Here is a 72,089-nt window from a genome sequence, read left to right on the forward strand (position 1 = left end):
TGTTCTCACAAGAATGGAATCCAGAGTACTAGGGGACACAATTCCCTTCAAACGGTACCTCTGCAAACTCAACAAGGCTGCAAAATCCCCTGGAATTGCTTTCTGGGCAGTTCTGAAGGTTGTTAGGAGTGGAGACTGAGAGGTAGAAAATTCTGACACTACCACAAATGTCACATTACATTTACGCCTCAACAATGGGTAGTTGTGATGAAAATGTTACACCTCAGCAATGACTCATACAGACACCAGACTCATAGGCTACAAAAATAAACCTCAAGGACCAGGTAAAGCTTAATTCCAAAAGAACATTCCTTTACACCACAGATTAAAATTATTACAGATTAAAATCTTGTCAATAGAACTTCTTCCTACTGGGGCTCCTGGAAAGCAGAATTTAACCCACAGGGAGCCTTGGTGAAAAGAAGGGGTCCTCTACCATGCCAGGCAAGTTCAAAAGCCTGATGCTGCTGAAATCCCGGAAAGTGAAAGCTAAGGCACAGTTGCAGTCAGCATCGGGAATATTTATGCATTCTGGATATGAGTGAAATAAACTTGTGAGCAGAGGGAGTGTCCCACCCTCACCCCCTTCATTTTCCTCTCCATTGGCCTCTTTCTGTGGCAGATAACTTTCTGAGGTGCATGGTTGTCTCTACAGTGGTGCCTCACTTTACGATTGCCCCGCATTACGACGAAACCGCATTATGATGATCTTTTTGCAATCACAATTGCGATCGCAAAATGATGGTCTGAATGGGTTTTTTTCGCTTTGCGATGATCAGTTCCCTGCTTTGGGAACCGATTCTTTGCAAAACAACAATTTTCCTCCAGCTGATCGGTGGTTTCAAAATGGCCACTGGGTAAATAAAATGGCTGCCCGTTGTTTTCTGGGATGGATTTCTCGCTGCACAGGCACTGAAAATGGCCGCCCTATGGAGGATCTTCGCTGGACAGTGAGTTTCCAGCCCATTGGAATGCATTAAATGGGTTTTAATGCATTTCAATGGGCTTTTATTTTTGCATTACGACATTTTCGTTCTACAGCGATTGCGCTGGAACGAATTAACGTCGTAATGCGAGGCACCACTGTATTTGTTTAGGCTCTTCATACAGTTCCAAATGCTGGAAATCAGCATCCAGAACCACATGAAGAACCTTTATGGGTAGAGGCACTTCTCTCCTTCAGAAATTGCTTCCCTCACTCACATGCAGAGGATGACAGAAATATCTATGGAATGGGGTGGAACTACCACACTCTCCCTCCTCCTGCATTCCATTTACTCACGTTCAGAATGAGGACAGCATTCAGAACTGGACATGGTGGTCTCTAGTTTTAGTCAATGAGTCTGTGCACTCCTTTGATCATGTATTGCTATGTTGAATGAAACTGACCATGTATTGCTATGTTGAATGAAAGTGACAAAGGGTCAACCTAGATAATAATGTAGCAGGTTTCTGAAGAGGTGGTGAAAGACATCTGGTTCTCATAGTTTTAAATTTTCTTTACTTATGTATCTTGTATGTAGTATGCATTATTCTGTTACTGATCAGTGGACAGAAAACACAGGGTTCATTCAGAAGACTGATTTCTGTTGTTGATATCTCTGAGGAAATCCTATTCTAGGAGGGAATAGTCTAACAGTAGGGAATGCACATTCTCCTTAGATTGACCCAAATAATTCATATGTAAATAAATAATTCAGCCAAGTTCTTTAAAAAGAAAAACAAACCTTAGATTGAGGAAAAATCGGTTATATAATTTTACAATTTTGCTGTTATTGCACCATATATCAATTTTTCATAGTATTTTTTATTTTATGATGTGGGCTTTGCTCAGTGTGCTTGATTTTAAAAATCCCTTCTCAAAATTCAAATTCTGAAACACAAATAAAAAAAATCATAAAGATTTCAGCCCAGCCTTATTGATACATACTTTCCCCTACTAAAGCAGCCTTCTCACGAGTTTTGAGAACCATTTCCCCTCCAACTAAAGTAAATTTACAGAAGTCAACACTTTTAAAAATGATTTGGGTATTGATCACTTTTAATCTTCTGTTCTGAACAACTGGAAGATCTATTATCACTTGAGTCAGCCAAGGGGGAAGAAAAAAAAAACAGGCCTGTTCTTTAACCTGCCCCAATTCACTTGGACATATTTTATATCTCCAGGGATTCAACCACAAAGTCCATTAGTGCATCAGCGGCCGTCAGGTCAAATCAATTGTCCATACTACAGACAAGGTAACCATCATTTACTGTAATTCTCTTCCGTCATGGTAGAGGAGAGGAAAGGTTAAAAGCTGTATTACCATGAGGGTGTCTCATCTATCTTTCAGTACAGAGGTAAGCCCCAAACAGTGCTTAAAGAACTGAACATGGAATCATGTATTCATAATAAACAGGATATGAAGTCAAAACCGGTAGATCCAAAGAGGCAAACAAATGATTCTCAAATTTCGATGTTGTGATGCGTTGAGGGCTTTATATATTCTGCAGCTCTCACCACAAAAGATGTGAAGTGGCTACAGAATTCAAAATACTGAGATATGCTTCTTGAATTAATATTGGAAACCATCTTGAAACCAAGTGAAATTGGTATGGGTAGATGTTAAACAAAGCATGGTGTTTTTTTAAAAAACATCTTTCCGATTAATATGTCTTTTCAACTCTTTTTGGAAACTAGCTGTGCTTTTATTTTGCCATCTCAACATGTTTTTGATATATTTTATTTCGGAGGCATAACCTCAATTCCTCATCATTTCATATGTGTTGTCAACATGACAATGAGCTTCTTCATATTTACGTAATTACCATTAAGGGGGATTGGGGACCATGAGGTGCAGCCCCACTTCCATTCCTGTCTCCCCTATATTCCTTGGTACTATTTGCAAAGAAGCCACATTTGGCAACTACACAACTCACTGGAATCAGGAAATCTGTATTTGGTTATCTGGACGCACGGAGGTTTTCAAAAAGTGTAGAGAGCTATGTAACTGCACAATCACATGTCTTTCCTTCTGCAGAGTTACAAATGGTAAGAAGTGAACAGGGCTTGCATCCTCTTCTGTACTCTGCTGGAAATGATAGGGGGTTGGCTTGGTCACACCATCAAATCTAGCGGGTTATGTCATTTGGTAGGCTGCAAACTGTAGAATTCAAAAGGACATCACAAATAGAGATGGGGTATTCATATTCATATATGAAAATCCCCCCACAGGTGGAAATAATGAGGTTCCAGCCCCATGGGGCTGGACTGTCCACTCACCATTCTGCCGCTGACGCACGCTTGACAGAGCCTTCCTATCGTACCATTGTCCACAGTGGATTAGCCGCTCTGCAACCTGGCAGAGAGGCTTGTCATCCTGCCTCCTGCTAGGAGCGGCTAATCCATTGCGGACAATGGCCACACCCTCATTATTTCCACCAGTGGGAGGAATATTCACATTCGTATACGAATACTCCCATCTCTTTTCACGAACCTACTGTAGGGTACTGAAGTCAACACATCAGCACACAATAAAGGGTGACTTATTAACAATGAGCTCAGATTCCTTGGACTCAGAAAAGAGGGCAATCAGTTTTCTTAAAAGTTAAGAGCAACCAACATTTTCTAGAAACAATCTTGAAAGAAGGGAGAAATGAAATCAGAGTGTTCCAGTGAAAGGAAAAGTGCCATTTCTGATCATATCCTTTTCTTACAGATATATGGAAGTAGCACATCTTTTTGTTTAACTCCTTATGCTAAGGAATCCTAAGTCTTAACTTCTCATCTGACTTCTCTGCAGTTACAAGAGAACATCTGCCACTATGAGGAAGAGTTTTCCAACATTTTAACCATTCTCATTTAAAGAAAATGCTTAAAAATACTGTATATATGTTTTCAGGAGAGAAAAAAATTAGAGGAAATGTTTGTTGGTGTTGGGTAGTCCTGCCTTTAGTCATGAGGTGGCTAGTATATATGTGTCTATGTGTGTTTTTCATTGTAGAGTCATCAGGGTAATAATCATGTGAAAACTCTATCCCTTTTGTTTTTTTCAGATCAAAAAGTGTGGACAGCTATGAGGATTACACAATGATGGAAAGGTGAGTAATAGAAAGAGAGATCAGAACAGCATCTTCAGCTACCTTGTGGTGATGAAGTAAGCCTAAAGATACCATCAAAATAAATCTAGAAGAAATTAAGAAATTCCTATTCTAATAATTGGGAGGAAAATGAAATTTTGAGAACAGATTTTTGGCACATCATGAGCTACTTAATTTTTTTCTACTTAGTTTTTTTGCTTTGATTTTTATAGCTCCTCTTGTAACCTTTTCTCCCCTTGAAGCGTTGGAGATCGTTTGCATGGCATATATTAGGGATATTCTTTGGGCTCAGAACTTATTTGGAATCCAAAGCAAAATTGGGCATTTGTCAGTTTCCAAACTGATCAAAGGTAAAAAATTGAATCAGGGCTCTCCAAAGCACCTAATATTGCTTTGGTGATTCAGGATTCTTTTAAAGCACTCATTGGGAAAATGAAAATAATGCTGTAACAAAAGACCTAAGAAGTCCAAAGTAGAGTGAGACTGACAGCTCAAGCTTTAGTAAAAAGCCCAAGCTCTTCTGGAAACCCCAGTCATTCCTGTGACTGGTGGCTGTTTGTGAGGAAAGTATGTTACAGATAACAGAGCGAGATTGCTATTAGCATCACTTTAATTTGCAGGAAGTTGGGAGTTTGATTTCCTACTGTGCTTCCTGTGAGTACAGCCAGCCTATGTGACTTTGGGCAAACTGCCCAGTCCCAGTTTGCCCCAGAAAAGGGGATGGTAAGCCACTTCTGAGTATTCTCTACCTGAAAAATCTTGAAAAGGGTTGCTGTAAGTCAGAATTGACTTGATGGCACATAGTTATTATTTTATTAAGTTGAGTGTACATTGGAGAATTTTGTTGTTCTGGGATAGAGATGAGCTAGAGATGCGGGTATTTATATTCGTATACGAATACGAATATCCCTGCACAGGTGGAAATAAAGAGGGTCAACAACAACTGTCACGATGATGGGATATGTAGTCAGAGAAATGTAAAATGGAGTCAGACAGGTTTGTTTGTTTGTTTATATTGATTGATAGATTGATTGATTGATTGATTGATTGATTGATTGATTGATTGATTGATTGATTGATTGATTGATTTGATTTGATTTGATTTGATTTGATTTGATTTGATTTGATTTGATTTGATTTGTACCCTGCCCATCTGGTCTATAAGACCACTCTAGGTGGCTGTGTGAAGATGATCTGAGTGACACTGGAACGTGTTTTTCTAAACATAATGAGAATGTTTTCCTGAAGACTGTTACATCCTGGTTGGAGATAACGATGAAGGCCAGATTGAGAGCCCATGGAAGACTCAACATTCCAAGCTAGTTGGAGAAGAGATAAACAATACCTGGACTCTCATGGGAATAAGGGGAAGAGAGAAGTGGCACAACCTCTTAATGTTAATTGGTTAACAGCCAGAAGGACCAAGAAGAAGGGAGGAGTTTGGGAAGGCAGAAAATGGACGATGGTCTATGTGAAAGTAATCCTATTCAATTCAACTGAAAGTAACAGTATGTGATTCCAATGGTTTGGTTGTTACTCTGATCTGGATTCGAGAGGATGTAAGTAACAAGAAAGAAGGAGGTGGGGCTAGTCCACTATAGCCCACCTTACTTAGCTTATTAGTGTTTATTATTTTAAATGGGAAATAGTTATTTTATTTAACTGCAATGATCTTTGAATATGTTCTTGATGCCTGTGCAATATAAACTGATTCTATGAAACTATTTTTCTAATAAAAATTAATTATAAAAATTCTGCAAAAGGACTGGTCTATTAAACAGCATGGTTTTGCTAAATCCATGAAGTGGAGAAGGCCACAAACTAGCTATCATTTAAGAGTCCTACCTAACTGAACTTTAGTGAGTTCTAAGGAATAACAAAGCCCATGTGTCTGTACTTGCAAAGTACTGGTTAAGTGTTCTTTTAAAGTCAGACTTGTTCAAAGGGCTTATGCTACGCAATGCTGAGGTCTTGGGACTTGCCTCAGCGCAAAGGTGGTAGGTAAGTGGCCTGTTGAACTCTCTGACCGAATGCCAGTGGCCCTTTAGGGGGTCCGGTGCATCACAACAACAACAACAAAGTGGATATTTAAAGATGAAAAAATTAGGATCAAATACAAGCCCCAAAACAGAAGCTAAAATTTAACTTCTCCACAAGAATCCTTATTGTTAAAGTATCTCATTAATTTTTGCAGAGTGATTTTCCATCATTTTGCTCCTTTTGGAATGTGAATTTCTGCTACTCTTTGTTCCACTGTTGTTGTTATATGCTGGAATTAACTTATAGTGACCCTAACAGGGGTTTCAAGATAAGTGATGTATTTAAGGAGTGGTTTTACATCCCATTGAGTTTCTATGGCTGACCAGAAATTTGAACCCAAGCCTCCTGAGTCCTAGTTAATCACTCTATCCACTATACTACACTGGGTATCCACTAATGCTCCTTAATATCCCAGTGCATATTTCAAACTTTATATTACCCAAGTCCACCACACACATACACCAACTAGCTCAGCACTACTGCTTTCCAGAATAGTGGGAGTGTTTTAACAGTAATCCATTCCATCATAAAAGTTCATAAACTGATCTTTAGAGTTGGTATAACATGCCATGATATTAATATGTCATCTTCAATAAATCCACATTGAGTCGGTGACTATTTACTGTATTAAATGCTTAAGCACTTCAAGGTTAATAACTACTCTTTGCTAAAGTTGTTGAAGGATATATGAACTTGGAAAGAAGTCAGACATTTAAACTCAGATTCTCTCCTTCTTCAGAAACCATGCCAAGTTCCAGCATGCCAAGTTCCCGCATGGTATCCATTCATTACCTAGTATTAAAGGACCTTATAGATTAAAACCCACTCCTGTCTTTTTTGTAACCCAAACCAGTTGCAAACAGTAGCAGCTGGGGTGCCTCCCATCACTGGTGGACTTAATATTGCAAGATTCTCAGAGGACGTCATTGTGCCTGTTTTGCTAACGCTATTGTGTGACTTATTTGTTTGTTTGTTTGTTTGTTGATTTGATTTGATTTGATTTGATTTGTATCCCACTCATCTGGTCTATACGACCACTCTGAGCAGCTTCCACTGTAATACAAACAATTAATAAAAACACATAGTTAAATAAATCTACAAATGAAAATGTGAAACCCAATAAAATAAAATAAAAATAAATAAAGAAGATATGAGAAGAGAGAATCGAGTATTAACTGGAGGGAAGGCCTGAATAAACATCCATGTTTTTAGTTGGCTTTTAAAGATACACAGCATAGGGGCCGCGCGAATCTCCAGAGGGAGTTTATTCCAGAGGCAAGGAGCCACTGCCGAGAAGGCCCGATTTTGTGTCTTTTCCTTCCAGGCCTCTCTCGGTGTTAGGCTCCTCAGCCTCACCTCCTGACTCACGCGAGTGATCCGGGTAGAGCTAGGTGGGAGTAGGCGTTCCGCCAAATATTGAGGTCGACTTGCCATTTATTCTAATGACAAAGGCTCAATGAGGTTGGTAAAGACAAACAAGTCTCATTTGGTGTAAGATCTTTGTGGACTATAACTCTTTATCATATGCCTCAGTTGTGTTTGGTGAAATAGGTCATGAAAGTGTATATGAAAGAAAATACCTTAGTCTTTATGGTTCCACAATGCTCATTGTTCTTACTAAAGCACAGTGACCATTATAGAACACTTGAAGTTTCCAGTAGGATGAAGAAATAAATCAGTTCCATTTTCTCATGCATTCATTTAAATATATATAACATGTTCTTTTCATCCCAAATAAGAGATTTCTGAATTTTGGCAAATTATTCAAAAACTCACCAAAACAACATTCTCCTACAGTTTACTAACAAAATTAAATGGGCCTACTTATTTCCAAAATGGAGTTGATCATGTTTTACTTACCCGACATATAAATGTTAAAGATAATGAAGCCCTAGTGGGGGGAAAGAGGTTGGATTTCTAATTCAGCAGCAAAATGGGCAGATAAATACGGACTGAAACCTTTTAAGAGTTAAGCACCCAAAAGTCTGGTCCTGGATGGACAAATCTGTTATTTTTGGATGGTTATACACTTGATAAAAATGGCATTTTTATCATCCTGAATGCAAAGACAGCAATTTAATAATAATAATAATAATAATAATAGTAATAATAACAGTAGTAGTAGTAGTAGTAGTAGTAGTAGTAGTAGTAGTAATAATAATAATAATAATAATAATAATAATAATAATAATAATAATAATAATAATAATAATAATAATAATAAATTTTAAAAAATGTTTTAAAATGGAAAGGAAATTCTTACTTAACGTCCCTTTCCACCAAGAAATAAATAGCTAAAGAACTTGTTGAAAAAGAGCCATGTGTTTGTGTGAAAAGTGGTTAACTGATGGGAACAGGAGCCATGTTCTGGGATTTTCTCCTGCTTGATGTCTGCCTGTGATTCGTATTGAGCACAAGAGCAGAATCTGCATCCCATCCTGACTCCTGACATTGCTGTTACCAACACCAAGGTAGACTGGAGGGTCAGGGAGGGGGAGTTGCCATTATTTACACCTTAGAGGTTGTCAGGCTCTCTAGGCTTGACAATCCCAGGCCTAGAGGCTCTCCATGTGTCAGTGGGGGCCAGAGATGGATTTGGGATGGTGCTGGTTTGCTGTGCTCCCTGCGCTCCCACTCTCTCTTTTCCAGAGCTGGCAGGCTTCATTGCGGGGGTGGCATTGAGATCTCCCAAGTTTCTTGCCCTGGGGGATTTCAATGTCCGTGCAGAGGCAGGGGTCACAGGTCCAGCTCTTGAGTTCTTGGAAACCATGGCTTCTTTGGACATGTCCCAATATGTCAATTGCCCCACACATGTGGCTGGTCATGTGCTAGACCTGGTGTTTTCAACTGGGCAGGGAGAGAGTGATCCGAGGGTGACTGACTTGGCATTGGTTCCCTTGTCGTGGCCACATCACCACTTGATGAAATGCAACCTCTTAGTGTCACTCCCCCTCTGTGGGGAGCAGGGAACCATTAAGATTGTCCACCCCCTCAGGCTCTTCGTAGCAGATCAGGAGTCAGGAGAAATGTGTTGGTTTGCAAGATGCAATGCAGGGGGTACCGGCTGATCTCGTTGGTGCCCCTGTCGAAGCTCTGGTGGATGGATTGCTGCCACCACCAGGGCAGCAGACACAATCGCTCCCAAACGCCCCCTCCATTGCTGAGCCAGCCCTGCTGCTTGGTATGATCAGCAGCTATAGGCAATGAAGCAAAATAGGAGGAGGCTAGGGAGCATTTGGAAATGGACTCCGGTGGAATCCAATCTAAAAGCCATAGAAATCGTATCCAGTATCTATTTAGCTAACATGAAGGTTACAAGAAGATCTTACTTTGCTTCCCAGATTAGCGAAGCCTGAGATCATCAAGCCGAACTCTTTCACATTGTATACGATTTATCCGGGATTGGTTACATGGACAGGTATCTCAGTAGTATCACTTGTGACCAAATTGTGGGCTTCTTTAAACATAAAGTGGAGGCCATCCTCCAGGACCTGAATTTCCCCTCTACCAATAGATCGAGCTGAGAAATCCTCTGCACCGACTTGCCTGGTGAGTATAACACAATTTCAGCCTGTGACGTCAGATGAGGTTGAGTGCTGAATCATTGTAGGGCTACCACTTCTTCTCCAGATCCTTGCCCAGCCTGGCTGTTTAAAGCAGCCAGACCTATAACAACAGAGTGGGCTACAGCTATTAGCAATGGGTCTCTCCTTGAGGGCGGGGCGCCTCTTGCCCTTAAGGAGACATTCATTAGACCGATTCAGAAAAAGCTCAATTTGGTGACGGACAACACAAGCAACTGCAGGCCCATCGCCAATGTCCCTTCTATTTGCAAGTTAGTGGAGAGAGTGGTGGCTGACCGACTTCAGGCACTTCTAGAGGAAACCAATGCCCTCGATCCATTCCAGTCCAGGTTCAGGCCATGTCATGCCATGGAGATGGTATTGGTCGCCCTGCAAGAGGATCTTATGAGGAAGGTCGATAAGGGCAAAACGTCCTTGTTGGTCCTCCTCAACCTGATACTGTCGACCACCATATCCTCCTGGGGAGGCTCTTGGGGTGGGGGACCATCCTGGAGGACCGTCCTCAGAGAGTGCAGCTTGGGGAGATGCTGTCTGCTCCATAGACTCTCAACTGTGGAGTACTACAGGGGTCAATCATCTCCCCAATTCTATTTGATATATATATGAGGCCATGTTAGGAGTGACAGAGTGTGACAAGAGTGTGTGTGGGTTCCAGAAAGACCAGCACCACAGACCTAATAAGAAGATGGAAAAATTGCAAGGGAAGATGAGATAGAATGCCTAATACAGAACAGCAGAAGAAGATGCAAGTTGCAGACAGAGACAGTTTCATTATTACTGCTATGTGGGCAAAGGTTTGGATTTTTGTACATGTTTTGCCCAGACAAGAGGGAAGTGAACTGGAGCACGAAGTCCAAATATAACTAAAACTGAAGAAAGTAGGCTTAAGAAAGAGGAAGCAGGCTAGCTGAAGCAAAGTCTGTGGCACATGGAACAAACTGTACATGTGAAAGGAAGCATTCTGCATGGCAACAGATTGTATCTGCACAGGAAATCAGAGTCCTGACCCCCTGCTTGCCCACCAGGGAGTTCTATGCCTATAAGAAGGATGACCCATGAAGAGACAGGTGGGCTTTGGAACATCGCTGGAACAATCCCCATTACCCTTTCTGAGGACTGACCACCCCCAGAGAAGGGACATCTGGATAACTGAGTAACTTGTGTGAATGTGAAGTATGAATGAGAGGCCTCTTGGTACCTTTTGTCTTATTTACTATGTCTTATGTCTCATCAATGAATGTTACATGAATAGTGCTCAACCCAAAATTATTGGTGCATCATCTTCTTGTCAGTAGTCTGGCTGGGTTTTCTCTCTCCTCTCATGGTCCCTCTCCCCAGGATATGAAGAACAGTAATCCATTTGGGGTAACAACCACTGGGAGCGGTCATCAGGAGTTTTGGAGCTTTGTGTCACCAGTAGGTGGATGACACCCAGCGCTATGTCTCCTTCCATCCCTCTGCAGTGGATGCCATGCTGTCTCTTGAGTGCTGCCTGGATGCTGTGCTGGACTGGATGAGGGATAACAGACCGAGGCTGGACCCGGACAAGACAGTAATCCTGTGGGTAGGTGCCCCTTGTGTTTGCAGTGGTGCTTCGCTTTCTTTCGGGGGGGGGGGTGCTCTTTCTACGACGGATGAGGTGCATAGCTTGGGTGTATTGCTGGACTCAGCATTATCTATGGAATCTCAGATAGCGTCTGTGGTCCATGTCACCTAGTTCCATCTAAGGTGGACTGCCCAGCTGCACCCCTACCTTGACAACAAGTCCCTCACCACACTGATCCATGCATTGGCAGTCTTGAAATTAGACTAATGTAATGCTCTCTACATGGGGCTGCCCTTTGTGCTGTTATGGAGACTTCAGCAGTCCAGAACTCAGCGGCTAGATTGTTGAGTTGGGTAAGGCGATACCAACATATTTCCCCTACCCTGGCTGACCTGCACTGATTACCTGTCTGCTTCTGTGCCAGCTTCAAGGTGATGGTATTAACCTATAAGACCTTAAATGGTTTGGGACCTCGATGTCTGGCAGAACACCTCCTTCTGACTAGATCTGACCATCCTATAAGAACTTCCCAGGCCAGGCAGCTGAGAACCCAAAAGAGGCCTGAAGAACGACGACCAGAAAATGGGCCTACTTGGCCATCACCTTGCAAATGTAGGACAATCTTCAGCCCGAAATTCACCAGGCCCTTTCATTGGGAATGTTTAAAAGATCACAAAAAACATGGCTATTCAGATAGGCCTTCCTGGACTTTAGACCACCTTGATACAGCGATACTCTTAATAATTATACACTCTACCGTTTGCCATACTTTTTAATTTTTTTAGATTATTTTATTTGTCTTTATGTTGATTCGGTTGCTGTTGATTGTTTGTGTATTATTGTTTTATATTTTGTAATTGTAAACTGCCCAGAGTGGCCTGGGTAGCCAGATGGGCAGTATAAAAATCAAATCAAATCAAATCAATCAATCAATCAATCAATCAATCAATTCAGACTGTCCTTTGCTTTGTGAAGCTTCATATTCTATTTCCTGCTGACAATGTGGGCATGATATTGCAAGTAATGCCAGGCCATTTCTTTGCATTTTGAATTGTGGATACAGAAGTAATCTTTCATATTGATAAACTTGGAGGGTTTATTGTTATTATTATTTTTCTTGTTGTTGTTTTGAGGACTGAATGTTCTGGTGTTTTAAAATAAAAGTTTAATACCTCACAATACACTGAAATTCTCAGAAGAAGAAACTATTGGGGAGTCTAGGCTATAGTATCACATATACCTGAAAGTAAGTCTCAAGAAAACTGACAGGAAACAGAAATTGATTTGTTTGAAATGTGGTCCTGGAGGAGAGCTTTGCCAATATCCTGAACCAACATTCCCTCTAAGGTGTGCAGACACGTGGGTGTGCAGCTCTGCATTGGGCACACACGGCCAAATTGTTGTTTTCATCAATTTGCTGTTGATAGCAGCCAGAATCCCAACCACAGGGGGTAGAGCCTCCATACAGTGTACTGGAAAATTAGAGGGAACGTTGTCCTGGACAATTAAGTGGGTCCTAAACAAACATGTGGGTCCCACATCAAATCAAGTCTGAACTATCTTTGGAGGCAAAAATGTTGAAACTGAGGCTGTCCCACTTTGGGCACATCACTAGAAGAAAGGATTCTCTCTAAAAGATAATGCTGACAGAAGTGGAAGGCAATAGGAAAAGAGGAAGACCAAATACAAGATGGATTGATTCAGTACAGGAAGCCACAGGCTTGAGTTTACAAGAACTGAGCAGAAATGTTGAGGACAAAATGTTCTGGAGATCTCTCATTCATAGGGTTGCCATGAATCAGAGGCAACCTGACAGCACTTAAGTACAAAATTCATCAGGGCTTTTTTTTTTTTTTTTTTTTTTTTTTGAGTAGGTGGACATGACTTTAAAGTACACCAACACAGCAACACAGGCTTGTTTTATCTAAGCAAGCAAGCAAGAAGAAGAGGGGGAAAGAGTTGCTTCAGATCCCTATGGTCATAAAAAATTCTAGAGTACCTCACTGTCACTCTGTGTGGTCCCATCCCTTGAGCTTTAGCTCCCTGTCTCTCCATGTTCTCTCTCTCTCTCTCTCTCTCTCTCTCTGTATGTGTGTGTGTGTATTTACAGAGATGGAGACTCAAGTTGCAGACTCATTGTCAAGTCAGACTTAATTTGCACCAGCGACTTGACTCATTGTTTTCCCAATGACTCAGACTCAACATGTGACTCAGAACCCCTCCCTCCCTTTAAAAACAAAGCTTGTTTTTAATAGGGACTCCAACTTGGGGCTTGGGGCTGAAACCCAAAGACTTGCCCACATCCCTATGCATTTGTGTGTGTCCCCCCACTGTCCCCATGACTCCTTTCCCTTCCAACCTCTCTGTCTGTGGCTTCTCTTTCTCTTTCTCTCTTTCTCTCTGTTTGTTTTCCTTTTCTATCTGTTTTGGCCATGGATTCCTCAATGTTGGTGCAACCACTGGCATCAATGACTTTGAAAATGGATGACTCAGACTGAAATATACTTCATTCATAGAGGAAAAGGTAGCCATGATTATTAGGCATATTAATTAAATGGATCATGGAAAACAAGAAGAGCCCTGCAGGATCAGAGCAGCAGGAGACTGATGGTTCTCCAAATCAGGGTGGGGAATGTCTGGCCCTTGGGATATTTCAGCACCTGGGGACCACATGTTAATCTGTCTCTGCTGTAGATGATGCTAGAGAACAGCTCCTGTCATCTTGACCATAGGTCACATGTTAGATGGGGTAGATGATAGTTGGAGTTAAATGATAGCTGGAGGTCCACATGTCCCTCCACTAATGATCTAGCCAGTCTAGAGTTTTGTTTCCAAGAGTGACCAATCAAACCATTTCAGGAGCCCCATTGCTATGTCATGAAAGTATTGGTCATTTCCCAGTGCTAAGATCATATAGAAGTTTTTTGGGGACAAAGAGTGCCTCAAGAATCAGGGCGTAAAGGTAAGCACTCCCTACTTCCTGGTGATATCTGTTCACTGCTGTTGAAGGCAGGACAGGAGAGAAAATGGACTCTTGATCTAATTCTGCAGTCTTTCTTATGCTCTTTTGACTAAGGCTGAGGCAGAATGCCCAGTTGCCTATTGAGTGCATTTTGCAGTAATGAGCTTTTGTAAAGGGAGCAAAGAGCATTAGCTCTATAATGCAAAGTCGATCTTTTGTTTAAACCTATCCCTTTTCTTTTTCTTGGTGCAATTCAATAAAGCCTGAGCAGTGCAGGGAATGTGTGCTTGCTACACACCATGCCAACATTTCTAAATCAGACGAGACCTTTGAAAAATGAGCATTTGATTTTACAATAATTCCAGGCCCAGAAAACAAATGTATTTTAACGGAAATCTGTTTAAGCAGGGAAATCGCTAAGGAATTCCTCAAAGAGTTATATATAGCTCGAAATTGACAGACTTTTCTGAGAGCTTCTTTTTTTCATGTCTGCAGTAATTAAAATGAAAGTTACCCTTTGACTGTTTGCCGTTGGCAAGATGCATTTAGTTTAATCTTCTCCAAATGCTAAAGAGGTTACTACAGTGATGGGGAAGTAGTTATGTCTGACAAACAAAGAGAAAGTCATCTGTGAACTTGCCATAAGGTAATGTCTTCAAGCAGACATGCTTAAGTCATTGAAAGGAGGAACCGAGAAGCCATCAATCCAGTGGTTGCGTAGGGAAACCAGGAGGAGGTGGACAATGCACCAAAATACAAGAAAGATCAAGCTCATTTCTAAGAGACAGAATTATTCAGGAGAGATAACATATTTTCTGAGAATCACTGTGGAATGCCCTCTCTTTGGAGGTTCAAGCGGTTCTGACACTGGCATCATTTTGGCACCGAGTTAAAACATACTGATTTATTAGAGCCTTTGGGGGTTGTGTATCCAGACCTGCTCAGGTTTTAGTACAATGGTTTTAATTTTATGTGTTTTTAAACACTCAATATACATTCCAATCCCCAAGAAAGGAGATGCCATGGAGTGCAGTGGCTATAGGGCACTGCTTTAATTTCTCATGCAAGTGATCCTCAAGGTGTTGTAACAAAGGCAACACCTTTTACCTTATATGGAGTGAGAAGTGCCAAATGTATAAGCTGGATTTCAAAAAGGAAGCACTTCAGATGAAATTGCAAATATTTGCTGGCTACTGGAGAGCAACAAGAATTTCAAAAGAAGATCAGTCTGTGCTTTATAGACTACAGCAGAACCTTTGACTGTGTAGATCATGAGAAACAATGCATTGTTCTGAAAAAAATGGATGTCTCTCAGCACTTGATTGTCCTGATATGTAACTTGGACAAGTGGATAAGAAACTGCTGTTAGCATAGAATATGGAGAGACAGAATGGTTTCCTATAGGCAAATGTGTCAGACAAGAGTGCATTTTATCCCCTTATCTGTACAGTCTGTAAACAGAACATATGAAAAATCAGATTAGGTTTCCTCCCATTTTCAATGGGTATTGGGGGTTTGGTTGCTTTTGGGGTTCCCCCCAATTCCCATGGGTTCTACATGCTTCCCTTGCTTTCCCCTCTGTTTTCTTTGCATTTCCAACCTGTCCCCTATGTTCTCTGTGCTTTTCCAATCTGTTCCATTTGTTTTCTGTGCATTTCCAATGGGTCTTGCATGCTTGATTGCTTTTCTTTTTTCTTTCCCCCTTCATCCGGAAGGGATTAATCACCTTTCCAATGAATCTGGCAGTGATTTTTTTGTGTGTTTTTTTTCTTCAGCCAGAATGGATTAATTACATTTCAATGCATTCCTACGGGAAATGGTGCTTCGACTTACGACCATTTCGAATTACGTCCATCTTCCGGAATGGATTATGGTCGTAAGTCGAGGCACCACTGTACTAGTATTTCTAACTAGATGTGTATAGAATTGCATCAGCACATACTATAATATTTCTTTTAACTTTTTTAAAATTTTACTATAACTATAACATAAACATAAAATACATAAACCAAAATACAAATTAACTGTGTTCCCCACCACCACAGATGGGACCTCTTCCAGTAATCCTCTTCTTCCTCCATCTTTATTCTTCTTCTTTTATTGTCCTCTTCTCCAGAACTGCATTGATTCTTGATTTGGAGCTTTACCTTTTCCTCTTGTTAACACATATTCCAAAAATCTGCCCCATATATCATAAAAATATTCTTTTGCATCTCCTTTCTTAACCTTTAAGTTACAAGTTAGCTTATCATTTATAGCTATACAGTGGTGCCTTGCTTAACAGCGATAATCAGTTCCAGGAAAATCGCCATTAAGCGAAAACATCGTAAAGCGAAAATAAAAACCCCACTGAAACCCATTCAATGCGTTCCAATGGGGTAAAAACTCACCGTCCAGCGAAGATCCTCCATATGGCAGCCATTTTCGCTGCCTGTATAGCGAGGAATCCGTCCCTAAACACAGCGGGGAGCCATTTAATTACCCGGTGGCCATTTTGAAACCGCCAATCAGCTGTTAGAAAAACATCGTTTTGCAAAAAATTGGTTCCTGAAGAAGGGAACTGATCATCGCAAAGCGAAATTCCCCCATTTAGACCATCGCAATTGCTATCGCAAAAAGATAGTCTCGTGGCGCAGTGGTTAAAACGCTGTACTGCAGCTAAAACTGTGCTCACGACCTGGGGTTCAAATCCCAGGTAGCCGGCTCAAGGTTGACTCAGCCTTCCATCCTTCCGAGGTCGGTAAAATGAGTACCCAGCTTGCTGGGGGGGCAATGTGTAGCCTGTACAATTAAAAATTGTAAACCGCCCGGAGAGTGCTTGTAGCGCTATGGGGCGGTATATAAATCCAATAAATAAATAAAATAAATAAAGCAGATTCATCATAATGTGGGGCAATCGTAAAGCGAGGCACCACTGTATTCCATATTTCATTATACCATTCATCCATTTGAAATTCAGATTTTGATTTCCATTGCCTAGTTAGTCTAGCTGCTGTTAATAAATTGGTGATCAATTCTTTAGTCATCTTATCATATTCCACATTCTCAAATATTGATAACAAAGCAATCACAGGATTAAATTCTATTAAATTCTATTCATATATCATTTAGTTCTTTAAAGATTAGTTTCCAAAGTCTTTGTACTTTTTCACATTCCCACCACATATGAAAGTATGTACCAATTTCCTTCTCACATTTCCAACAGACATTCAGATAACTCACTTTAATTTTATTTCATTTTCTCTTAAACCCAATTTGAATTTTTTTCTCTTATTCTCACTGACATAAATCTTAGAGCCCTCATTTTCCATATCTTCCTCCATTCTTCATCATTTATTCTTTTTCCTAAATTTTGTTCCCACACTAACTTCAATCCTTCTTTCTCACTCTCTTCTTCTAAGTCAGTGGTCAGGGAACAGGGGTAAATTACCCCAAATGGGGTAAAAAATGAAAATCCTGGGGGTAATGGGGATGGTTGCTGCAGGCATTTTACCCCCAGGCATTTTATTTCCGACAATGCTGTGTGTAGGTGGGCATTCCGTTGCGGGGAGAGCGAGCCCTGGCGAGGAACTGTACATGGCACCTGCCTGTCGTCCTCACCTCTAAAGTGTGTGTGGGGGGAAGGCAGTGGACCAGGCCAGCTGGACTCTTTGCCCGGTGGACCCCTGGCCGGGGCTCTCCTTCCTTCCTGCACCCACCTGCCCAGTGCACTGGCAAGGAGGCCCCCTTCCCACCCCGCCTTCCCTGAGCTCATGGCCAGTGGACCTGCCAGCCCTGCGGTGCCCACCTCCTCTCGCCAAGGACGCGCTTTCCCAGTGGTGTGGCAGCTCCAGACTGGATGCCTGGATGGTAGCCACAGGTCCCGGGCGAGCGCAGGAGGGGCGGGAATTGGCCGTGGACGGCAAGAGCCAAGGGGGGGGGGGGTAATGTCAACGTAAATTATTTTTTGGGGGAGGGGTAAAAGGTAAAAATGTTCCCTGACCCCTGTTCTAAGTCAAGCAGGAATCTATAAATTTTATTCACTGCACCCTTTACTGAATCAGTGATCTGAATATCTTCGATAATAGAAATTGTCCATAATTCATGTATTCTCTACCCTTATTATATTTCTTTACCCATTCATTGGTACATCTTTCTAATGGCATATAGTTTAATCATGAAATATTCTTATTCTGAAGGATTTGTTTCATTTGATCTTTCAGTCTCATTTTATACAACCAGTCTTTCAATCTAATCACTTTTTTTTTAAATAATTCCACATAAACTTTCATATTGACAGGGAAATTCTCTATTTCAGTCACTAATCCTAGTGGAGAGTTAAATGGACATGAGTTCTTTCTGTACTTATACCATATGTTTAACATTGTCTTTAAAAACAGGTTATTAATTTCACTTATTTTATATTTCTTGACCATACCAAATGGATATTTTTCAATATCTACCTGTAATTCTGATTATTCCATTTTCCACCAAATTATCCTTTCTGGGTTATATATAATTTCCCCAACAAACCTCCACTGATTAGCCAAATAATAATTCTTTAATAACTCCATCCTTTGATTGATGAGTCTCTTGTAGATAAATAATGTCAACCTTCTTTTTCTTCAGTAATGATTCTATTCTCTTTCTCGCTGTTACAGACCCTAGGCCTTTCACATTTAAAGTAGCTACCTTTATATTTTTCCCCATATCCGTTCTATATGCTGTCTTTTATTTGGTCCCTTTGTGCATCCCACAAAACAAAAACAAAAACACCTCATCCCCCCAAAAAATATTCACCTACATCTCTATCTAATCTCCTATCCCTAACTTCCCTGTCTACACATAATCTCTTTTCCTCCCTCCCATTTCTCCACACCTCACTAAGGTTTGACGCAAGCTCTGGGAGGGAGGGAGATGCCAACCACAACATTTTGGGCCCCCGCCAAGTCTTCATTCCTGTTTCACCCTACTCTATATGAGCTTGTGTCAAATCTTAGTGAGGGATGGGGAAATGGGAGGGAGGAAAAGAGATTATGTGTAGTGAGGGAAGTATAATATATAATACCTTCTTTTCTTTCATTTAACATATTGGTTTCTATTTATGTCTTTATCCCTTAACTTTTCCTCTCACTTCTTCAACCCCCCAAAAAACAGGAGAGAGAGAGAGAGAGAAAAAAAAACTCATGGGAAAAAAGGACCTTGTTAAAAAAAGGCAAGGGGAAGAAAATAAAATAAAAAATAAAAAAGGGGAAAAGGGACAATATTTAATAAAAAACAAATATATATTTAAAAGGGGGGACGGGGGAGTCTTCATACATCCAATAACATCTGATAATTTTTCCCAGTCAAGATATCCTCTCTTTCAAATTTCCATTCCCTGCAGGCCTACTTGCTCGCACCTTGGTCGCCTTCATCTTCTTGCCAAAGCCCCCATGAAATCAACAAATCTTTGCCTTCTCTTCTTCAAAAGAGTAGATTTTGAAAAGGACTCCATCCTTCCATAATTTTAAAAAGACAGGATGACCCCAGTTCTATCTCCGACCATTCTTGATTAAAATTGATGTAAAGGGTTTCATCGTTTTCCTCCACTGTATAGATTCCTTGCTTAAATCCTGATAGAGCTGAACTGGGTTTAACCTAGAAACTAACAGTTCTGTTTTTTCTTTGATGGCCTTGAGAAATTGCTCTTTTTTTTTGACATAGTTGAAAAATTTCAATATTATAGGTCTTGATCTCTTACTTCAGGGATTCCCAACAAAATGTATTTATTCTGTCTATATCTTCTTCAGCCAGATGCTGGGAGGTCATTATAGAATTAATCCAGGCCACCACTTCCTGCTTAAAATCAGTTCCTTTTTGATGTTCAAAATTCATTATTTTGATGTAGTTACGTCTTGCGCTATCTTCCAAATAAATAACTTTCTTTTACAAATCATCTGTCTTCTGTTGTTGTAACTTTGTTTTCTCTTGGAAGTCTTCTAATTGCTGTACTGTGCCCTCCGTATTCTCTATGCTTTCCTTCATCATCTGCATTTGACCCTGGACTTCTTTCAAGTCCTTTCTCATCTGTTGAATTCTTTTATTAAAGAGTCTATTTTGTAGAGAACCTGTTCCAGTTTTTTTATCAATCTGGCATGGTATATCTTTGGCCAGATCTTTTACACGGACAGTTAATTCAGAATTTTTTTCCATGCTGGTTTCAGTAAGACTGCTCAGAGAGGTAGTGTTACATACAGCACTGATGTTACCTGTCTGTCATGGGTTTGGAGGGAAAGTTCCATCCTATGGGGAGTGGAAGGCGGGACATCAGGAGGAGGGGCTGTACTGTATAAATATGTGGAGCGTGTGTGGTGAACACACACACTAGGAGACACTGAGAGACACTGGGTTGTGACGAAGCAGCAGCTGGGAAGAAGAAGCTGTTGTGGGAGTCTGTTTGTCAGACAGGGTACTTCTGTGTGTCAGAGTACCAACCTGATAGGTTCAGGTGTCTGTTGGTTAGCCAGAACTGATAGGTTCAGGGTCTGTGCTTCAAGTTAAGGGTTCTGTGTGAACCAAACTGTATGCTTGTATGAGTGAGAATAAGCCACGTTACTTTATGTTATTCACCTGATTGTTTATTTTTCCCTGTGTGTATTTAAATAAACCTTATTCTTTTTATTGTTTAAAAATCCATCCCTGGTCTGTGTGACTTCTTAAAGGGAATGGTTGGTGGCAGCTTAGTGTAACTGTGTGACATATCCCAGTAGGTCTGGGTTTGTCACATTGATTGGTGTCCAGCGGGTGGGATACGACTGGTCCAGTTGTCCAGTGGTCCAGCAAAGCCTTGGCAAGTGTGCCCAGAGCAAGGGGGGTCTAGTCAGGGACAGTCTGAGGCGCGTAGGTAATCTTCTAGGTGTACCTCACGGGGAGGTGCACTAGTGGAAGAACGTGCCAACTGGGGAGACTTAGATTAAGGTGCTCTGAGGCAGCCTAGTTTTGGCGGGAAAAAGCTGAGGCAAAACTGCGTAGTAACAGTGATCTAGCTTGCCAGCTGAGAGGCCCAGCAGAGGGGGGTAGGCTCTGACTCGATACTGTTGCAAGTTTAGTGCTGAAGAACAGCAGCAATCTCTAGGGAGAGCTGGTTCTGAGGCAAGAAGGAAAAAAGTGGTCGTTTTATTTTGAGGCTTGACTTTTAAAGCAGCCTGTTCTGAGGGGGGATTATGCCCTTGACTCGAAGCCAGATGGCCGAAATGAGTGAAGTGAAAGACCCCCAGATTGACCAAGGTTCTGAGGATGAATTTGGCTCAGTGCAGGGTGACAGCACAGGAGAGCAGAACCCAGAACTTAGAAAATTGCTCATAGCCCAACAGCATGAACTGAGGATGAGGCAATTTGAAATGGAGGAAAGGGAAAGAGAGAAACAGCGGCAATTTGAATTAGAGAGAGAGAGAGAGAAAATTGCTCTGGAAAAAGAAAGAATGGCGTTTGAATTAAGAAAACTGGAACTGATGAACCAGAACAATAATAACAATAGGGATTCTGAGGGAGGCCAATTGTCTAAAGCTGACCTGAAGAAATTCCCTGTGTACCACAAGGGAGATTGTCCTGAGGTGTTCTTTTCCTTAGTGGAAAGAGCGTTTGTGGACTTCTCAGTGAGGGAAACTGAGAAGATGACCATCATGCGATCTTTAATCAGTGGTAGCCTGGCTGAGGTTTATGCCGAGATGCCTGAGGAACTGATGAAAGATTTTGCAGAGTTTAAAAAACTGGTGTTTGCCAGACATGGGATAAATGCGGAACAGCTGAGACAAAGATTCAGGTCCCTCACCAAAAAACCAGAACAGACTTTTACCCAAGTGGGGGCCCAATTGGTGAGGCTGCTTGAGAAATGGCTATCGCAGGAGGGAATAGAGACCTATGAGCAGCTTAAAGACTTGATAGCACTGGAACAGTTCTATTCAGTCCTGCATGGGGAATTGAAATTCCAGGTGAGGGAAAGGAAACCGAAATCTGTGGCAGCAGCCGCAGAGATCGCAGATTTTATTTCCCAAATAAGAAAGCCCTTGGGTGAGGGGAAATCTGTAGGTAAACCCAAAGAAACCTACAGCAAGTACTCTCAGGGACCAGGGAAAAGCCAGCAAGGGGGAGGGGCCCATGGTGAAGGGAAGCCCTCAGACATGAAACTAAGACCTCAGATTTTGGAGGGAAAACCAAAACAAGATGAGAGAGAATCAAAATACACCAGAAAATGTTATTTCTGTCAGGGAAAGGGTCATCTAATCTCAGAGTGTGAGAAATTAAAGCAGCTAAAAGGAATGGTGCCTCAGAATTCTAGTGGGACCAAGCCAAAAGCTGTGTTCTGTGTCCAGAAAGAGCAAGGCTCAGTGTCACTGAGGGAGCCTGTTGCCATGGCTACTCAGTCTGAAACAGCTACCTCTGCTGATCAGGCTGAGGAAAATGGTCCTCTTGTGGAGGTAAAGCGCTGCTTGCTGATAAAAACAGATTCTCAGTTGTTTGAGACAGCCGGGGTGGACGTAGGAATACTTGACCGTCAGTATAGGGGGCTGCGGGACACTTGTTCCCAGGTAACCCTGTGCCATCCAGATATCATTCCTAGGGAGTTTATAATCCCAAATGAGAGCATGAAGGTGGCAGGGATTGAGGGGCAGGTAATCTCTCTGCCAGTAGCAGAGGTACCTGTCAACTTTCAAGGCTGGAGGGGAGCTTGGCGGCTAGCGATTTCATCGACTCTGCCAGCAGCCGTGCTCGTGGGAAATGACCTGGCTGAACATGTGAAACGGGTGCTAGTGATTACACGCTCACAAGCCACCACAGAGACAGTTCAGGGGGGTAATGATGAGCCAGAGACGGAAGCAGAGGGGAGTTCAGAAGCTGTGGTGGAAACCTTAACCACAGACAGCAGATTTGGACAGGAGCAAAAGGCAGACGCCACGCTCCAAAAGTGTTTTGAACAGGTGACTGACGCCCAGCTAACACCTGAAACCCCAGTGAGATTTCTGGAGAAAAAGGGGATTTTATATAGAGAAACCCTGAGGAATATCTCAAAAGGGGGAGATGGGATCAGAAGTCAGCTGGTGGTACCTGAAAAGTATCGCCCCATGATCTTACAAAGGGGTCACTCTGACATGTCTGCTGCACACTTAGGGGTGAAAGGGCCCCTTGATTTGATCAAACAAAATTGGGAGCAGATCACCCAGGATGACCCACAAGACGTTGTGACTTACATAGACACCTTGATGAATGACCTAAGGAGAAATCTAGAGCTGGCAGCAGAAAACCTGCAAGCTCAGAAGGTCAGACAGAAAACATGGTATGACCACAAAGCTAGAGAGAGGCACTTTGACCCAGGGGAGGAAGTGCTTTGGCTTAGGCCCTGCAGAGAGAATAAACTGCAGCTCAAATGGGCAGGACCATATAGGGTCATTTCCAAGATGTCAGACCTGAACTACCTAATAGAGCAGGAGGAGAACCAAGCAAGGAGGGTGGTTCATGTGAATGCCCTAAAACCCTACTACAGAGGGGAACAGAGGGTTTTATTCGCGATAAAAGCAGCTGAGAGTGAGGAAGCTGAATTACCCTTCTGGGAGGGTAGAGGGGAAGTAAAATACAACCCAGAGGAGGTAAAGATCAGTCCTGCACTCACCAGAGACCAGCAGCAGGAACTAAAAATGCTGCTTAGTAAATATCGACAGGTGTTTTCCAACAAGCCGGGGATAGTGAAGGGAGTGATGCATCGGATCCATACAGGGGATGCACCCCCGCAGGCAGTATCCCCATACCGAGTAACGGGACCCTATAGGGACAAGGTGCGGAAGGAGCTGGACGAGATGCTGAGGGAGAACATAATCGTCCCCTCTTCTAGTCCTTGGTCCTCTCCGATAGTCCTTGTGGACAAGCCTGATGGGAGCATTAGGTTTTGTGTTGATTACAGGAAATTAAACCGTGTAACCACTCCTGATGCCTACCCAATGCCCAGGCTAGACAACCTGATTGAAACCATAGGGGGTTGTCGGTTCATCTCATCATTGGACCTGGTAAAGGGATATTGGCAATTAAGAATTGATCCCAGGGATCAAGAAAAGACTGCCTTTTGCAGCCCTTTTGGTCTCTATGAGTTTCGAGTCCTGAGCTTTGGTCTCAGAAATGCACCAGCCACATTCCAAAGGCTGATGGACCAGACCTTGGCAGGGCTCAGTGACTTTACAGTGGCCTACATTGACGACATAGGGATCTTCAGTAATACCTGGGAAGATCACCTGATACACCTGGAGTTAGTGCTGCAGAGGTTAAGTGCAGCAGGGCTAACAGTAAAGGCCAGCAAGTGTCAGCTGGGTAGCCCAGAAATAAAATACTTGGGTCATATGGTAGGGGGAGGAGTGATAAAACCCCTGGAGGCCAAAATAGAAGCTGTTCGTGATTGGCCTAGACCCAACACCAAGAAAAAGGTCAAATCATTTCTTGGGTTGGTGGGCTACTACAGAAAGTTCATCCCGAGGTTTAGCGAGATTGCGGCTCCGCTGACCGATCTGACGAGGAAGAAGGCTGATGACCGCATCCCGTGGACCAGCGACTGTGAGGCGGCGTTCCAGAGGTTGAAGGAGGCGTTAATCAACTATCCTGTCCTGCGGGCTCCAGACTTCGACCGGGAGTTCATCATCTACACCGACGCGTCTAACAGCGGGGTAGGAGCAGTTCTGTGCCAGGAGGAGGAGAATGGTGACCAGCATCCAGTGTCCTACCTGAGTAGGAAACTTCAAAAAGGTGAGAGACATTTGGCAACCGTGGAGAAGGAGTGTTTGGCCATAGTCTACGCGATCCAGAAGGCCAAGCCTTACATCTGGGGAAGACATTTTGTTCTGTGCACTGACCATTCACCATTGCAATGGTTAAAGACAATGAAAACCCACAATAGCAAACTTATGAGGTGGGCTTTAAACCTACAGGACTATGACTTTGAAGTGAAGGTGGTCAGAGGGTCAGTGAACTGTGTTGCTGACGCCTTATCAAGAAGACCTGAAGAATGAAGACGGCGAAAGAACATGGACTATGTGTATATAATAATGACAAAAAGTTAAATGTACCTATTTTTGAATTTGGTTTGTATGAATAAAGGTAAATTGATGTAATGTTAATGGTAAATGTTTAAATGCCTAAATGGTAAATGTTTAACTTAGGATGTAAGTATAAGTGAGTATAATATGGTATGTATAACTGTTGTTGTGTATTTTATACAGGTTGTTTTTTGGTGAAAAGCACGTTAGCTTTCCCCCTACAAAACAACTTATAAAGAGGGGAGGTGTTACATACAGCACTGATGTTACCTGTCTGTCATGGGTTTGGAGGGAAAGTTCCATCCTATGGGGAGTGGAAGGCGGGACATCAGGAGGAGGGGCTGTACTGTATAAATATGTGGAGCGTGTGTGGTGAACACACACACTAGGAGACACTGAGAGACACTGGGTTGTGACGAAGCAGCAGCTGGGAAGAAGAAGCTGTTGTGGGAGTCTGTTTGTCAGACAGGGTACTTCTGTGTGTCAGAGTACCAACCTGATAGGTTCAGGTGTCTGTTGGTTAGCCAGAACTGATAGGTTCAGGGTCTGTGCTTCAAGTTAAGGGTTCTGTGTGAACCAAACTGTATGCTTGTATGAGTGAGAATAAGCCACGTTACTTTATGTTATTCACCTGATTGTTTATTTTTCCCTGTGTGTATTTAAATAAACCTTATTCTTTTTATTGTTTAAAAATCCATCCCTGGTCTGTGTGACTTCTTAAAGGGAATGGTTGGTGGCAGCTTAGTGTAACTGTGTGACATATCCCAGTAGGTCTGGGTTTGTCACAGGTAGCTCCTCCCTCCTCCTTTCCAACAGCTTCCCAAGTTTCTCCAGAAGCTTCTTTAGGAGGTGGGGACTCTTCCTCCACTCGTCTTAAACATTCAAGACTACGATCTGATGGTTTTTTTTTCTCTGACAGTTCTCGTGTCCAACTTTGAGCTCTCTTATCTCTTTTTTTCTCATAAGCTGAGAAAAGATTTAAAGCACAGGAAGACAAGCAGTCTTTAACAATTCATTACCTGGTTAACTTTTCACTGGTATTCTTTCTGAGGGAAAATGAAAGTACATTCTCCAGATAAGCAGCCAGACTTTTACAGTTTAAAAAGCATTTCTATCTCTGCTTGAAGTTTTCACATAGAATTTAAGCAAGTTTACTCATATTTCCAGAAGGGAAAAAAGCATTTATCCCCCTATTTACATTCCGCAGGGTGAGGAGACAAAGATTCAGCTGTGCATCCTGTCCTGGCAAAAGTGACATCTCACTGTAATATTTTTAATAAATGTGTCCAGATTTAGTTTGGTTTGGACATTGCCTCACATGTATTCCTGCATCATCTACAGTCTTGCAAACTGACTCAAGTGGCCCTATTAATGCCTGGGCCTTAGAGCATAGCTTTATAGTTGGCAAAAAATTGTGACAATAACATGGTGTCACCTGCATATCTTAAATTAGTGTACTAATTTTCACTCCTTCATCTGAATCTAATCTGGCTTTTCATGTGATATGTTCTGTGTACAGATTGCACAGACAAGGGGATAAAATGCACCCATGTCTGACACATTTGCCTATAGTAAACCATTGACAAAAAGTTTTTCTTGCCTAGAACATAACACAACACTCTCTACTCTGCGAAGACTGCATCATCTTTGAGCACATGTGCCATTGCAGGCAATTATGGCAACCTGCACTGTGACATCTGATCATTGTAATTTAGGCACAAGATAATCAACATTCTTGTATTTCTGATCACCATGTATATGCCATCAAGTCAGAACCAACCTATAGGGACCTTAGTAGGGTTTTTGAGATAAGTGAGGAATAAGGAATAGTTTTACAAGTTCCAATTCCCACTCCAGTAAATTTCCATGGCTAAGTGGGTATTTGAACTCCCGGATCCTAGCCTTGTATTCTGTCCACTATATACTGAGGATCTTACAGTCCAAATGTACCTCCATGCTTTTTTGGTGTATTTCCAACAGTTAAAAAAGTTCCTTAAGTTTGGGAATTAATGAAATTTGAATCAAGGAACACTGACAACATCAGCACATAGATTCTGCAAAAATAAGGGGCTATAGCTAATAAAAATGGATAGTTTCCTTCCCTCTGTTTGTTGAAGGAGATTTCTCAATGTATAGATAATATACAAGTGACCAGCAGATGAAGGAGCTGCTTATGCTGCAGAGTGTCCATAAACACACAAAACATTGGCATTTCTTTAGTAAGAAAGGATAGAAATTGCTGCACCAAAGAAACTCAGTATGTTTACACTATATGCATAACAGAACATTTCCTTGGATTAAGGCTGCATTTGAAAGCTCACTGAGTACAACTGCCTTTTGAGTTAAGGGCAGGGTGGCTTATGTAGTTTAAAAAGCACATTCTGTTTTTCTTTTCTTTTTGTTCCTTGTAATTATAGTTCAGATATCCAAGCATTGTTTCTGACATGCCACAAATGTAATGAATATAAAAGGCTTAAGTTCATTAAACTTGCTTATGCCTCTGTCAGAATCACTGCTGAATGCAGCAAGTAGTCTTGTAAAAAAGTTTTTTTTTTAATTAAAAAAAAGCAGACAGCGATTCTATAAGAGTCACTTGTAAACTATGTGACATGGAAAGCTATTTTTAAAAAGAAAAATGCATATAACAAGCATGGAATGCTGACACTATCAAAAAAATGATCAGTGAAAAGGTTGTGTTGTATGTCCCAGAGCATTGTTCTGCCATCTTCAGTTCCATGTTCTAGAAAAATATATACAAAGAAACTGAAGTTGTTTCAAGAGCCAAAATCCTACTATTTAGTGCAGTAAATCACACTAGAATAGGCCCATTGAATTCACAAAGGAGTCAACTCTTTTGTAAATTCCATTCATTCAAATGGACCCACCCTAATTGCAACATACTTTAGCATAGTAAATCACAACTAGATGTGAATCTAGTTGTGATTTCCATTGAATCAATGGAACTTATGCAACAGTTGACTCACTAAACCCCTGTTGATTCAATGGGCCTCATCCAGTGCTGTTTACTATGCTAAGTAACAGGATTAGTATAGTTGATGGAATTGAAATGAACATTACCAATCTCCAGCTATGACCTGGGGGGCAAGGAGAGATAATACGGTACCTTAACTGAGTGACCTATCCAGTCAAAGACCATACAAAATTGACCTTTCACACTCACTTAGACATTCAACCCCAATAGTGTAATACTATTTCAGTAAAGTTTAGTAAACTAAGCTGAATGAGAGAACAAAGAAAAATAGCAACATTCCAGACTGCAACATGAGCCTTTCTTGTTCCTTTGCAGCTCTGAGAAATGGCCAGCAGAGGTGCTGCATTGTGTGGTGACCTTCTGTGCACCTTCTGAGTGCTAAATGGGATGTGAAGGATCCATTGCGGTGTTGCTTCACTCTGTGCCATGCCCTTATTCTTCCTCATAGACACTTCAGAATCTCACAAATCATCCTGAATTGGTTTTATCCATTTGTCCAAAGATTGTGCATGTGTCTAGATCCAGCTTTTAATTTTTCTTTTTCTTTTTTTGCTTTTAAGTGGCAAAGTATTTTTATGAGTACAGAAAACAAAAATTGTGCCTCTACAGAATTGGCTGTTCATGTCTGAGGTTACTTCAGTAGTAGAGCCATTTCACCAGGAAGGAATTCTGGCCATGTAAGCTGGGGGTAAGGAACAAAATGGAAATCATTCCATTTCCTTACAACCTCATTCTGTTTGCTAGTCCAGATTTTCTTACAAGAACTCAGTTCTTTGGGCCTGTCAGTGCTACCCAGGTCTCTTTGGTGGTTAAGCAACAGCAGCAGGAGGAGGAGGTTAAATCATCTGACTTTACTGATAACCTTATAGCACATTAACTCCTGTAATAATGAACAGGGAAATCAGTGGATTCATTACTGGACAATCTGTAGGATTTATGTCTCTTTAAACTGAAACCAAAGTGCTTCATTTATAATGGAGATTACGGTAAGAAGAAAATGAACCTGTCGAAGAGAAAGTGATGTCTCAGGAGTCTTTTCTTCTGGTTTGGCCGCAACTTAATAATGTGACCGGCACTTAACAGCGAAAACTCAGGCCTGCATTATCTTTTAGCGGATGCTGGTCATGTGCATCAATCCAAGTAGGCCAGTTTCCAGCAAATCTCCACAGACTTGCCCTGAAACCTGACTAGGGTTAGAGATGCCGAGAACAATGCTGAGACACAGAGAGATACAAAGAGAAGAAACAGGGCCCAGTCTAATTTGGCATAAAGGGAGCTGGAACCTCTGAGGGATGAACCCAGTTGGGCAGGTTATCAGTTCTATTTCGTTCAAAATTTATGAAGGAGGCATGAACTGAATGTGATTCTATGCATCAACGGGACCAACTTACCATACTTCCTGTACATTAAGCACTCTGGATCAGTGGTTCCCAAACCTGATGGCATCATCATCCCTTCTGATTTTTCAGAAATCCTCGTGCCTTCCCACCTCTCCTTTATTATCACCCAACCTCTTTTAACAAACAATTTATTTCATCAACTAAAATTAAACGCAATATCTTAGTAAACATATTTTTTAAAAAAATTAAAAGTAAGTAGTTTTTTTCTTGGAATGAAAAGCTAATAAAAATATGCACGAGAACAAGCACTCCAAATCAATTTAATGAAAGCTTAGATTAGATTAGGCATCCTTCAGTCTCAAGAGACTATGGTAACGTGTTCTGTATGGAGATCTTGGAACAGCATCTAGTGTCGCTGATAAGGCCAATTCGAGAGTGACAATCCCTTCCACACTGAAGAAAAATCTGTCCCCTGTCCAGCTCCCTGATTTTGCTGCTTTCAGGACTTCCTCTTTGCCTCAGCCTGCTGGACAAGGGTCTCTTCAAATTGGGAGAGGCCATGATGCACCACCTGCCTCCAGGCTGAACATTCAAATGAAAGCTAAGATTCAAGGATTTAGTACACTGGTCATTATGCAAAAAATATAATTTGCCAGTTTCCAAAAACTCATGGGAACATCAGGTAAAGAAGTTGTCGAAGAATGAGGAAACCAAGATCTTGTGGGATTTCTTGATTCAAACTGACACCTTGAACATAACACACCAGACATAGTAATAATAGAACAAAGAAATGTCTGGATCATTGACATTGAAATTCCAGGGGATGCCAGAGCTAAAAATTAAAAAAAATCAGAAAAAAACCAACAGAATACAGAGATCTGGCAATCAAAACATCTCACTTGTGGATGAAACACACTTCAGTGATCCCCATGGTCATTGAGGCTTTGGGAAAAATATCAAGAAATTTCACAGACTGCTATAAGTGGTTGCAGATCTCAGAAATAACGCCTTCAGAGCTACAAAAAAACAGCAATATTAGTAACAGCATGCATCCTGTGCTAATATTTAACAGATACTTAGTGTTTTGGTTAAAACTTGTATCTGTTGTATAATATCAGTCAATGTTTTTATAATGTTGATTGGCTGTGCCTGGTATTTTTGTACAATAATAAAGTGGCATCAAGTTACTTATGGCAACCCTTTCCCTAGTTTTCTAGGTAGAGAATACACAGAAGTGGTTTACTATTTCCATCTTCTGGTACTCTGTACCCTACCCATGACTACATAGACTGGCTCTTCTCCCAGGAAGCACAGTGGAGAATCAAACTCCCAACCTCTACCTGTGCAGCCTGATACCTAACATACTACCTGTCTTATAATCTTATTGAGAGGTATCCTGAGCCCAGTTTTGGGAGACAGGTGCGATATAAATGCAGTAGATGGAAACATGTTGATAGTCTGGATCAGGATGATACTGGCCTTGCCAGAGTCACCACTCCAACAGGGCTACTGGCATTGGCATGGGAAACAGACCCATAATCCACCATGTGTATCTAAGGGGAACCTCCATATAGTGAAATCTGTGGGATCAGTTTTTCATGTCCCAATATTAATATATTGACCAAATCAAAACATTATTTTGATGAGAATTTCATCATAGGTTCTAATCTAAACGATTTGTCAAATAATGAACATGAAAGCAACATAGATTCCGGTTTACCTCAAGGCTGTGAGTCAATTAATATTTGAAATAGATCAGTGTGTTGCATATAAGGAGTGTCCATGCTACACTCCAGAATCTCGTATTGGCCATGTATTAAATATCACCTCCCCTATATGCTATACAGTTTCTCGTTTCTAGTTCTTACATACCATTATACCATGTAAGAAGTCAATGACCTCTGATTTTGGAAGCCAACCAAAGTGAGGCCTGGCTAGTTATATAGAAAGGAGACTTTCAAGGAGTAACAGGTGCTGTATTGGGGGAGGAGGCAGAGTTTGGTGGTAGAGCACATGCTTTGTATACAGAAGATTCAATCCTCAGCATCTTTATGTAGGACTACGAAAGAATCCCCTGGGAAGTCACTGCTGGATGGAGTTCATGTTGGGCTAAATGGAACACCTCTCCATAATGGAGCTTCCTTTGTTCCTCATCCATTTGATTGGCTTCCTGTTTGTTTAACAGTGCAACATTCTACATGTCTATCAACTCAGATGTTGCTCCTCTTGACTGACCTACTCCTAGGTGGGTCAATAAAAGATGGTATCATATCACCTAAGTCCCTTAGAGTTAGCCCTGCCCTTTTGGGTAGCAGATGAAAAGTATTTAGGCTAAGTAACCCTTTAGGTATTTAGAGTGTGCTGTCTTTCTTCCTTCTTCACATTTGGAAGTGGCAGTCCGAAAAAGTAACTTTTTTCAACTGCACTTGTGATACAGCAAATGAAACACAACCCAGACATCACTTTTTGAAGCTTGCCAGCATTTGTTTTGTAATTCTAGACACCACTACAGTACATGAAACAGGAGGAGTATCTCAGATTTCTACCTAAATTCAACACCATCCATGTAGTGAACCTGGAAGAACACTAGCAGAAAATGAATTTCATGACTAGTACATGTTTTTCTTCCCAGTGACAGGTTGAATGTGATAGCCAAAGGAAGGGAGTTCATGCAGCTGAACTGTAGCAGTGAAAATGTTATATATTCTTTAGGGAAAAGATAAAGTTTCAAAACATTTTCTTTTCCCCATCACCGGTTATTTGACTTCTGTGATTATTTTGGTGCCTTGAGAATATCTGTTGTATGGTGCTATGTATTCTTAATTCTAATGTATGTCATGGAATTGTGAACTTTAATTACAGGCAACTGTGACAGAACCACCAGGTTCAGGGAGTCCTGCTCTAACCACTGAGCTGCACTACCCTGTTGATCCTGGAGTGGCTGAGTCCAGGAGAGTTAAATGTGATGATGGTTAGGGTGGCTACCTGTCCCAACATTCTAGTCTGATCTGACTAAGCAGTGCTTTCGGGGAGTTAAAAAAACACAACACCACAAGGTTAAGCACTTTTGATTCTCACTCCAACCCTGTAAGGTAGAACTGCCACCACACCCATAAAACATACAAGCTCCTTGTAGATGCTCAAGCAAGACCTAATTTTAAGTACCATAAACCCTCTTATCCAAAAATGCAAACAATGGGATGGAGAAATGTTTATATTTTATTAAAGAGAGTGAAAAAGGCAAAAGACATTTCAAAAAGATATCAAAAGTATTCTGGAGCAAACAATCAATTAAAGTCTGAGGCAGGAACAGTACAAAGCAACACACAAAAAGAGAAGAGGGCTAACTAAACTACCTAATACTTACACAATTGTGTGGCATCAGCATAATCTCAGAGTATATCCCTTACAGCACGGCATAACAGAACAGCAATTGAGCATACTGTCTCCTAAGATATAACTAAGGCAACTAAAGTAACTTCTGAACATATTTTTATACCTCTTTTGTCACCTTCTAGACTATTTAAGATGGACTGTCAATCAGGCGTCAAATGTGCATGAAAACAAGACCAATTTCTGTCCCCACCATCATACATTGCTGAAGTCATTTCTCACTTGGCACAGTGCCAGGGGACAAGCAGGCTCTACCTTGAAGTACCAAGGGTCCCCAGGATTCCAGCCTGTGCCCTACCGTGCATCCATATATGACCTGTTGGCTTAATAAGTACAGTGCTGAGTCCTGCAACCACATCCTTACCTGTTGACTCTGCAACCATAATGCTGGTCCCTGATCCTGAAATTACATTCAATGTTGACACAGCTAACCCAGTCCTTGAGTCCTGTCTCTGCCCCTGCACTACTGCACTATCTATCTATCTATCTATCTATCTATCTATCTATCTATCTATCTATCTATCTATCTATCTATCTATCTATCTATCTATCTATCTATCTATCTATCTATCTATCTATCTATCTATCTATCTATCTATCTATCTATCTATCTATCTATCTACCTACCTACCTACCTACCTACCTACCTACCTACCTACCTACCTACCTACCTACCTACCTACCTACCTATCTACCTATCTATCTATCAGGTGCTCTTCCAAGTTCTGACTCCTTATTACCTACAATTTTGAAAGATGTTTGTAGCCAGCATAAGGGAGAATTTTTGACAGAAAGACATATTTACATAGGAGGCTCCCTAGATGATAGAAACATTAAGTAAGGTAGGTAAAGCAGCTACAAAAATTATGTAGTTATATGACCCATAAGCCTGATAGCCCAAAGAACTGTTGATGCTTGGGCATCCTATGAAGCACTCTTGCTTCTTTGCTCTCTGATTAGTGTTCAAAAGCAGCCAGAAAGCAGTGCTTCACAAAAAGGATGAGAGAGAATTCACGGTATTGTACATAGTCAACTGATGCAAAATCACACAGACATTTTCTACAGTTCCCTCTTCTCTTCTCTCTCGGTGGTGTGGAATTTAATGATACACATGCCAGAGCCCGAATACAATAGTTTTGACAGTTGTAGGGGGAGGGGTACTCCGTGTTGGAGCTGAACTCTTCACCCGGTCCCATGGGGGGGGGGCAGGGGAGGAGCCGTGCAACTAGACAGATGGCTCCAAAGGAAGGTCAGTGGAAATATGCTGACATTATTGTACTTTTTTTGCCCACTGTTCATTAATTTTAACTGCTTCTTTAGCTTGCCTTTAAAAACGAAAAGGAAAAGAAAGAAAGAGGGATTTTTAAAATCAAGTTTCCCACCTCTGCCCATCTCAATGGGGCTGGTTCAATTTCACCCCAAAATGTATCTGGGAGAAACAATTTCTTTCCCCTTTGCACAATCAGTGCACTACATGCTGTTCCAGTTTGACTCTGCCAGATATGAGTTGGGATGAGCACGATGGCCTGTCATGAGTTGCATGAAGGAATGGAATGTGTGGAAAGGAACACAGTTCCTTATCCAGTGTTTAAAAACATTAAAGGTAAAGGTTCCCCTTGACAATTTTTTTGTCCAGTCGTGTCCGACCCTAGGGGGCGGCGCTCATCCTGCTCTTCAAGACATAGAGCCAGCGTTTGTCCGGAGACAATCTTTCCATGGTCACATGGCCAGTGTGATTTAGACACGGAACGCTGTTTACCTTCCCACCGAGATGGTACCTATTTATCTACTCGCATTTGCATGCTTTCGAACCGCTAGGTTGGCGGGAGCTGGGACAAGCGACAGGCGCTCACTCCGTCGCGTGGATTTGATCTTACAACTGCTTGGTCTTCTGACCCTGCAGCACAGGCTTCTGCGGTTTAGCCCACAGCGCCACCACGTCCCTAAAACATTATGCCGCTTTTTAACATCATTTCTCTCTGGCATTTAGATGGGAGTCACGCCAAGAGAAGTATTCTCTACCTGTATCAGTCTAGAATTATTGTTCCTAAACATTACCATTCCTATTTTAATGGGATAAATTATATCTTTGACCCATGTCCACACTTTAAACATATTAACAGCTATTCAAATACCACTGAGAAACTCTTAATACTATGGAGTGATATACTTCTGAGAAGGTTACCCACTGCTTACCAGATGAAGGGTGTGAAATTTGCAGTATATATACATATACTGTATATATAAAAAAACAAATCCCTCTTTTCTTCTTGCAGTAAGATTTCTCAATTAGAAATTATTTTCCAGGATAAATCTTGTGGGAAATACCATGTGATCTCTCTGAGGTGTTCTGGTCATTATTGCTGGAACAAATGCCAAGTGGAACAGGTGTATTACAATTAATGTGCAAAATGGCATGTGCCCTGTGAAGACTTCACCAGCAAGGGCATTAAGCTGCAACGAGGTAAAAGCTGGATTGGAATGGGCTGCAACCCAGACTTTGTTATAAAAAGTGATGCCAAAAATAGTGAGATGTGCTGGACAAATATTAGAACAATATTTTAGACCTCAAATCCTATGAACGTTACTCTTCAATTAACTCATCATTGCTCCCAAACCTGCCAGAATAGAACACAATGGCTTGGAACAGCAACTAGGATGAGTAGGATTATCCAAATGTGTAAAAAACGTGACTAGATGAGATGGAAGCCACAAATCATTTGCAAGAACAACATTTTGGTGCCCTTTCTGAGCAGAAAATCAATATGGGGGTAGGGAACCCACAATAGATTTTGAAGTAAGACAGCTCAGTCAAATGCACCAGCCCCATCCAACTAGACACACACACACACACACACACACACACACACACACACACACACACACACCAAATAAACAAAAACAAAAAAAAACCCCAAACCCCATTCAGGTACCCATTCTGGGCAGAAAATCAATAGTGTGAGAATCAGCCAGGAACGATTTCTTCTGAGTAGGACAGCTCAATCAAATTCACTGGCACCCTCTAGCTAGAGGGGACTGGTGGAGTCAGCCATAAATCACACACACCCCAGAACAACATTCCAATACCCATTCCAGGCAGAAAGTCAATGTTGCAAGCAAGCAAGCAAGCAAGCAAGCAAGCAAGCAAGCAAGCAAGCAAGCAAGCAAGCAAGCAAGCAAGCAAGCAAGCAAGCAAGCAAACAAACAAACAATAGCCCAGAACAGTAACTACTAAGTCGGACAGCCCAACCACCCAACAGATATTCTACCCAATTTTGTGTCATCTGCAAATCTGATAAGCATTCTCTGCACTTCCTCATCCCTCACCCGAGTCAATAAAAAAATGTAGAAAAGCACCAGGCTCAGGACTGAGCTTTGTGGCACTCCACTTATTGTATTATTTATTTTATATATTTGAAACATTTTTATCTTGGCTTTTTCCTAAAAATGGACACAAGGCACCTATTTGTTCCCTCCTTCCAGTTTGAGAGGGAGTTGTTGGTAAATATTTTCTGTGTATCCACCTAATATCCAACTTGTATCCACCTGAACATTGTCCTATCCACCACACATTTAGTTAGCTTGCTAACCAGAACATCATGGGAGAGTTTGTCAAATACTTTTCTAAGGTCAAGATATATTACATCAACAGCCTTCCCACCATCCACCAGGGAGCTTACTCAATCAAAAAAGAGAGAGAGGGAGTTTATTCTGGCAGGATTTGTTCTTGACAAATTTATGTTAGCTTCTAGTTATTACTGCATTTGTGTTAGCTTCTAGGTATTGCTACATTGTTTTCAAGAGTGTTTTATAATCTGTTTTAGAATTTCCCCTGGGATTGACATCAGGTAGACAGGGCTGTAGTTCCCAGTTTCCTCCTTTTTGTAGATAGGGACTATGTAAGCCCTCCACCTATCATCTGGCACTTCACCCATCCTACATAACTTCAAGAAAATAGTAGACAATGTTTCTTAGAGTTCTTCAGCTAGTTCCTTCAATACCCTTGTGGGTATTGGGCCCTGGAACTTTCAACTAATCAAAAGTAATAGGACACTCCTACATCAAAAGAATGGATAACTCTAGAAAATGATAGACTAGTTATCTTGGAAGGACACGATTTGCAATTAGGTTGGCATGCTTATTTATGGTATAAAAAGGATAAAGAACAAAAGAACTTTAACTCACACATGATAAGAAAAGCCTTACTGGGAACAACAACAGCCACTCTTAGTGGCCTTCATAGACCTTACAAAAGCATTTGATCTGGTTAGCAGGGATGGCCTTTTTAAAATACTTCCCAAGATTGGATGTCCACCTCGTCTCCTTAACATCATCAGATCTTTCCATGAGGGAATGAAAGGCACTGTAGTTTTTGACGGCTCAACATCAGACCCCTTTGACATCCGAAGCGGAGTGAAACAGGGCTGTGTCCTCGCACCAACACTTTTTGGGATCTTTTTTGCTGTCATGCTGAAGCATGCCTTTGGAACTGCAACCGAGGGTGTCTATCTCCGGACTAGATCAGATGGAAAGCTCTTTAATCTCTCTAGATTGAGAGCAAAGACCAAAGTCCAACTGAAATGCATGCGGGACTTCCTCTTCGCAGATGATGCAGCCATCGTTGCCCACTCTGCTGAAGACCTCCAACAACTCATGAATCGTTTCAGCAAGGCCTGCCAAGACTTTGGATTAACAATCAGCCTGAAGAAAACACAAGTCATGGGCCAGGGCGTGGACTCACCTCCTTCCATTACCATCTCCACACAAGAATTGGAGGTTGTTCATGACTTTGTGTACCTTGGCTCAACCATCTCTGACACCCTCTCTTTGGATGTTGAGCTGGATAAACGCATTGGCAAAGCAGCCACCATGTTCTCTAGACTCACAAAGAGAGTATGGCTCAGTAAGAAGCTGACGACACATACAAAGATCCAAGTCTATAGAGCCTGTGTCCTAAGCACACTCTTGTACTGCAGCGAGTCCTGGACCCTTTGTGCACGGCAGGAGAGGAAGCTGAACACGTTCCATATGCGTTGCCTCTGACGGATTTTTGGTATCACCTGGCAAGACAAAGTCCCAAACAGAGTAGTCCTAGAACGAGCTGGAATTTTCAGCATGAATACATTACTGAAACAGCGACGTCTACGTTGGCTTGGGCACGTCGTGAGAATGGCTGATGGTCGGATTCCAAAGGACCTCCTCTATGGAGAATTAGTGCAGGGAAATTGCCCCAGAGGGAGACCACAGCTGCGATACAAGGACGTCTGCAAGCGAGATCTGAAGGCTTTAGGAATAGACCTCAACAGATGGGAAACCCTGACATCTGAGCGTTCAGCCTGGAGGCAGGCACTGCATCGCGGCCTCTCCCAATTTGAAGCGACCCTTGCCCAGCAGGCCGAGGAAAAGAGGAAGTCACAAAAGCAGCAAAACCAGGGAGCTGGACAGGGAACAGATTGGATTTGTCTTCAGTGTGGAAGGGATTGTCACTCTCGAATTGGCCTCCTCAGCCACACTAGACGCTGTTCCAAGTCCTCCATACAGAGCACGCTACCATAGTCTTTCGAGACTGAAGGATGCCTAACTAACCTAACTAACTGGGAATGTGGAGAAAGACTATACAACAAATTTATTATAAAATACCTGTATGGGTGTCACCGATAGAGGCCTTTACACAACCTAATCTTATGACAAAAGCAAATCTTTCAAGATATCAAGATCTATTTAAAAAGGATGGTGAATTAAGGTCTAAAGAGGAGCTAGAGACACAGAATGTGTATATAGATTGGTGACCTAGAGCACAGCTAGAATCTAGATATACAAAAGATAAAATAGAAGGTTTTTACTCAGAGCAAACGATTTTTGATAAACTTTTACTGAGTTCAAAAGAACAAATTGTTAAGAAAATGTATAATTATATGCTGGAAATTAAAATGCAAGATGAAACGGTTAAAGAATTTATGATTAAGTGGGCACATAATATAGGGCATAACATTGATATTGATCAATGGCTGAAAATATGGCAAAATAACATAAAGCTCACAAGATCAGTTAATTTAAAAGAGTATATATAAAAGATGTTTTATAGGTGGCACATGACCCCAGAAAAATTGTCAAAGATGTATACAGATGTATCAAATAAGTGTTGGAAATGTGAAATACAAATGGGAAGTTATTATCATATGTGATGGTCATGTGGAGTAGTGAAAAAATACTGGAAAAGAGTACATGCTATGTTACAACAAATATTGCTCTGTAAGGTGCCATTAACCCCAGAATTGTTTTTACTGAATATGATACCCGATAATATAGATAAGTCAAAGGAATATATAGTTATATATATTGTGATGGCAGCTAGAATTATATATGCTAGAAATTGGAAAAGCCCAACAGTACCGAAACAAGATCTTATTGCAAAGATACGGGAAATAGCCAAAATGGATATCTTATCAGAAGTCATGAAAGATCAACCCCTGCAAAAGGCAACAGAAAGATGGGATCTAGTTAACAAGTGGACTGAATCAACGGGCAGCGTGTGAATAGTATATATTGAAATGAGAACTTTATCTACAAGGCAGAAAAGAGTAAATAGAATAACTTAAAATCTTGATATGGCAATAGGTATAGATTGGATATCAGTATGTTATTGTCTCCCCTCTTCCTCATCAGTTCCAGTTCCCTTTTCCTTTTTGTCATCCCCTATGTTAAAAAAAATTGGGGAAAAAAGTAATAGGACACTCCTTGACTACTTGTCAATCCTTGATAATTCCTTGATTATTTCTATCTTGTACAGCCCTAAATGTACTTTGCATTTGCCAGGAATGTCTCTTTTGAGAGAAAAACCAATTTAAAGTAGAAACTGAGCACTTCTGCTTTTTTGTTCTTATCTGTTATTATTTTGCCATTCCCATTTAGTGGCTGAGCTGCTATTTCTTTTCTCTGTCTTTTGCTATGTATGCTTCTGTTGCTGTTTTTAGTGTCTCTTGCTGAAGTCAGCTAATTTTCTGCTTTTGTCTTCTTTACACCACTCTGTATTTTTGTATTTTTGTTGTAATTGTTTTTGTTTTAATAAAAAAAAGTTTAAAAAAAACGAAATCAGATTGATTATATTCTCTGCAGCCAAAGATGTAGAAGCTCTATACAGTCAGCAAAAACAAGACCTGGAGATGATTGTGGCTCTGATCATCAGCTTCTTATAGCAAAATGCAAGCTTAAACTGAAGAAAGTAGGAAAAACCAGGGGGCTATTCAGGTATAATCTAAACCAAATCCCTTACGAATACACAGTGGAAGTGAAGAAGAGATTTAAGGAACTAGCCTTGGTGGACAGAGTGCCTGAAGAACTATGGATGGAGGCCCTTAACTTTGTACATAAGGCAGCAACAAAAACCATCCCAAAGAAAAGGAAATGCAAGAAAGCAAAGTAGCTGTCCAACAAGGCCTTACAAATAGCAGAGAAGAGAAGGAAACAAAATGCAAGGGAGATAGGGAAAGTTACAGAAAATTGAATGCAGATTTCCAAAGAATAGCAAGGAGAGACAATGGGGGCTTCTTAAATGAACAGTGCAAAGAAACAGAGGAAAATAATAGAAAGGGAAAAACCAGAGATCTGTTCAAGAAAATTGGAGATATTAAAGGAACATTTTGTGCAAAGATGGACATGATAAAGGATGAAAATGGCAGGGACCTCACAGAAGCAGAAGACATCAAGAAGAGGTGGCAAGAATACACAGAGGAATTATACCAGAAAGATCTGGATGTCCGGGACAACCCAGATAGTGTGGTTGCTTACCTTGAGCTGGACATCCTGGAGAGTGAAGTCAAGTGGACCTTAGAAAGCATGGATAACAACAGGGCCAGTGGAGGTGATGGCATTCCAGTGGAACTATTTAAAATCTTAAAAGATGACACTGTTAAGATTCTACATTCAATATGCCAGCAAGTTTGGGAAACTTAGCAGTGGCCAGAAGTTTGTAAAAGATCAGTCTACATCCCAGTCCCAAAGAAGGGCAGTACCAAAAAATGCTCCAACTACTGTACAATTGCACTCATTTCACACGCTAGCAAGGTTATGCTAAAAATCCTCCAAGGTAGGCTTCAGCAGTATTTGGACCAAGAACTCCCAGAAGAAGTACAAGCTGGATTTTGAAGGGGCAGAGGAACTAGAGACCAAATTGCTAATATGTCCTGGATTATGGAGACAGCCAGAGAGTTCCAGAAAAACATCTATGCATCATTGACTACGCAAAAACCTTTGACTGTGTCGACCACAACAAACTATGACAAGTTCTTAAAGAAATGGGAGTGCCTCACCACCTTATCCATCTCCTGAGAAATCTATATGTAGGACAGGAAGCAAAAATTAGAACTGGATATGGAACAACTGATTGGTTCAAAATTGGGAAAGGAGTATGACAAGGCTGTATATTGTCTCCCTGCTTATTTAACTTATATACAGAATCCATCAGGCGAAAGGCTGGACTGGAGGAATCCCAAGATACAATTAAAATTGTCGGAAGAAATATCAACAACCTCTGATATGCAGATGATACCATTCTGATGGCAGAAAGTGAGGAGGAATTAAAGAACCTCATAATGAGGGTGAATGAGGAGAACGCAAAAAAGGTCTGAAGCTCAACATCAAAAAACTAAGATCATGGCCACTGGTCCTGTCACTTCCTGGCAAATAGAAGGGGAAGATATGGAGGCAGTGACAGATTTTACTTTCTTGGGCTCCATGATCACTGCAGATGGTGACAGCAGCCACAAAATTAAAGGACACCTGCTTCTTGGGAGGAAAGCGATGACAAACCTCGGTACAGCATCTTAAAAAGCAGAGGCATCACCATGCCAACAAAGGTCTGCATAGTCAAGCCTATCGTTTTTCCAGTAGTGATGTATGGAAGTGAGAGCTGGACCACAAAGAAGGCTGACCGCTGAAGAATTGATGCTTTTGAATTGTGGCGCTGGAGGAGACTCTTGAGAGTCCCCTGGACTGGAAAGAGAACAAACCTATCCATTTTGAAGGAAATCAACCCCAAGTGCTCACTGGAAGGACACATCCTGAAGCTGAGGCTCCAATACTTTGGCCATCTCATGAGAAGACTCCCTGGAAAAGACCCTGATATTGGGAAAGTGTGAAGGCAAGAGGAGAAGGGGACAACAGAGGACGAGATGTTTGGACAGTGTCACCAAAGCTACCAACATGAATTTGACCCAACTCCGGGAGGCAGTGAAAGACAGGAGGGCCTGGCGTGCTCTGGTCCATGGGGTCACAAAGAGTCAGACATGACTTAACAACTAAACAACAAGAACAACACTCCTGTAATTCATTGCTACCTGTCTGCAGTCTTCTTTTGTGGCCTGCCCTTTCTTCCACTATATGTACCTTTCTCCCCCCCCCATCCTGTTTGAGCTTTTCTTGAAGCCACATTGATCTCTTTTGCTATCTTCCACCTTTTTTTCTTTTGTTTGAAATGTTTGTATTTGATCCTTCAGAATTGCATTTTAAAACAACTCCCACCTATCTTGGATTCCTTTTCTTGTTATGATCTCCTGCCATTGGACCTTACTTAATCATTGTCCTGAGTTTATTAAATTGTTCTTCCTAAAACCCAGTGTACATGTGCAATTTTTGCTTCCTTTGAAATCAAGAACTGAAGTATAACACTTTCCTTCAGAGTTCCTCTTACTGCCACTTTATCCACTAAGTCAACCCTATTGGTTAGAATCAAGTCAAGGATAACTGATCCTCTGGTTTCTTTCTCCACTTTTTGAATCAGCAATACAATCTTGTATCAGCAATACAATCTAGGCAGAATTTATTTCCCAACAGATACCAGAAGAATTGATATTTCCCATTCCTACTACGTTGTGTTTCTGAAGTTCTTGTGATTTATTTTCCAAAAATTTCATCTGTACATTCTTCTTGATTGGGTAGTTGGTGAAGATTCCAACTACCAAGTTCTTTTTTATTTTTCACCCCTATTATATTAATACAGATTATCTCAATAGGCGCATCAAGATTAATTGGATAATAATCACATGCTGTTCAGTCAATACTGACCTCCCTTTTCCAGGGTTTTCCAGGTAGAGAATATTTAGAAGTGACTTACGATTCCCTTCTTCTGGGGGTGCCCTGGGACTGTGCAGTTTGCCCAAGGCCACACAGGCTGGCTCTACTCACAGGAGGCCTAGTGGGGAATCAAACTCCCAACCTCTGGCTCTGTAGCCAGGTACCTAAATCACTGAGCTATCCAGCCAGCTAATTAATATACAGTGGTGCCTCGCTTAGCGATCGCTCCGTTGAGTGATGAATTCGCATAGTGAGGGGGTCCGGGCCATCGCTGGAGCGTTCGCTCAGCGATGGCCCCTATGGCGTTTTTTCGCTGTGCGACGATCGCTAAGCGATTCGCTTAGCGATTTTCGCACAACGAAGCAGGGGAGAACAGCTGATCCGCGGTTCCAAAATGGCCACCACAACTTTTCCCGCCGCGCCCTCGCTTTGCGAGGGTGCGAAAATGGCCGCCCCTATGGAGAAGCTTCGCTCAACGGTAAGTTTAGGGCCCATTGGAACACATTAAACCAAGTTTAATGCGTTTTAATGGTTTTTTTTGTTCCGTTGAGCGATGTTTCTCATAGCGATGGTTAATCCGGAACGGATTAACCTCGCTATGCAAGGCACCATTATAATGGGAACAAACATGTTAACAAAGGCAGGATCCTTTCCGTTTAGTTCTGTGTGTAATGAGCCTTAAAGGTTCTTACGCCCCTCTGATCTAGAGACTGAGTTAGAGATATTGTGTTTGGAGGCAAATAGACAACTTCAACAACTTCATTGTTGAATTCATGGCATTCTGAGTGGGTTCCCAGAATATTTACTTATCAAAATAGTTAAATATTTTTATTTGTTGAAAAGAAAATGGCTGTGTATAACCAAAACTGCCCAGATACATGCAATTCAGTGGAGAAGGGTAGTGCAATTTACTACGCTAAGCAACAAGATTTTGCCCACTGAATGACTGGGGGATGTCAGTTTTGCTCCTGCCAAATTCATTTTAAAATACTCCACATGTTCTTTCCATGGACTATAGAGAGTGGTGTATTTGTAAAAAATTCTTGAAAAAGAGCTAAAATGACACACTCCATCATATGTGTTGGCCAAATTCAAGAGGTATTGTTATTTTCAGTATGGAAAATGTCATATTGTAGCAGCAGAATATGTAGAAGTTTGTGAATGTTGGTAATTTTCCTTTAATTAAAAATGAACTGAAAATTATTGTCCATCTCTCTTATTTCTCAACTGCTTATTAGGCACTGAAATGAAGATTGAAATCCTGTTCATGCAGTTATCTCAAACAAGCTTGATAACATCATCTGCTGTAGCAATGTTTCAGAAATAAACCATTTCTGATTTCTCCCCAAAGGTCCCAAGGATGCAGTGGAATCCTTTCATTGTCAAGAAGTTGTTGGCCACTGTGGTACAGGAGGAGGAAGTCTTTAATTACCTAATGGTTGCTGGGGCCCACAACAGTTTCCCCACAACAAAAGGGATCTTAAAGGAGCCTCAAGACCATTGGGATGGAATCAGAAATATTTAATTTCTGAAAAAAAAAACATGCCTGACATTTACACTGCTAAATGTCACCTGAACAGTCTCCTGTACAAAGAACAGATGGAGGAACTATCACAGTCCATATCCACTGAATTCTTGCCGGCTGCTTTCTATAATTTCGAAAGGATCCATCACTTTGATACTTTGTAATCATTACTATCTTTGCCTGAGGAAGGATTCCATAAAACTCAAAAGCTTGCCTCATTTGTAACTTTTTAGTAATCAGATAAAGAATAGATCTTATGACTATCTCCCCCTTCAGTGTTCTCTTGATTGATTGATTGATTGATTGATTGATTGATTGATTGATTGATTGATTGATTGATTGATTGATTGATTGATTTAATTTGTACCCCACCCATTTAGTCAACTGACTACTCCGGGCAGCTAACAACATATAAAATAAACAATTTAAAATATAGGAACAAGTAATAAATCAATAGACAAGAACTCAAGATGGAAGAGAAAATACATCAAAAAGTGGCTGGAGGGAAGGCTTGCCTAAATAGCCAGGTTTTCAGTTAACCATGCACAAACTATGGGAATTGGTCCTGTATGAGAAAGATGTGTTTCAGCAGAATATGAAAAGGTTTGACACTAGCTGTTGTTCTTGCAGTTGTTGTTTTTGATGAGGATTGTAGTAGGATTGTGTTTGCTGACATTGCAATGTAATCGTTCTTTCTGCTCAATATGTTCTGCTGGGTGATAGTACATTGTTTTCTACTTTGTTTAGGAATGCATAATTTGATTTCTCTTTACTAGGCAGGAAATGTTGCTTTTCTTGCAGACTTTTGAATTTTGGTTAAATTTCCTCTAGCTGCGCAACATGAGTACAGTGACTTATGGACCAGAATTAGCTTCAAGCGTCCCCAGAGTAGACCACCCCTTATTATCTCATCAACTGGCATTTACTCAATAACTCACTCTAAGACACTGGCAAAAAAGAGAGGTTTCATTTGCTTGCAGTTAAACAGATCAAACAATATACTGTAGAAAAATTACTGCTTATAACAGCGGGTCTCGACAGATTCACAACCTGCATCCAGCAGACTCCTGTAGACTAATTATACTTTAACAGCATTAAGTGCCAGCAGACTAATAAAGAGGGTGTGGGGGGGAACTACTTGAGCAGAGGAGTGTGACTCTCTTTGAAATCAGAGGCAGGGAAGGAACAAATGGTTACTGCTGGATTGATTGACAATCATCCCAGCCCAGAAAGGTCCCTCCCAGGCAAACTTGCTAAAGGCAGCATGCGAGGTTGCAGTAACTCCCAACAGTTTTGTAGTAGGAAAAAGCCTAAAAATATCAGTCCTAACTCCTCATACCAGAATATTTACTATGAATTGTTGGGAACTGGCTAATCGCTTTTCATTTCTGCTATTCCATTTTCCTTAACATCACCCCGTCTCTACTGCCATTTCATCGTCTCATCTCAGACATATAAGAAGCTCCTGGTCCTGGTCAGGCCACTTTCAGCTGCATGTTTTTCAGTATTTTAATTTACAAGTCTATATATATACTTTTCTGCATTCCTAGGTGCATCAAAACTAGAGATGAACAAACTGTTTATCTCCTATATTCAAAACATGCTGACTTGGATAAATTCTCATTTGAAGATGAATTGAAATGAAATTCTTGTCCATCTCACCCTGATAGAACCCACTTCCTTATTTTTTCCAGGGGCCCTGTTTTGCTTCCAAAGTGAAAGCCAATTGCTATGCTAGAAACAACACACATGCTAAGGAGTCACTGTGTGTAGTGATTCCACAATCCATGGGAAAAGTCCCATTGTTTATGGGTTTCTAAAAAAGTTCTCTTTATGGTTGAAATCCAGTAGTAAGCAGGGATGTTGGCAAGTCTTTTGGTCTGAGTTCCAAGTCTAAGTCTGAGTCTTTGATACCAAATCCTAAATCTGAAGTCCCTATTAAAAACAAGGTGTCCCCCCCCAAAAAAGGGAGGGGGTGGATGGGTTTCTAGTTGTGAGTCGAGTCTGGTTCATTAAAAAACGACAGCTCTGAGTCAACTCATCAGTGCCATTTAAGTCTGACATGACAGCGAGTCCCACAACTCAAGTCCCCATACCTGGTAAGAAATCACAACTAGAGTAGTCCCATTGAATCAATGAGGTTTGGTAAGTCAGCTCCTCCATAAGTTCTGTTGATTCAAATGGGCTTAGTCTAACTGCAACTTTAGCATAGTAAGTCACAGCTAGAGTAGGCCGCCCCTTCATGGATTGCTGCCTTGTTGTGGCGAAGGGGCTTGAGTAACTCAGAGAAGCTATGGGCTATGCCGTGCAGGGACACCCAAGACGGACAGGACATAGTGGAGAGTTCCGACTAAACGCAATCCACCTGGAGTAGGGACTGGCAATGCCACTCCAGTATCTTTGCCAAGAATGCCCCATGATCAGAAACAAAAGGCTAAAAGATATGACGCTGGAAGATGGGACCCTCAGGTCGGAAGGCATCCAACATGTTACTGAGGAAGAGTGGAGGACAAGTACAAGTAGCTCCAGAGCTAATGAAGTGGTTGGGCCAAAGCCGAAAGGACGCTCAGCTGTGGACGTGCCTGGAAGTGAAAGGAAAGTCCGATGCTGCAAAGAAAAATATTGCATAGGAACCTGGAATGTAAGATCTATGAACGTTGGGAAGCTGGAGGTGGTCAAACAGGAGATGGCAAGAATAAACATCGACATCCTGGGCATCAGTGAACTAAAATGGACAGGAATGGGTGAATTCAGCTCAGATGATTATCATATCTACTATTGTGGGCAAGAATCCCGTAGAAGGAATGGAGTAGCCTTCATAGTCAACAAAAGAGTGGGAAAAGCTGTAATGGGATACAATCTCAAAAATGATAGAATGATGTCAATACGAATCCAAGGCAGACCTTTCAACATCACAATAATCCAAGTTTATGCACCAACCACCACTGCTGAGGAGACTGAAATTGAACAGTTTTATGAAGATTTACAACACCTTCTAGAACTGACACCAAAGAAAGATGTTCTTCTCATTCTAGGGGACTGGAATGCTAAAGTAGGGAGCCAAGAGATAAAGGGTATAACAGGGAAGTTTGGCCTTGGAGTTCAGAACGAAGCAGGACAAAGGCTAATAGAGTTTTGTCAAGAGAATAAGCTGGTCATCATGAACACTCTTTTCCAACAACACAAGAGGCGACTCTATACATGGAAATCACCAGATGGGCAATATCGAAATCAGATTGATTATATTCTCTGCAGCCAAAGATGGAGAAGCTCTATACAGTCAGCAAAAACAAGACCTGGAGCTGACTGCGGCTCTGATCATCAGCTTCTCATAGCAAAATTCAAGCTTAGACTGAAGAGAGTAGGAAAAACCACTGGGCCACTCAGGTATAATCTAAACCAAATCCCCTATGAGTACACAGTGGAAGTAAAGAACAGATTTAAGGAACTAGATTTGGTGGACAGAGTGCCTGAAGAACTTTGGATAGAGGCTCGTAACATTGTCCAGGAGGCAGCAACAAAAACCATCCCAAAGAAAAGGAAATGCAAGAAAGCAAAATGGCTGTCCAACGAGGCCTTAGAAATAGCAGAGAGAAGAAGGGAAGCAAAATGCAAGGGAGATAGGGAAAGTTACAGAAAATTGAATGCAGACTTCCAAAGAATAGCAAGGAGAGACAAGAGGGCCTTCTTAAATGAACAATGCAAAGAAATAGAGGAAAATAACAGAAAAGGAAAAACCAGAGATCTGTTCAGGAAAATTGGAGATATTAGAGGAACATTTCGCACAAAGATGGACATGATAAAGGACAAAAATGGGAGGGACCTAACAGAAGCAGAAGACATCAAGAAGAGGTGGCAAGAATACACAGAGGAATTATATCAGAAAGATGTGGATATCCCGGACAACCCAGACAATGTAGTTGCAGACCTTGAGCCAGACATCCTGGAGAGTGAAGTCAAGTGGGCCTTAGAAAGCCTGGCTAACAACAAGGCCAGTGGAGGTGATGGCATTCCAGTTGAACTATTTAAAATCTTGAAAGATGATGCTGTTAAGGTGCTACATTCAATATGCCAGCAAGTTTGGAAAACCCAACAGTGGCCAGAGGATTGGAAAAGATCAGTCTACATCCCAATCCCAAAGAAAGGCAGTGCCAAAGAGTGCTACAACTACCGTACAATTGCACTCATTTCACACGCTAGCAAGGTTATGCTCAAAATCCTCCAAGGTAGGCTTCAGCAGTATGTGGACCGAGAACTCCCAGAAGTACAAGCTGGATTCCGAAGAGGCAGAGGCACTCGAGACCAAATTGCTAACTTGCGCTGGATTATGGAGAAAGCCAGAGAGTTCCAGAAAAACACCTACTTCTGCTTCATTGACTATGCAAAAGCCTTTGACTGTGTGGACCACAACAAACTATGGCAAGTTCTTAAAGAAATGGGCGTGCCTGACCACCTTATCTATCTACTGAGAAACCTATATGTGGGACAGAAAGCAACAGTTAGAACTGGATATGGAACAACTGATTGGTTCAAAATTGGGAAAGGAGTACGACAAGGCTGTATATTGTCTCCCAGCTTATTCAACTTATATGCAGAATACATCATGCGGAAGGCTGGACTGGAGGAATCCCAAGCCGGAATTAAGATTGCCGGAAGAAATATCAACAACCTCCGATATGCAGATGACACCACTCTGATGGCAGAAAGTGAGGAGGAATTAAAGAACCTTGTAATGAGGGTGAAAGAAGAGAGTGCAAAAAACGGTCTGAAACTCAACATCAAAAAAACTAAGATCATGGCCACTGGTCCCATCACCTCCTGGGAAATAGAAGGGGAAGATATGGAGGCAGTGACAGATTTTATTTTCCTGGGCTCCATGATCACTGCAGATGGAGACAGCAGCCACGAAATTAAAAGACGCCTGCTTCTTGGGAGGAAAGCGATGACAAATCTTGACAGCATGTTAAAAAGCAGAGACATCACCTTGCCAACAAAAGTCCGAATAGTCAAAGCTATGGTTTTTCCTGTCGTGATGTATGGAAGTGAGAGCTGGACCATAAAGAAAGCAGACCGCAGACGAATTGATGCCTTTGAATTGTGGTGCTGGAGGAGACTCTTGAGAATCCCCTGGACTGCAAGGAGAACAAACCTATCAATTCTAAAGGAAATCAACCCTGAGTGCTCACTGGAAGGACAGATCCTGAAGCTGAGGCTCCAGTACTTTGGCCATCTAATGAGAAGAAAAGACTCCCTGGAAAAGGCCCTGATGTTGGGAAAGTGTGATGGCAAGAGGAGAAGGGGACGACCGAGGATGAGATGGCTGGACAGTGTCTGCGAAGCAACCAACATGAATTTGACACAACTCCGGGAGGCAGTAGAAGATAGGAGGGCCTGGCGTGCTCTGGTCCATGGGGTCACGAAGAGTCGGACACGACTAAACGACTAAACGAAACGAAGAGTAGGCCTGTGTGAATCAATGGAACATATGGAGGAATGGACATGCTGGATCCCCGTCAATTCAATGGACCTACTCTAACAGGATTTACTGTGCTTAGCAACCGGATTTGGGTCATTGTATGGGGAAAGAAAAGACCTATTTGTGTACACGTTTTTCAAATAGGTAAGTTAAATATGTGCACTGATGGATGCATGCCCACTTCCTAGAGCATGTTCATGCAAATTTTAGAAATCAAACTTGGTTACTTCCCCCTTGGGCAAGCTTCTTTACCCCCAATGTGCAGATGTTTCAAATGCACCTTTTCCTTCCACTGAATTTCTCACAACCCAGAAATGTGTCAATTTCCAACCACAGAGTGCATCCGTTTCTGTCTTAGGCCTGGGAAGTGTAGTTCTGGCAAATCCATTAAAAATACTTGGTGGAGTGAGTTTCTCATGCATCTGTTTTCTTTCTTCCACAGATGCCCCTTAACCAGACTCTGTTTTCTATCAAGACCTATGCATAATACAAACAGACTTCTCCGTCCTTTCCCTCCAGTCCACCCGCACACTTCTTTTGAGACACACTTTTCCTCTTATTTTCCCACCTTTGTCAGATCCTATAATGTCTGTTACCCTTTTAATCTCCTGTTCCTCACTCCCATTCTTAGACTGCTCTTTATCTCCTCACAGTCCTTTCTACCTGCCCTCAAGTAAGAAACCACCTTCACACTTCAGTTCAAATTCTAAAACAACATGAGGGCAATCGTATAAACCAACCTGAATCTCCTTCCTCCCTATTCTCAGAGAGATTCGGATAATGATCTTTAATCCATAAAGGTGAGGCAGGAATATCCTTCAAATGCCCAGGCCCACTTTTCAAGGGCATTACATAAAGATTACATTGCCATTCTGGGAAATGGCCTTTCCTTCTTTCATAGGGTTGCCAGACGTCCGGCGAAGGGAGGACATATCCTCCTTTTTAGCCTAATGTCCTCCGTCCGGCAGGCAAAGATAAAAACCTTTAAAATGTCCAGTTTTTGTATACTTTTGTTATAATTTTGGATTGGAGGAGTAGAGGTGGAAGGACCCGCTCCCCTGTCTTCCCCCACCCCCAGTTACCTGCCGCCAGCGCCAGACCACAGCCCTCGCCCCCTCCTGGTGTCGCTGCAGCTGCTTGGCAACCCAACATGCCCGCCCAGCTCACGTGGAGCCCAGAAAGGCAGCATGACCGGAGCGCCACCCGCCGAGCCAGGCAGAAGCAAGCAGCGCCCAAGGGCATCAATGGGAAAGCGAATGCCCAGACTATATGTGTTCAAAGTCCCTTTTGGGGACTCCAACTCCCACACTCCCCAGCTTTGAACTTATGACCCTTGGGGAGGCTGCTTTGTTTGGCTTTGCCCAGCGCCGCTTTCCCCCTGCCTGTGTCCAGATTAGTAAGGTTGCCTCTGAGCCTGTGCAGAGTGCGAGCAGCGGGGGGATCCTGCAGCTGAGCTAGAGTGGATTCGGGTTTATTTGCTTTGCTCCCAATCAGAAGTACAGTTTGAAGAATATTACCGGTACCTGTGAACAGTTTTATGCATATGTGATTGCTAATGAAGATCTTCTGCGAAAAGTTGGCTCCTCCAAGAAATATGTAATTAATAAAGATTATAAGGTAATAATTGTACAATTGGCTCTTTAAATATATATATATATTTTTTGGTATTTTGAAAAATAAGCCTCCACTGAATTTATTTTTATTTTTTAACATGACTGTTTCTTGGTCAGTTCACTAAGAGACATTTATTGGCAGCTATTGTAATAAAATTGTATTGATTGCATGTTTAATTCATAACGATTTATTTATTTATTTATTTTATTCATTTATTTTATTTTTACCCTGCCCCTCTAGACCACGTCTAGAAACATTCAATACATCCTCCACTGTCCTCTGTTTTTGTCTTTCTATGTCCTTCTCTTTGTAACCCATGTATCTGGCAACCCTATTCTTTCAGCAGTAGTTTATTTGGGAAAGTTTCAAAACAGTTATTTTTTTGCCCATCAGAATGAGATCAGATAGTAGTGATCTCAGATTGATTGGCTTTATGACAATGATGGGTTAGCATCCTCTATCACAACTGGGAGCAGCAGTTTAAGGTTGTTGGGTTTAATAGGCTAAAGGCTGCAGGGCAAACCACGTGGCACACACAGTTTCTTCTTTTAATACCTTAGCATCTCTCTGTGCCTTCCAAGCATCTGCTGCCCGAGGCAGTTGCCTCCCTCTGCCTAAGTGAAGGGCCGGCTCTGGACTCTGTCTTCAGAATGAGTGGGAGTCAAATAATGAGGGAACACATTGTGGTGGTTTAGAGGGAGAGAAATTACAAAATCAGCATAGATGGGAAGAGTTAAGGATGTTTAAATCATGTTAGGGACCAAAAGCCAAGCATTTTAGAGTGCTCTGAATGTTGACACTGATATCTTTTCAGGACGAACATTTTACAAGTATTGTTATTATTCCAGATCAAAGTTAAGGTGGTGTATGTTTGTACAAGGAACAAACTTCCCCAGTGATGTGCCTGTGACACAGAAACTGATTGTATTTAATTTCACACTCTGTTTTGGACCGGCAGAAAATATGAGTTTCATTTGACTCCACTCTGCTTTTAATTATAATTTGACAAAAGAAATAACCACATTACCTATTTGATTTGCCAGAACTTTATCCAACCACCACCTGTTGAGCCGTCGGCAGTCTGAGCCTGACATATTGCAGAGAAGAAAATTATGCCGCTGGCATTGCAGGCTAGCAAGGATGCCAACAAAAGCATAATATAGCCTTTGTACTCCAAAGGCAAAAAATATATATATTAAGCTACCAACTGTAAAGTTTTAAACAAGCCACATTGAATTATATATGAATATATCTTTCTAACAGAGAAGTCTATCCAGAAAAAAACAAAACAAAACAGTAAGGACATTTCAGACTACCATTTGTTTATGGTTTGGATTGGTAAATATTGCAAGCTTGAAATAAACAAGGTTTTACATTATTACAGAAGTTTTTAAATTGGATATGGCAAGAAGATAGTCAACTTGTTTACTCAAGGACGGCTTCAATGGAGTCAATTTCCCCAACTGAAAATAAAAATATGAACATTTTAAAATGGAAGTCAGTTACTGTCCTACTTGCATGATGAGTCCACTCAGCTCCTATTGAATGTAAGGGAGGTTGGGGTTACTACATTTGGAGACTACATCTCCCAGAATTACCCGGCTAGCATGGCTGCTGGTAGTTAGGGATGTGAAGAAATTTGGGATTCTAGACAAGACTGCCCACCCTGGTGTAGGAAAATAGCATCTCGAGAACTCTCCAATCCTTGCAAGAGGTCTCAACTCTAGCATGAGACTGGGATATCAAGAATTTGTTTCGTCACTATTTGCAATTCGTACAAAATTGACTTTGCACAAAATCCAGTGTTTACTCAAATTAATGTTCCCCCCCCTTTTTGAAACCACCTGAGCACACAAAAACACACACAGAGAGAACAAACACAAATGATGGACAAAAACAACCCATCCAGGGCTACTATGTTTATTAGCCAATGCACAAAAGCATGTTTTCATGTTGTTCTATTTTGCACATTTTACATGAAAAATCATTCTAAGATCAATTGCCTCCAATTCTCACTGTGGGGAGAACTTCTGTTGTTGTTATTTCATTTATTGAGAAGAGGCCGAATGCTGTGTTTGCCAATCTAGTAAGTGACCATATTAATGCAGAAGAATATTTCTTTGACTGTATTTGCAATTGGTTGGGGTGTCCTGTGTAAAAATGTGTGCTTGGAAGATGACTCCCTATATTTTTCTCTCAGTTGAGATTTTAAAAAAGAAAGAAATTTAAAAAGTTTAACATTTTGGAGGCTGTGTGTGCCTCCATGGGTGTTGGGAGGCCACATATGGGCCCTTCATAGGACTCATTTTTTTTCATTCCTGCTGTAGATAAGGTAGGGGTTTCAAAGCAGGTTTATCTGTTTTGAACTACTTCAGAGAAGGCATGCATGCTTTGAGCAAGGTCCTAATCCCTCTTAAGTGGCCACCAGTCAAAACATCATAGACAGGAGAAGGTAATGGTCATTGTGTGGAACTTGGGAGTACTTCTGCCTATTGAATAGGTAGTACTAAACTACTTGTAGCAATAGTGAGGCTTGGTGTAAAGCAGTTTCTTAATTCTGGCAGTGGCTGCTTTTCTAAATCATCTCCCAGCAACCTGAAACTTCACACAAACTCTTTAATTTTCGTCAGGAGAGCAATGGTTGATGGTTACCGCTAACAAAGAAAACTTTAGCTGAGAGTTGTATTAATAGTGACACCAAAGGTTATTTCTTTAACTATATAGCTCCTCTGAGGAAACCAGGTCCATTGGATTTCTCAGACAATTTCACATTCCTTTTGTGACCTATTTTCTTTTAAGCAGGAAAGCATGAATGAAGGAAGCACACAACCACATAGAACAGAACTCCTGCTTTCCTTCTGTGACTTTTTCAGCTATCTGCTGAGCACGGGAACTTTTCTGCCTTTAAATTCCCCTTCAGAGAACCAATCCTCATGTAATTTATACTCTTGATGAGAGTGCCTTTCTCAATTGTTCAAAAGAATCACTGGCAAGGAAATTAAAGCACTGTCTTCAGGTGGAATAAAGTACAACCGTTTGAATAGAACTAAGATTCTGCAAATATCTTTGAGCTTCACTGAAGGTTTTTGATACTCAGGAATGGCACTGAAATACCTGAGCTATTTTCCTATGCACATAAGTGCATAATCATTTGTGTGGTGTCTTTATATAAGTACTATTTGCTGTGAAGTTGATTCTGATTTATGGCAACCTTTTGCAGAGTTTTCAAGGTAGATAAAACATAGAAGTAGCTTAACATTCCCTTCTTCTGGGGATGCCTTGGAACTGCACAGCTTGCCCAAGGCTACACAGGCTGGCTCTACTATCAGGAGGGACAGTGAGGATTGAACTCCCAACCTCTGGCTACACCGTCAGATACCTAAACCACTGAGCTATCAGTTGTAGTCCTCTATAACAAGTACTGAAAACGTTGAAAAAAGGCTGCAGAAGCAAGAAGGGTGGAGGAAACAATATGAACTGTATAATATACTGAGGGATTATCCAGACACCTAGAACATCTTTCCACTTGAAATTTATTTATTTATTTAAAATATACTTTTCTAAACTGCCTTATGAGACCAAGAAAACTACAAGGTATCTGGGAAAAGGGATTTTGAAGAGATGTGTGTTTTTATATTGAAGCAGTCAGTCTGTTCACACATTACAGTTGCAAACAAGAATAGTTTTTGAGATGCCCACCTCAAGTAGTTATTTGAAACCAGTGAGGTACAACTAGTTACCAGCACACTGCATCTTAAATAAGGAAAACCAGAATAGTTTCAGAAGTCACTAACATTAGGCATGCTGTTTGCAATTTGTCGTCATTCGTTTAGGATTTCATTAATTAAAGATTTATTAATTTAGGATTTACAAGCCTATGATGAGTGATGCTGACATCATATTAGAACAGAGCTCTACATTTTTGGTAAACATTTGATGTTGTTTTGGAGTTAAAAATGGTACCTGCAATATACACACCTAAGAAATGAAATATTTTTAAACCTCTCAAAAAGTGATTGCCTCAAAGCACGCTCTCAGTTATTTCTAGGCCTAAATCCATTTTCAAGTAGAACAGACCTTTAGAACCAATTGCTGGACCTATGCTCTAGCCCCGGCCCTCAAGTCAAAGCAACCTTTCAGGGATGTTGTAAGGGAGGCCTAAGTAGAAGCTAGATGATGGAGGTAAAACTGGCATGAAAAGAACAGGAGAGGAAAAGCTGGCACCCTCTCTTCCTCAGAAAAAAAATCTGAGGGATGATTTGCCAGCTGCCTAATAAGCTGCAAAGTGCTTTACGGCTACCTACCCAGACCTACCAGGCTGTACAAAGGAAGGTGTAAAATGGAGAACTGCACGTTGCTGTCACTTCCTGAGCTCACAGTCAATCCATCAGTTTGTTTGTACAGTGGAGGGTGCCAGATGGAGCTGCCTGCACTGAATGACCTTTTTTTTTTTTTTTTTTTTTTGGCAGCACCCAGCGCAGACAGTTTTTACTGGCCTGCCTCCATGTAGGAAGCCAGGTCAGGGCAGCTTCGTGCATGCGGTAATGGGGGAAGCACCCTTTTGCTACAATAAATTGCTTTCAAAGCATTGTCTTGGCTTCCGATTGTCTTAAAATACACAAGCTTCATAGCAATGATTTCATTCTCTCTGAGATTTCCTCCATCAGGGTTCTTGCCAGTGAAATAAAACACCCCTTCTCGCAAGCTGAAAACCCTGAGAATGAGCCTGCATGTCAGGCTGATTTTACGTGCTGGAAAATCCCATCCAATGGTAAACACTGCCACCCCTCTGTGTTTTATGGAGTCTCCTGGTGGAGTTTAGTTTGGGTTTGGTTGTTCAATAACACATGGAGCAAAATATTATCCTTACCTCATAAAATGGAGTGCTTCCTGGTGACTCTCTCTTTCAGTTGGAAGCAGCTAGTTATTTCTGCTCCGCCGTTCTCAGGCACTCTAGTTTGTGGAGTTATCTGTTATCCCAGAGATCAATGGCTCTTTATGCCTGTTGAAATAGATCATAGCATGATGGAGTTGACACAGTGTTCTCCTGGAGATATAAGGCAGGCGGGGGGCGGGGGGGGTGAGAAACAAAGACACAAGAGTAAAAGCTTCGGCTTGCCCTGACAGGCTACTAGCTTCATTACATTCCTTTGTTGTGGGTGGTCAAGTGGAATCAATACTTTATGCCTCACCAGCATTTTTAGGGATGAGGGAGGGGAAGTCGCTCAGCAACAGAGTGAGTGTCTCGTGGGTAGAAAGTGCCAGGTTTAGGCCCTGGCACTTCCACTTGAACGACCTTTGAGAGTAGAGCTGAGAAACTTCTCCACCAGAAACCTTGAAGAACCCTTGGTCTGTATCATTCACAGTAATTTTTCTCATTGTACTCCAGTTTGGAAGGATGAGCACATATTTGTCTGAAAAGAAAAGGAAAGAAGAAAAGGGAAATTAACTATATTTGCCCATTTCTTCATAAATTCAATGGAAGCAATATGAGATTTATATCAATTTACATATTTTTATGCTGCATTTTAGAAAGTGGTTGACAAAGAGTCTGAAAAAGCAAAAATGATATATATGTCCATCCCTACACACTGAATGTTCTAGTGTATATCTAGGCTGGATCTACATACAGTGGTGCCTCACTAGGTGATGATAATCCATTCCACTGAAATAGCTGTTTAGCGAAATCATTATCTAGCGAAAAGCATTTCCCCATTGGAATGCATTGAAACCTGTTTAATGTGTTCCAATGGGGAAGAATTGTCGTTATCTAGTGAAGATTGGCCATAGGAAAGCCGCTTTGCAAACTGCCGATCAGCTGTTTAAATTGCTGTCTTGCGAAGCTTAGGTCTCGAAAACACCCGTTTTGCGAGCATGAAGGGAGCTGTCAAAATCGTTGTCTATCGAAAATTGGTTTGCGAAGCAGAGACCAAACATTGCCCAGCGAAATTCCCCCATAGGAATCACTGTTTTGCGAATCGCTATAGCGATCGCAAAAAGTCAATCTCTAGCGAAAAAACTGTCATGCGGGGGTAACTGTCTAGCAAGGCACCACTGTATCCCCTTTAACCCTTCCTCAATGTGCAGTTGTTCCAGTTGTTTCACAGAACATCGCCCTCCACTTTGGATTTAAATAGCCCCTGGTTTTTTATTGCTTTGTTTTCTCTGCAGCAAGATTTTTACTGCAATGTATTAACTTCAGAAACAAAGGGGAAGGTGTCTGCTGTGTGGTTTTAATTCAGGATCCTTGGCATTTGTCTAGTCAGCTACGCATGCTTTGGATGATCTCAGCTAGCCTCTTTTGGCCCTTGGCTCCTCAAACAGGCACTCCAGCTCATTGGCATATACCATCTCAAATAGTTATGTGCCAGGAAATCAACTCTTATGGATACATATATACAATTAAAATGCATCATATGGGGTTTCTCCCTATTGTGCAATGGGAACAGAGTAATCGAGCCATCCTATTGTTGTCTGACCATGCAATATGACTTTGCTGAGAAGAACTACCATGATGTGCTTCAGGTGGATCATCTAACTCGGTCTTGAGACTTGGCATGCTGGCCCTGTTCATAGAACTAGAAGTCCAGTTAAAACAAAACTTTCAAATTATTGATGAGCTCTTGTGGTTTTCTTATTTTGCTTTTGCCTATAAATTTAAAATTATAATTGTACCATTGGTACAAAACATTTTCTACAATATTATTACTGCTCTAAGTATTTCTGCATTACTAACAGCTCAATCCTCCAAGCCAGTGGTGTCGAACTGTGGCCCTCCAGATGTTCTTGGCCTTCAACTCCCAGAAATCCTGGCCAGCAGAGGTAGTGGTGAAGGCTTCTGGGAGTTGAAGTCCAAGAACATCTGGAGGGCCACAGTTCGACACCACTGCTCCAAGCCATTATATAAGCTAGATTTCTCAGGTTCAGCAGAACAGGATGGTTGCATCCTAACACAAGTTTCTTAGCAAAGTTCCGTTCCTGGGATGGAGTTGGGAAGTTTGATTTTTGTGCTGTGATCTCATTCTGAATAAAAACGTCTTTGTTTGAGCCCTGATATAATGGACAGAAAAGGTGCAAAGACGAGATATGAAAGCAAATTCAAAATGCAGTAGTTACCGTACATTGGAACTTTACATTACAATACTATTGGCTGGAGTTCTTAAGAGAGTTGAACTAGGTGTTAACATTTTGTCTCAGCTTCTCATGATGAATACTAGGGATATAAATCTTCATTTGTTTCATTCCTGCAGGTGAGAATGAAAAAATTAGGTTTTGTTTGCACTTTTGTATGTAAAATCTTTTTTAAAAAAACGCTAATGCTATCATTGATGTAATAAGCACTGGCCTCTTTGCTTTCAAGCAGGAAGGAAAACTCCCCCAGCACTTGGTCATTTTTGACAAGGTGTTTCTCTGTGTCAAGACTAGGGATATGACTCTCACAGTGTCTCACCCTCACTGAGAGGAAAAAAGGGGGGATATTCTCATATTGAGATTTATTTGAATTTTAAAAAAAATTGAAGGACTTCTGAGACACACACAATGTTTTCTTCAGACTTCAAGCTTTTCTTGCATATGATGGTACCCAACAGAAATAACCTCAAAACATCATTTAGTGCTGGTATACCAGCTGCATCCATTCCTGGAGATTTCTGATCTGGCCTTAGTTATATCCTGGCTGGATTACTGTAACACACTCTGCGTGGGGTTGCCTCTTGAAACTTCAGTGAGTCCAAACCTTGGCAGCCAGATTGCTGACTGGGGCTGCTTACAAGGATCACATAACCCCCCACCCTCTCCACCTCGTTATAGCAGTTCCACTGGCTAGCAAACTATTTCTGGGCAGAATTCAAAATGCTAATTCTAATCTATAAAGCCCTAAATGGCTTGGGTCCAAGCTATCTCAAGGACCACATCTCCCATTATAAGCCTTCTCAAGTATTAAGATCATCAGGAGAGACACCTTTCTCTCAGTTCCACTACCATCACAGATGGTGTTTGGTGGGAACATGGGAGAAGGCCTTCTCTATTGCTTCTACCAACCTTTGGAACTCCCTCCCACAGGAGGCGAGGCTGGACCTATCTTTGCTGTCCGTCCACAAGCAGGCAAAGACAATTTTCTTCAGGCATGCTTTCTCTCAGTGAATGGCTGCCTGAGTGGGATTTTTAAATGGATTGTTGTGCCTTACTCTTTTGGATGTGCTCTTGGTATTGCTTTTGTTTATCATTTCTTAGAGTGGTATTTGTTTGATCTTTTCTAGTATTTGCATACTTGTTGTTTTTAGCTTTAGAGTAGACCTTGGGTCTAGATGGGAGGGATAGAAATCGAATAGATAGATAGATAGATAGATAGATAGATAGATAGATAGATAGATAGATAGATAGATAGATAGATAGATAGATAGATAGATAGATAGATAGATAGATAGATAGATAGATAGATAGATAGTGGGAAAATTGTATGCCTTTAAAATGTATATATCTATGGCAGTAGCAAATGAATATTATAAATGTATATAAATGTATATATCTGTATGCTAGTAGCAGGCATCATGCCCTAGCTGCAAGACACGTACATAACTGCTAACTTCCAGTAACGGATAAATCATTGACCTGCTGTCCATTGTCTCTGGATAATGTAGTTAAAGTCTCTACACTGTTGTGTATTCAAGAACCTGTCTAACTTGTCTATGTACTCAGGAAATTATCTGTTGACCATTATCTGTGTCTGTTTACTATTAACTGTCTGTTTACCAGCATGTCTGTTTACCAACCACTCTGTTTACTGATGCCTGTGTATTCAAGGTGTTACATACAGCACTGATGTTACCTGTCTGTCATGGGTTTGGAGGGAAAGTTCCATCCTATGGGGAGTGGAAGGCGGGACATCAGGAGGAGGGGCTGTACTGTATATATATGTGGAGCGTGTGTGGTGAAGTTCAAGAGACGCTGGGATGTGAAGAAGCAGCAGCTGGGAAGAAGAAGCTGGTGTGGGAGTCTGTCTGTCAGACAGGGTACTACTGTGTGTCAGAGTACCAACCTGATAGGTTCAGGTGTCTGTTGGTTAGCCAGAACTGATAGGTTCAGAGTCTGTGCTTCAAGTTAAGGGTTCTGTGTGAACCAAACTGTATGCATGTATGAATGAGACTAAGCCACGTTACTATATCTTATTCACCTGATCGTTTTATTTTGCCTGTGTGTTGTATTTAAATAAACCTTATTCTTTTATTTGTTTAAAAATCCATCCCTGGTCTGTGTGACTTCTTATAGGGAATGGTTGGTGGCAGCTTAGTTAACGTGTGGCATATCCCAGTAGGTCTGGGTTTGTCACATTGATTGGTGGCAGCGGTGGGATACGACTGGTCCAGTTGTCCAGCGGTCCAGCAAAGCCTTGGCAAGTGTGCCCAGAGCAAGGGGGGGTCTAGTCAGGGACAATCTGAGAGCACGTAGGTAATCTTCTAGGTGTACCTCACGGGGGGGTGCACTAGTAGAAGAACGTGTAACCTCAGATTGGGGACTAGATTAGGGTGCTCTGAGGCAGCCTGTTTTGGTGGGAAAAAGCTGAGGCAAAACTGTGAAATAGCAGTGATTTAGCCTGCCAGCTGAGAGGCCCAGCAGAGGGGGGTAGACTCTAACTCGCTACAGTTGCAAGTAGTGCTGAAGGACAGCAGCAATCTATAGGGAAAGCTGGTTCTGAGGCAAAAGAGAAAAAAAAAAGTGGTCGTTTTATTTTGAGGCTTGACTTTTTAAAGCAGCCTGTTCTGAGGGGGGATTATGCCCTTGACTCGAAGCCAGATGGCAGAATTGGGTGAAGTGAAAGACCCCCAGGTAGACCAAGGTTCTGAGGATGAATTTGGCTCAGTGCAAGGTGACAGCACGGGAGAACAGAACCCAGAACTCAGAAAATTGCTCATAGCCCAACAGCATGAACTGAGGGTGAGGAAGATGGAGGCCAGAGAAAGAGCTGAAATCAGGCAGGCAGAGGCAGATGCCAAGGAAAGGGGAATGGCCATGAGGATGAAAGAGATGGAACTGGAACACAGAATTAGAATGGCACAATTAAAATTAACATTCCTAAATAAGAAAAATAACAATTTATCAGTTGAAGAAATTTCGGAAAGAGAGAAGTATGAGGCTCAGGTCAGACAAAGTGAGCAAGATCTTGAAAAATATAATCAGCAAAAAGACATTAAATTAAAAGAAATCAGAGATAAAACTGAAGAAAAAGTGAAAGAGATAAAAGCTAGGGCTGAGGAAGAAATTTTACAGATCAGGGCTGAGTTTGAGGCTAAGCGAAAGGAGCTGGATTTGAGAATAAAAGGGAAGAAATTGCAGCAAGGGGGAGGGGCCCATGGTGCAGGGAAGCCCTCAGAAATGAAACCAAGACCTCAGATTTTGAAGGGAAAACCAAAACAGGATGAGAAAGACTCAAAATACACTAGAAAATGTTATTTCTGTCAGGGAAAGGGCCATCTAATCTCAGAGTGTGAGAAATTAAATCAGCTAAAAGAATTGTGCCTCAGGATTTGAGTGGAACCAAGCCAAAAGCTGTGTTCTGTGTCCAGAAAGAGCAAGGCTCATCGTCACTGAGGGAGCCTGTTGCCATGGCTACTCAATCTGGAACAGCTACATCTGCTGATCAGGCTGAGGAAAATGGTCCTCTTGTAGAGGTCAGGCGCTGCCTACTGGTGAGAACAGATTCTCAGTTGTTTGAGACAGCAGGGGTGGACGTAGGAATACTTGGCCATCAGTATCGGGGGCTGCGGGACACTTGTTCTCAGGTGACCCTGTGCCATCCAGATATTATTCCTAGGGAATATCTAATCCCAAATGAGAGCATGAAGGTGGCAGGGATTGAGGGGCAGGTGATTTCACTGCCAGTCGCGGAGGTACCTGTCGACTTTCAAGGCTGGAGGGGAGTTTGGCGGCTAGCGATTTCATCGACTCTGCCAGCAGCCGTGCTCGTGGGAAATGACCTGGCTGAACATGTGAAACGGGTGCTAGTGATTACACGTTCACAAACCACCACGGAGACAGTTCAGGGGGGTAATGATGAGCCCGAGACGGAAGCAGAGGGGAGTTCAGAAGCTGTGGTGGAAACCTTAACCACAGACAGCAGATTTGGACAAGAGCAAAAGGCAGACGCCACTCTCCAAAAGTGTTTTGAACAGGTGACTGACGCCCAGCTAACACCTGAAACCCCAGTGAGATTTCTGGAGAAAAAGGGGATTTTATATAGAGAGACCCTGAGGAATATCTCAAAAGGGGGAGATGGGATCAGAAGTCAGCTGGTGGTACCTGAAAAGTATCGCCCCATGATCTTACAAAGGGGGCACTCTGACATGTTTGCTGCACACTTAGGGGTGAACAAAACACAGCAGAGAATCACACAGAATTTTTACTGGCCTGACATAGGGAAGCAGATCAGGGAGTTCTGTAATCAATGTGATGTGTGTCAAAGGCAGGGGAATAGCCGCGACAGGACCAAAGCAAAGTTGTGCCCTTTGCCTGTGATTGACACTCCGTTCAAATGCATAGGGGTGGATATTGTGGGACCTTTGCCCAAGGCCACAAAGAGGGGGAACAGGTTCATTCTCACCATTGTGGACCATGCCACGAGGTACCCTGAAGCCATACCCTTGACTAACATTGAAACTAACACAGTGGCAGATGCCTTGGTGGGGTATATGTCCAGGATGGGATTTGCCTCAGAAATAATCACAGATTTGGGCGCATCGTTCACATCAAAGCTCATGAAACGCTTATGGCAAATCTGTGGAATTAAGCACAAGGAAACCACTGCCTATCATCCTGAAAGTAATGGGTTAACTGAGAAGTTCAATGGGACTCTAATGCGCATGATTAGGGCTTACTTGGCAGAGAATCCAAACAATTGGGACCAGAAGCTGCAATCCCTTTTGTTTGCTTATCGATCAGTGCCACAAGCCAGTACCGGGTTCACTCCATTTGAACTTTTATTTGGGAGAAGGGTGAAAGGGCCCCTTGATTTGATCAAACAAAATTGGGAGCAGATCACCCAGGATGACCCACCGGACGTTGTGACATACATAGACTCTTTAAGGAAGGACCTAAAGAGAAACCTAGAGCTAGCAGCAGAGACCCTGCAAGCTCAAAAGGTCAGAAAGAAAGTTTGGGATGACCAGAAAGCCGGGGAGAGGCGCTTTAATCCAGGGGACGAAGTGCTTTGGCCTAGGCTCTGCAAAGAGGGCAAACTGCAGCTGGGTAGCCCAGAGATTAAATACTTGGGTCACATGGTAGGGGGAGGAGTGATAAAACCCCTGGAGGCCAAAATAGAAGCTGTTCGTGATTGGCCCAGACCCAACACCAAGAAAAAAGTCAAATCATTTCTTGGGTTGGTGGGCTACTACAGAAAGTTCATCCCGAGGTTTAGCGAGATTGCGGCTCCGCTGACCGATCTGATGAGGAAGAAGGCTGATGACCGCATCCCGTGGACCAGCGACTGTGAGGAGGCGTTCCAGAGGTTGAAGCAGGCGCTCATCAACTATCCAGTGCTGCGTGCGCCAGACTTCGACAGGGAGTTCATCATCTACACCGATGCGTCTAACAGCGGGGTAGGAGCAGTTCTGTGCCAGGAGGATGAGAATGGTGACCAGCATCCAGTGTCCTACCTGAGTAGGAAACTTCAAAAAGGTGAGAGACATTTGGCAACCGTGGAGAAGGAGTGTTTGGCCATAGTCTACGCAATCCAGAAGGCCAAGCCTTACATCTGGGGAAGACATTTTGTTCTGTGCACTGACCATTCACCACTGCAATGGTTAAAGACAATGAAAACCCACAATAGCAAACTTATGAGGTGGGCTTTAAATCTACAGGACTATGACTTTGAAGTGAAGGTGGTCAGAGGGTCAGTGAACTGTGTTGCTGACGCCTTGTCAAGAAGACCTGAAGAATGAAGACGGCGAAAGAAACATGGACTATGTATATATATTGATGACAAAAAGTTGAATGTACCTGTTTTTTGAACTTGGTTTGTATGAATAAAGGTAAATTGATGTAATGTATATGGTAAATGTTTAAATGCCTAATTGCTATGGTTAACTTAGAATGTAAGTATAAGTAAGTATGATATGGTATGTATAACTGTTGTTGTGTGTTTTATCCAGGTTGTTTTTTGGGAAAAAGCACCTTAGCTTTCCCCCTACAAAACAACTTATAAAGAGGGGAGGTGTTACATACAGCACTGATGTTACCTGTCTGTCATGGGTTTGGAGGGAAAGTTCCATCCTATGGGGAGTGGAAGGTGGGACATCAGGAGGAGGGGCTGTACTGTATATATATGTGGAGCGTGTGTGGTGAAGTTCAAGAGACGCTGGGATGTGAAGAAGCAGCAGCTGGGAAGAAGAAGCTGGTGTGGGAGTCTGTCTGTCAGACAGGGTACTACTGTGTGTCAGAGTACCAACCTGATAGGTTCAGGTGTCTGTTGGTTAGCCAGAACTGATAGGTTCAGGGTCTGTGCTTCAAGTTAAGGGTTCTGTGTGAACCAAACTGTATGCATGTATGAATGAGACTAAGCCACGTTACTATATCTTATTCACCTGATCGTTTTATTGTGCCTGTGTGTTGTATTTAAATAAACCTTATTCTTTTATTTGTTTAAAAATCCATCCCTGGTCTGTGTGACTTCTTATAGGGAATGGTTGGTGGCAGCTTAGTTAACGTGTGGCATATCCCAGTAGGTCTGGGTTTGTCACACAAGGAAATTAGCTGTCTCTAACTCTGGTTATTCTGTTGTGTATTCAAGAAATTAGTTACCTCTGTATTGATTAACTTGTTCAAAGGTAGGGGATACAATAAACTGAGGGGAGGCCGGATCGAAAAAAGAGAACTCCCACTGAACAGGTGCCTCACGGCAGGCTGTTCTGTATTCATCCGGATCCCATCCTGAAAACCACACTCTGAGTGTCTCGTGTCTTTTTTCCTTTCTCCTTGCTGGTCAAGGAGAAAGATCCCTGCCCTGAGGCTTCATCTGCAAGACCCCTACTTCCCCTCATCTTGCAGATCCCAACAATAGATAGTTTTGAATATTGTTTTAATCATCTTGGGTCCTTTTTAAGGAGAAAGGTGGGGTAAAAATATAACAAACAAACAAACAAACCTGGGCCATCAAGTCGAAACCAACTGTTAGCAATCTTAATAGGGCTTTCAAGGTAAGCAAGATATTTAAAGACTGGTTTTACCAGTTTTACTCCACCCACCCTACCCCTGTGAGCTTCCATGACTGAGAGGGGATTCAAATATATACAGTGGTGCTCCGCATAGCGATTTTAATCCGTTCCGGATTAATCATCGCTATGCAGAAACATCGCTAAACGGGACGGAAAAAGCCATAGGAACGCATTAAACTTGGTTTAATGTGTTCCTATGGCTCCCAAACTCACAGTTCAGCAAAGTTCCTCCATAGCGCCACCATTTTCGCACCCTCGGTAAGCGAGGGCAGGGCACGAAAAGACTTGCGGTGGCCATTTTTGGGTGTCCAGCGGCCATTTTGGAACCGCCGATCAGCTGTTGAAAAAAACATCGCAATGCGAAGATCGGTAAGCGAAACGCTTACTGATCATCGCAATGTGATTTTCGGCCATACAAAACATCTCAATGCGATTCTAAAAACGATCACAAAATCTGCATCGCTATGTGGATTTGTCGTTAAATGGTGCGCTCGTTAAGCGAGGCACCACTGTATATATATATATTTCAGAAGCTCTTCTGATATCTCTTCCTCCACATATCAATTACAATAATTGCTGATGAGCAATGTTCCCTCTAAGTTTCTGTCCTGCTGTGTGAGAGCCTCACTCCATGTGTGCCCATGTGTGCGGGATGGGACTTCATTTGAAACTGGAAGTAAACAAACCAGCTGCTAGATGCCCATGCATAACCCCAATGGAGCTGTGGGCAAGTGCGCACATGCACAGCTTAAAGGGAACACTGATGATAAAGCAGCAAGACTTACTTTCTAATCCAAAATATATTTATAACTGTATCCTTTTCAAGATAAAAGTATAGTGATTTCCCAGGAGCTAGATTTCATGGTATCTAGAGTGATGAGGTTTACTCCACATATTATATGTTACACAGATGCCTCTCTTCCCTCAAGATGCAAACAAATATTTTGTCTAAATTGCCCACCCACATCCCTCAAGATATGTCAAACTTCCATGACCTCCCTTGAACCATGAAAATCTAGTTGTGCAATTATTGGGAGAAGCATAGCCTTTTGCTAATGGATGTTGCATGTTTAATTAATTTGTTTGTTTTATAAAACAAACCTTCTCCAAAAAAAGTGGGGCTCAAAGTGGTTCTCAAGAAAATGTAAAGCCAAACATAGAACACACACAAAAGTAATTTACAAGCACAATTAAAGAAGCTGGTATCTTAAAACACAATTTAATTTAAAGGAATTTTAAAATATCTTAACAATACAGTAGAGCAAAACATCTTGAGCTGTCCTTATCATTGACCGAAACGTAGACTTAAAAATTCTGCACCTGATATTATGAAACACGTTAGTTTGTTTAACCACTACAAAAAATTAATGTGCAGCCTTGAACTGTTTGAAACCAACATATGAAAGTGAGTACCTACTTTCCGGAACCCTCTCCAGCACATCTTAGAATAACTACCATCTGTTTGATTTAATTTCACTGAGGTTAAGTATCATCTCCAAGCTAACTTATACATTATTGTATTTTATTTTATTTTTATTGACATAGATTTCGATATTCCAGTGCTCCAAGCACTATTTTTCCAAGCACTAGTACTTATTTCTTCTCCATATCAAATTTCTATTCTATTATGATTTAAGTAAGTCCTCCAGATCTTCTGTTTCCAATTATATATTTTTTACTTACAGTGTCCTTAACTATATTTTTTATCTTTGTTTTCCTTTTGTAATATAATTTCTTCATATTTTATAAGTTCCCTACATTTACCATTTCTTTTTACCCAGTTATTTGTCCACTGTTCTAACTGAATAATATTATACCAAGATATTTTATCTTTAGCTAGCCCTTCTTTTATTTCTTCATTTAAAAAAAAACCTTTTCTAACCAATCCTTTATTTTAATAACTTGCTTCTTTATTAATAACTTCTCAATTTTCCTGGGAATGTCTTCAACTCTGTCAGCAGATGTAATGAGGAAACTGGTGGAATCAGTGATCTTCTATATCTATTCCAAATTAATAGCAGTTTTAAAGGAAGGGATTATCTATATTTTTATAATCTTGTATTAAAATATTTTTGAGGTTCAAATAGAATTCTTTTGTTTCCATATTCAAACAAATTAGTTTGTTAGACTGAGAAATAATATCTAACATAAGTCTTAATTAATTGGCCATAAACTATAACCGTAAATTAGGAAGTCCTAATCTTACAATTTTTTGAGATTTATACCCCCTCCTCTTATTAATCCTTGACTTCTTATCCCCATTACAAAATTTATTAATCATGTTTAGCCAGTCCTTTAACTCTTCTTTGCTAAACTTTAATGGTAGCATTATAAATAGAAAATTTATCTTAGATACTGTCTTCATTTTTGCATGCTTTGATTCTGCCAAACCATAACAAACCAATTTTCCTTAAATCATGACACTTATTTATAATTACTTCTTTCAAAATTTTAAAATTCTCTTCTTTCAATCTTTCCTAATCAGTTGGCATATTTATATACTTCATTTAAAAAATATTAACATTTTTTTCTAATTTTTCTCTTTCCTCTTTGTTATAGTTGAAGACCAACGTTTCTGATTTATGCCAATTTATCTGTAACCAAATTATCTCTCCAAATTCTTTTAAATGTAGTTTTACCCTCTGTTAAGGGATTTTCTATTCCTAATAATGTATTGTCTGCAAATAAACTAATCTTGAGTCCAGAACCTTGGCGTAGAGGCATCTGTTCTGTTATCCTATCATTTACTAGTACTTCTGCAGTATTCTCTGACTATAATTGATATATTATTTCTTTAAAACCTAGTACCTTATTTATCATTTTTGAGTGTTGGTCATTCTACAGAATCAAACAGCTTGAAAATATCTAATGAAATAATACCTGCTTTTACCTTTTGTTTAGTTATTTCATTCATTATATTTAGCACTCTCCTGGTCAGACTTGCCATTTGCCTTCCTGGCATAAAACCACTTTGATCTTCTTTAATATATTTAGCGATGAAATTTTTCATTCTCTTTGCTAATACCACCATAAATATCTAAGCATCCTGGTTTATTAGAGAAACAGGTTTATAAGCTTCGGTGTCAATAGGGACTTTATTATTTTCTAAAATTAATATGATTATTGATTGCTTCCAGAATGGCAGGATTTTTTCTCCTTTCATTATTTTATTCTTAAAATTTAGGTACCTTAAAATTTTATAATACTCTGATTCCAATCTGCTGATTCCTGGTGTCTTCCCTTCTTTTAAAATTTTACTTCCTGTATCTCTTCTTCTCTTATTGGCTGCTCCAGAATGGTGGTGGTGTGGTGGTGGTGATGATGATGATGATGATGATGATGATGATGATGATGATGATGATGATGCTCTTAGAACTACAGAGCTGGAAGGGATCATTGAGTCAAGGAGGCACAGTTATCTCTATTCATGTCTTGAAGTGTATTCCACACATTTTTTTCATTCTTTCTGGAAACAAAATTCCTGCAGTATATAGTTTTGGAGGAAAAAAAAATCTTGGAAGGCCTTTAATTTATCTCTCATCAAATTACACATTATTCCTCTATCATTTTAAATCACACACTGAAGTGATTAAAAGGTTCTTAGCTCTTTTTTGTGAGTTGCATAGCTCTGGCCAGAATTCTTGAGCTTTTATTATTAAACATTCCACAACCCTTGATGAAAATTAATAATCTGTTTTGTTGGGGTTGGGGCTATATAAGCACCCCTACTATTCAGTGGTGCTTTTCAGCAAGATGACACAATGCAAGAAAAATAATCTGCAAGATTTGTCACGGTTTCAACACAACCCCTTTGCTCTTTCCACAATGAGACCAGCAGAGGGCAATCTTAAACCTGCTTTAACAAAAATGTGAGTGAGCAAGGGAAGGAGGGAGAGGTATATTGAGTTCTGTACTATGCCAACTGTAAGTACCTTATAAGGTCTTGTGAAAAGAACGTTTGTGCCCTAGTTTCTCAAGGCAAGGAGTCTTTTTGTTGAACTCATCTTGTACCAGAATCCAGCATTCAGTTTATTTTTCCTCAAGACTGCTTAATAAAGGTGAAACAATTTTATGATCAGAGGCTGTCTCAGGCATGCACAGATGGAGGCTGTGAGTGAGGCACAGGGGTGACCACAGAAGAGGGCTTGGAGTATTTTTTTAGACCTCTCTGGTCTAAAAATGCTCCAAGGCCTCCACCATAATCTGCTCCCTTCTCACTCATACAGTACTCATGCCACATTGGGACAACTCCCTGTGCTAACAAACATGTCTAGGGTGCACCTAAGCTTCTTTATTGATTCCCAGGCAAGGCTACTTTCCCCCATTTCTTTGTAAATCAAATGTCAAAGAAAAGTCAGACTGCTCAGTCTTCTCATTGCTAATGTCTACAGTACAGCTATTCCACTGACAATGCCAGCTTCTAGGCCATATTACAGTTGGAACAGAAGATTTCCTTCACCCTAAAGACGTGCATCACAACCCACCCACCCACTCTTTGTGGCTGCACATATCAATTGTTGATCTACTTCAGCTCTTAAACAACCTTGACTGAACTCACTGGATTTCTTTCACTCTTTTGACTACAGACATTTTTCAAGTTTCCTCTCTCAGTCCTCTTTCCCACCATATGGTAGTTGATTTACAGTTGTCTAAATTATATACTAAATAAAACAAGACACAAAATCCTCAGGTTACATGTGTCATTATTCCATGCTTTGATGCTGTAATGCAAACTAAATTGAACCAACCAACACACTCATTTGGGTTTACCTTTTGGGTATAAAGAATAATCAAAGATGACAGCTTATGGCTGTCTGCCTCTGGATGGCAGTAACTCCTGCTTAAATGCTCATGACCCAGAACTGTAATATTCTTCAGCAAGGGATTTCCTTTGCCTTGTCAGTTTGCTGTCCAAAAGAAGCACTTAATTTCATCAATTCCAGACTTTATAATCCAAATCTGAAAGCTAAATACACGCCGCGAATTTAAGGTGTAATGTTAAATGACGATTTATGTGCATGCAATTTATGCCCCACCACGTGCACTGAAGAAAATTTAGTAAATGGCCCAGATAATGCTATTGAAGTAGCCCACTTCTGGTCAAAAATAGTCTAATCATTTTAACATTTTAAATTTGTTTGAACTTTATCTATATTTCATATATGCCTATGATTTTAAATTGTATGACGCTCTGATATGAGTAAAGAAAGATTAAAAAGACGATCACGTTGCAGTCCCTTTGAAAAATAATTGGAGCAGAAGAAGAAATGATTGGTGTGGTTCTTTCCTCTGCCTTTCTATCCAAGGCAAAATTCTTCATATAAACACAGTCATGTAGCTGATCTAATCAGATTCTTCGCTTTGGGACAATGAACAGACAGTCTACACTAAAAGGTAATGTAGCAAACAGGCACGACAAATGTCTGAAACTTAAATGTTTCCTTAGAAATAATGAATTGGACTGGGAAATCTCTTTTTTTTAAAAATGCATTTTTATTATTTTCCAAAATAATCACAACTTAAGAACAAAAACATAAACTAAAGTATAATCGTACCTCACAATACACCATGCTCCCCCACCACCCTTGGGATTATTTATTTATGTATTTAGTTATTACATTATTTTGTTTTGTTTTGTTTTGTTTTTTATACTACATAACCCATCTCTCTCCAGAAAGATAATGATTCTTCTACTGGGGTTTAACCTTTTTTAACAAAAAATACATGTGTCAAGAAAGCATTCTACATGGCCTTAAAACAATTTGTTTTCAACATTCCCTTTCTAACTTTCAATTTACAAGTTGATTTATCATTAATAGTCACATTCCACATTTCTTTGTACCAATTTTCAATATTAAACTGATTATTATTTTCCAGTTCTTTGCAAATATGAGACTTGCTAATGTTAACATAATAATGATTAAGTCTTTCTCCCCTGGGTCTAACTGAATATTTCCAATCATATTTAACAGAGATATTTTTGGACACCTTTGTTTTGCAATACCCCTAATTTCCTTTATTTCTTTGAAAATTACTGTCTATTCCTTCTGTCTCATTTCATACGTCCACTACATATGCAAATACGTAACCCCTTTCTTTCTTATATTTCCAACACATGGGCAATACTTCTTTATTCATTATATTCAGTTTCATTGGAGTTAAATACCATCTCCTGGACTGGGAATCTTGATTAGAATGTTTATTAGATTATCCAGCTCAAGGCATT

General features: G+C 41.2%; 1 long non-coding RNA gene across 2 annotated transcripts; it reads left to right on the forward strand.

The window, feature by feature from the left end:
- Nucleotides 1–10,495: 10,495 nt before the first annotated feature.
- On the forward strand, nt 10,496–44,832 carry LOC144588829 (uncharacterized). Of its 2 annotated transcripts, XR_013544553.1 has the most exons (3): nt 10,644–10,771; nt 11,168–11,268; nt 44,396–44,832. It is a non-coding gene; the product is annotated as an uncharacterized LOC144588829 (long non-coding RNA). The 2 variants fall into 2 exon arrangements; XR_013544551.1 differs by having other exon boundaries at nt 10,496–11,268.
- Nucleotides 44,833–72,089: the final 27,257 nt, after the last annotated feature.

This window comes from Pogona vitticeps, chromosome 4, assembly GCF_051106095.1.
Source record: "Pogona vitticeps strain Pit_001003342236 chromosome 4, PviZW2.1, whole genome shotgun sequence".
Lineage (NCBI taxonomy): Eukaryota > Metazoa > Chordata > Lepidosauria > Squamata > Agamidae > Pogona > Pogona vitticeps.